General features: G+C 16.2%; 8 protein-coding genes across 8 annotated transcripts, besides 130 other annotated features; 6 read left to right on the top strand and 2 right to left on the bottom strand. All coding sequences in view use genetic code 6, as the record gives it.

Moving 5' to 3' along the window:
- Nucleotides 1-238: 238 nt before the first annotated feature.
- Nucleotides 239-311: a microsatellite.
- Nucleotides 267-311: a microsatellite.
- Nucleotides 312-1044: 733 nt separating this feature from the next.
- Nucleotides 1045-1080: a microsatellite.
- Nucleotides 1052-1198: a microsatellite.
- Nucleotides 1199-1242: 44 nt separating this feature from the next.
- Nucleotides 1243-1285: a microsatellite.
- Nucleotides 1247-1285: a microsatellite.
- Nucleotides 1258-1282: a microsatellite.
- Nucleotides 1286-1748: 463 nt separating the features above from the next.
- Nucleotides 1749-1825: a microsatellite.
- Nucleotides 1763-1809: a microsatellite.
- Nucleotides 1780-1826: a microsatellite.
- Nucleotides 1797-1852: a microsatellite.
- Nucleotides 1853-2483: 631 nt separating this feature from the next.
- Nucleotides 2484-2539: a microsatellite.
- An 81-nt stretch (nucleotides 2540-2620) lies between these two features.
- Nucleotides 2621-2652: a microsatellite.
- A 143-nt stretch (nucleotides 2653-2795) lies between these two features.
- Nucleotides 2796-2820: a microsatellite.
- Nucleotides 2821-2871: 51 nt separating this feature from the next.
- Nucleotides 2872-2907: a microsatellite.
- A 1243-nt stretch (nucleotides 2908-4150) lies between these two features.
- Nucleotides 4151-4194: a microsatellite.
- Nucleotides 4195-4628: 434 nt separating this feature from the next.
- Nucleotides 4629-4668: a microsatellite.
- Nucleotides 4669-5205: 537 nt separating this feature from the next.
- Nucleotides 5206-5302: a microsatellite.
- Nucleotides 5303-5446: 144 nt separating this feature from the next.
- On the top strand, nucleotides 5447-10742 carry IMG5_103280 (hypothetical protein; the record flags this gene model as incomplete). The annotated part of the gene is made up of 9 exons (XM_004035165.1): nucleotides 5447-5940; nucleotides 6034-6164; nucleotides 6346-6806; nucleotides 6858-7061; nucleotides 7102-7446; nucleotides 7626-8085; nucleotides 8137-9768; nucleotides 9822-9936; nucleotides 9986-10742. The coding sequence occupies 9 exons, from the start codon at nucleotides 5447-5449 to the stop codon at nucleotides 10740-10742; spliced, it is 4599 nt and encodes a 1532-aa protein (XP_004035213.1).
- Nucleotides 6232-6303: a microsatellite.
- Nucleotides 6233-6304: a microsatellite.
- Nucleotides 7455-7502: a microsatellite.
- Nucleotides 7538-7577: a microsatellite.
- Nucleotides 7542-7575: a microsatellite.
- Nucleotides 10743-11327: 585 nt separating the features above from the next.
- Nucleotides 11328-11373: a microsatellite.
- A 61-nt stretch (nucleotides 11374-11434) lies between these two features.
- Nucleotides 11435-11468: a microsatellite.
- A 274-nt stretch (nucleotides 11469-11742) lies between these two features.
- IMG5_103290 (hypothetical protein) lies at nucleotides 11743-13511 on the bottom strand (the record flags this gene model as incomplete). Its single annotated transcript, XM_004035166.1, has 3 exons — nucleotides 13492-13511; nucleotides 12769-13442; nucleotides 11743-12537 (listed from the first exon to the last, which is right to left on the bottom strand). Exons 1-3 carry the CDS (start codon nucleotides 13505-13507, stop codon nucleotides 11743-11745), a joined length of 1485 nt encoding a protein of 494 aa, XP_004035214.1. The 5' UTR covers nucleotides 13508-13511.
- Nucleotides 12544-12627: a microsatellite.
- Nucleotides 12544-12697: a microsatellite.
- Nucleotides 12560-12620: a microsatellite.
- Nucleotides 12580-12627: a microsatellite.
- Nucleotides 13506-13546: a microsatellite.
- Nucleotides 13547-14239: 693 nt separating this feature from the next.
- Nucleotides 14240-14320: a microsatellite.
- Nucleotides 14240-14323: a microsatellite.
- Nucleotides 14264-14337: a microsatellite.
- Nucleotides 14276-14352: a microsatellite.
- Nucleotides 14353-14529: 177 nt separating this feature from the next.
- Nucleotides 14530-14582: a microsatellite.
- An 82-nt stretch (nucleotides 14583-14664) lies between these two features.
- Nucleotides 14665-14739: a microsatellite.
- Nucleotides 14740-14773: 34 nt separating this feature from the next.
- Nucleotides 14774-14838: a microsatellite.
- Nucleotides 14776-14838: a microsatellite.
- A 232-nt stretch (nucleotides 14839-15070) lies between these two features.
- Nucleotides 15071-15110: a microsatellite.
- An 89-nt stretch (nucleotides 15111-15199) lies between these two features.
- Nucleotides 15200-15247: a microsatellite.
- Nucleotides 15248-16985: 1738 nt separating this feature from the next.
- Nucleotides 16986-17034: a microsatellite.
- Nucleotides 17035-17214: 180 nt separating this feature from the next.
- Nucleotides 17215-17273: a microsatellite.
- A 300-nt stretch (nucleotides 17274-17573) lies between these two features.
- Nucleotides 17574-17608: a microsatellite.
- Nucleotides 17609-17695: 87 nt separating this feature from the next.
- Nucleotides 17696-17732: a microsatellite.
- A 225-nt stretch (nucleotides 17733-17957) lies between these two features.
- Nucleotides 17958-18010: a microsatellite.
- Nucleotides 17959-18018: a microsatellite.
- Nucleotides 18019-18157: 139 nt separating this feature from the next.
- Nucleotides 18158-18198: a microsatellite.
- A 1162-nt stretch (nucleotides 18199-19360) lies between these two features.
- Nucleotides 19361-19426: a microsatellite.
- Nucleotides 19389-19425: a microsatellite.
- A 310-nt stretch (nucleotides 19427-19736) lies between the features above and the next one.
- Nucleotides 19737-19774: a microsatellite.
- Nucleotides 19775-21643: 1869 nt separating this feature from the next.
- Nucleotides 21644-21683: a microsatellite.
- Nucleotides 21660-21716: a microsatellite.
- Nucleotides 21672-21705: a microsatellite.
- Nucleotides 21717-23260: 1544 nt separating the features above from the next.
- Nucleotides 23261-23307: a microsatellite.
- Nucleotides 23308-23612: 305 nt separating this feature from the next.
- Nucleotides 23613-23668: a microsatellite.
- A 27-nt stretch (nucleotides 23669-23695) lies between these two features.
- Nucleotides 23696-23795: a microsatellite.
- Nucleotides 23735-23817: a microsatellite.
- Nucleotides 23818-23841: 24 nt separating this feature from the next.
- IMG5_103300 (regulator of chromosome condensation, putative) lies at nucleotides 23842-28475 on the top strand (the record flags this gene model as incomplete). The annotated part of the gene is made up of 13 exons (XM_004035167.1): nucleotides 23842-24012; nucleotides 24226-24304; nucleotides 25265-25423; nucleotides 25470-25517; nucleotides 25627-25658; nucleotides 25858-25900; nucleotides 25957-26027; nucleotides 26120-26275; nucleotides 26520-26665; nucleotides 26737-26858; nucleotides 27638-27645; nucleotides 28263-28309; nucleotides 28466-28475. 13 exons carry the CDS (start codon nucleotides 23842-23844, stop codon nucleotides 28473-28475), a joined length of 1092 nt encoding a protein of 363 aa, XP_004035215.1.
- Nucleotides 24723-24835: a microsatellite.
- Nucleotides 27535-27600: a microsatellite.
- Nucleotides 27536-27600: a microsatellite.
- Nucleotides 27900-27958: a microsatellite.
- Nucleotides 27911-27958: a microsatellite.
- Nucleotides 27917-27970: a microsatellite.
- Nucleotides 28066-28114: a microsatellite.
- A 575-nt stretch (nucleotides 28476-29050) lies between the features above and the next one.
- Nucleotides 29051-29111: a microsatellite.
- A 392-nt stretch (nucleotides 29112-29503) lies between these two features.
- Nucleotides 29504-29573: a microsatellite.
- Nucleotides 29574-29779: 206 nt separating this feature from the next.
- Nucleotides 29780-29812: a microsatellite.
- Nucleotides 29813-30025: 213 nt separating this feature from the next.
- Nucleotides 30026-30075: a microsatellite.
- Nucleotides 30026-30080: a microsatellite.
- Nucleotides 30081-31030: 950 nt separating this feature from the next.
- Nucleotides 31031-31085: a microsatellite.
- Nucleotides 31086-31500: 415 nt separating this feature from the next.
- Nucleotides 31501-31564: a microsatellite.
- Nucleotides 31565-33302: 1738 nt separating this feature from the next.
- Nucleotides 33303-33366: a microsatellite.
- A 126-nt stretch (nucleotides 33367-33492) lies between these two features.
- Nucleotides 33493-33551: a microsatellite.
- Nucleotides 33503-33553: a microsatellite.
- Nucleotides 33554-33557: 4 nt separating this feature from the next.
- On the top strand, nucleotides 33558-34447 carry IMG5_103310 (hypothetical protein; the record flags this gene model as incomplete). The annotated part of the gene is made up of 2 exons (XM_004035168.1): nucleotides 33558-34078; nucleotides 34198-34447. The coding sequence occupies 2 exons, from the start codon at nucleotides 33558-33560 to the stop codon at nucleotides 34445-34447; spliced, it is 771 nt and encodes a 256-aa protein (XP_004035216.1).
- Nucleotides 34086-34172: a microsatellite.
- Nucleotides 34448-34880: 433 nt separating the features above from the next.
- Nucleotides 34881-34921: a microsatellite.
- Nucleotides 34922-35027: 106 nt separating this feature from the next.
- Nucleotides 35028-35084: a microsatellite.
- A 132-nt stretch (nucleotides 35085-35216) lies between these two features.
- Nucleotides 35217-35262: a microsatellite.
- Nucleotides 35217-35272: a microsatellite.
- Nucleotides 35224-35270: a microsatellite.
- Nucleotides 35273-35287: 15 nt separating the features above from the next.
- Nucleotides 35288-35332: a microsatellite.
- Nucleotides 35333-35600: 268 nt separating this feature from the next.
- Nucleotides 35601-35656: a microsatellite.
- Nucleotides 35631-35665: a microsatellite.
- Nucleotides 35666-35707: 42 nt separating this feature from the next.
- Nucleotides 35708-35821: a microsatellite.
- Nucleotides 35711-35796: a microsatellite.
- Nucleotides 35734-35812: a microsatellite.
- Nucleotides 35822-36847: 1026 nt separating the features above from the next.
- Nucleotides 36848-36928: a microsatellite.
- Nucleotides 36906-36998: a microsatellite.
- Nucleotides 36926-36989: a microsatellite.
- Nucleotides 36932-36998: a microsatellite.
- Nucleotides 36992-37018: a microsatellite.
- A 268-nt stretch (nucleotides 37019-37286) lies between these two features.
- Nucleotides 37287-37333: a microsatellite.
- Nucleotides 37334-37382: a microsatellite.
- Nucleotides 37383-37691: 309 nt separating this feature from the next.
- Nucleotides 37692-37750: a microsatellite.
- A 1364-nt stretch (nucleotides 37751-39114) lies between these two features.
- Nucleotides 39115-39144: a microsatellite.
- A 268-nt stretch (nucleotides 39145-39412) lies between these two features.
- Nucleotides 39413-42156, top strand: IMG5_103320 (n-terminal domain protein; the record flags this gene model as incomplete). The annotated part of the gene is made up of 4 exons (XM_004035169.1): nucleotides 39413-40171; nucleotides 40300-41432; nucleotides 41479-41550; nucleotides 41598-42156. The coding sequence occupies 4 exons, from the start codon at nucleotides 39413-39415 to the stop codon at nucleotides 42154-42156; spliced, it is 2523 nt and encodes an 840-aa protein (XP_004035217.1).
- Nucleotides 40194-40277: a microsatellite.
- Nucleotides 41440-41477: a microsatellite.
- A 942-nt stretch (nucleotides 42157-43098) lies between the features above and the next one.
- Nucleotides 43099-43150: a microsatellite.
- Nucleotides 43102-43150: a microsatellite.
- Nucleotides 43151-44395: 1245 nt separating this feature from the next.
- Nucleotides 44396-44441: a microsatellite.
- Nucleotides 44442-44644: 203 nt separating this feature from the next.
- Nucleotides 44645-44706: a microsatellite.
- Nucleotides 44707-45732: 1026 nt separating this feature from the next.
- Nucleotides 45733-45768: a microsatellite.
- Nucleotides 45741-45775: a microsatellite.
- Nucleotides 45741-45778: a microsatellite.
- A 1631-nt stretch (nucleotides 45779-47409) lies between these two features.
- Nucleotides 47410-47492: a microsatellite.
- Nucleotides 47493-47540: 48 nt separating this feature from the next.
- Nucleotides 47541-47578: a microsatellite.
- Nucleotides 47579-47733: 155 nt separating this feature from the next.
- Nucleotides 47734-47760: a microsatellite.
- Nucleotides 47761-47967: 207 nt separating this feature from the next.
- Nucleotides 47968-48016: a microsatellite.
- Nucleotides 47978-48018: a microsatellite.
- A 374-nt stretch (nucleotides 48019-48392) lies between these two features.
- Nucleotides 48393-48427: a microsatellite.
- Nucleotides 48428-48552: 125 nt separating this feature from the next.
- Nucleotides 48553-48620: a microsatellite.
- Nucleotides 48568-48627: a microsatellite.
- A 16-nt stretch (nucleotides 48628-48643) lies between these two features.
- Nucleotides 48644-48691: a microsatellite.
- Nucleotides 48692-49447: 756 nt separating this feature from the next.
- Nucleotides 49448-49487: a microsatellite.
- Nucleotides 49488-50427: 940 nt separating this feature from the next.
- IMG5_103330 (kinesin family member 6, putative) lies at nucleotides 50428-53209 on the top strand (the record flags this gene model as incomplete). The annotated part of the gene is made up of 5 exons (XM_004035170.1): nucleotides 50428-51610; nucleotides 51762-51860; nucleotides 51908-52638; nucleotides 52716-52831; nucleotides 52882-53209. The coding sequence occupies 5 exons, from the start codon at nucleotides 50428-50430 to the stop codon at nucleotides 53207-53209; spliced, it is 2457 nt and encodes an 818-aa protein (XP_004035218.1).
- Nucleotides 51700-51757: a microsatellite.
- Nucleotides 51716-51752: a microsatellite.
- Nucleotides 52512-52545: a microsatellite.
- A 2145-nt stretch (nucleotides 53210-55354) lies between the features above and the next one.
- Nucleotides 55355-55392: a microsatellite.
- Nucleotides 55393-55419: 27 nt separating this feature from the next.
- Nucleotides 55420-55454: a microsatellite.
- A 14-nt stretch (nucleotides 55455-55468) lies between these two features.
- Nucleotides 55469-55579: a microsatellite.
- Nucleotides 55530-55597: a microsatellite.
- Nucleotides 55552-55598: a microsatellite.
- Nucleotides 55599-55662: 64 nt separating this feature from the next.
- Nucleotides 55663-55745: a microsatellite.
- Nucleotides 55666-55745: a microsatellite.
- Nucleotides 55746-56769: 1024 nt separating this feature from the next.
- IMG5_103340 (threonyl-tRNA synthetase, putative) lies at nucleotides 56770-59708 on the top strand (the record flags this gene model as incomplete). The annotated part of the gene is made up of 3 exons (XM_004035171.1): nucleotides 56770-57298; nucleotides 57345-59305; nucleotides 59344-59708. Coding segments are annotated over 2 exons (2325 nt in total), but the record flags the coding sequence as incomplete, so codon positions are not given.
- Nucleotides 58650-58689: a microsatellite.
- A 1129-nt stretch (nucleotides 59709-60837) lies between the features above and the next one.
- Nucleotides 60838-60876: a microsatellite.
- Nucleotides 60877-60965: 89 nt separating this feature from the next.
- Nucleotides 60966-60997: a microsatellite.
- Nucleotides 60998-61018: 21 nt separating this feature from the next.
- Nucleotides 61019-61060: a microsatellite.
- A 174-nt stretch (nucleotides 61061-61234) lies between these two features.
- Nucleotides 61235-62129, bottom strand: IMG5_103350 (pq loop repeat family protein; the record flags this gene model as incomplete). The annotated part of the gene is made up of 3 exons (XM_004035172.1): nucleotides 61235-61777; nucleotides 61819-61944; nucleotides 61986-62129. 3 exons carry the CDS (start codon nucleotides 62127-62129, stop codon nucleotides 61235-61237), a joined length of 813 nt encoding a protein of 270 aa, XP_004035220.1.
- Nucleotides 62130-63796: 1667 nt separating this feature from the next.
- Nucleotides 63797-63831: a microsatellite.
- A 627-nt stretch (nucleotides 63832-64458) lies between these two features.
- Nucleotides 64459-64962: a microsatellite.
- Nucleotides 64963-64964: the final 2 nt, after the last annotated feature.

The raw sequence follows: 64964 nt of genomic DNA on the forward strand, positions 1-64964 counted from the left end.
TTTATATTAGATAAATATATATAAATATATAAATATATGATTTTTATTTAAATAATAAATATATATTATACATATTAGATATATTTAAAATAAAAGTAATATATTTCTATTAATAATATATTATTAATTAATTTTTTATTAAAAATATATAAATATATATTATATATTATATATATTATAAGGATAAATAAAAAAAGTAATATATAAAATAAATAAAATATTTTGTTCTGAATTGATGTATATAATAATATATAAATAGATAAATAAATATATATATATATATATATATATATTAATATTATTAATATATAATAACACTTATAAAAATATAAATTACTAAAAATTCAAGTTTAGTAAATTTCTAATAATAAACGAAAAATCTGAATAATCATTATTTTTAATTATTAGGATTAATATTATTATTTATATCATAATAGAAGTTTTCCTAATTATAAGATTAGTAATTAGTATTATTTTTCTTTTTAGGTTAAATTTATTCAAGAGTACTACTTTTATCTTCTTCGTACTTAACTTATTTTCTAACATTTATATCTAAATCCTCCCCATTAAATTCTTTGTTTTCCTTAATTAAACCATCTTAACAATTTTAACAAGAATCGCATTTACAATTACTCATACATTTAAGTCCTGCATTATAACATTCACAGTATTTTTTCAAACAATTAGTCTTTTTACAAGTACAACCTTTTCTATGCAAAACTGTAACTTGAATTTAATTCTATTATTCTACTTAAAATTTGTGTTTAAAGGCTTCTGGATTTCTATTTATTGCACCATTAACTGCTTTTGTTCTTTCTATTTAATTTTATTCGGTGTTCCCGCATTGAGTACATATACATTTTTCGTTACAGTATCCTCCATTCATAAAACATTCACAATACAATTAAAGACAGCGAGATTTTTTGCATTTACAGAATTCTACTTTTCGTTAAAATTGGAAAGTATCAAGTATTAATTATTAGTTGCTTGATTTTTCATCTAAGTTTTGATTTTATTAAAAATAATAATATTAAAAATAATTACTATTGCCATTATAATTATTGCTATTATTATTATTGCTATTGCTATTGCTATTGTTATTATTACTTATTATTATTATTATTATTATTATTATTATTATTATTATTATTTTATTGTTATTATTATTTTTATTAATATTATTATTAGTATTATTATTTGCATTAATTAATGTTTCCTTTTGCTTATCTATAATTGGAGAAATTTATTTTTTTTACTTTTTTTTATTTTATTTTTTTATTTTTTAAGGAGTTTCTTGATTGTTTTTAGATTCTTCTGTGTTTTCAGGGATTTCTTAATATTTTTTTTTTTTTTTTGGAGACTATTCTTCATCTTCTTCTTCTATTATACTCTATTTTTATTAACAATCATATATATTATGTATAGGATCTGATGTTAATTGAATTTATTAAAATATTTAATTAAAATAAATTTTTTTCATCATTTGTTTTTAAAGAATTGGATAATTAATTTTAATTATTTTATATATTAGTGCTGTTGTTTTCTTTTTTTTCTTTATATTTAATAGGTTAAATATTTTTTAATCCATAATCTGGATTATATATACTTAATTATTTTTTATTTTGACTATAATCAGATGTAATTTCAGGATTGTTGAATGTACTTATTTTTTAGTGTGAATATAATATGCTACTTTTAAATAAATTTTTAAAATCATCAGGGGTTTTATAATTATTATTTTATCTGTTTAAAAATATAAGTATATAAATATACAATAATTATAAATATATAAATTATTATATATATATATATATATATATATATATTTAATTTTATTTATATATTTTTATATCTATATAATTAAAATTTTCTGTGTCTATATGTATATTTGATATATGAAATTTTTTTATTATATATTTTATATATAAAAAAAAGTTTTATTAATTAAAAATAATATATACTTATTAATATACTTATATTTTTTTATTTAGTTTAAAATAATTAATGATAAAATATATATATTAGCAATTTATTATTAATAATAAAAAAAAGAATTTTTTTTTTCATTAAAAATTATAGTTATTATATATTATTTTACTGATATATCAAATTCGGTGATTAAAATTAATTTATTTATTTATTATTATTAATTTATTCTTAGTTACATTATGATTCATTACCATAAAAGTAGTTTTTATTTAGAATTTGCTGGCTGAATTGTTTGCTTAATTATCGTATTATGTTTCCTTTTTTGTTGATTGATGTAAAGGGGATAAACCTTAAAATAAATTTCTATAATCTTCCTGCTCCATTTCCATTTTAATTTATAAATTTTATTAGAATATTAATAACTTTTTTCTTTTTTTTTTTTCTTTTGTTTTATTTTGTTTTCTTATTAAATTATTATAATTATATTTCGAAATACAAATGATAGATATCTTTTTTTTTCCTGATTTATTTTTTATTTCTATAAACCTAATATTATTTTATAAAACAAAACATAAAGTTAATAATTTTATAAAAAAATAATAATAATTAAATTCAAAGTTAATTTTTATTAATATAATTTATAAATTAATATTAATTTAATTAAATTTTTTATATTTAATTATTAAATTAAAATAATTATTTAATAATTATTAATAATTTTTATTGATAAAATAAAATGTATAATCTTTATTGTAATATTTTATATTTAGATACATTTATTCCAATAAAGGAAATTCAATTTCTTTTTTATTTTTTTAATTATATTAATTTATATTTTTTATATTTTAACTTTATAATATTATATAAATATATTTTAATATATTTTAATATTATATAAAATAAATAAATATATAAATTTTATTCCTTATATTTTAATCCATTTTTATTTTATTTATATATATTTATTTTATTTATTTTCAAAACAAAATAATTTATAAATAAGAAAAATATATTAATATCAATTAACAAAAAATATATATAAATAATACATTAATATATATAATATTTATTTAAAATTAAAAATAAAAAATTTATAAAAGTAGATAGATATATGTTGATTTATAAAATTAAAGATAATATTATTATTATTGATAAGATAAATATAAGGAGGAACAATATATCCAACTCTTATACCCTCCTCCAATCTAAAACACATTAGCAAATGCAGATGTAAAAGCAGATTACACATTTTCCTTTAAAGTGGAGACATTTCTCCCTCAAAATAGTTTTTTAGAAATTACATTTCCATCATAATACAAAAGCCTTCCAAATAAAGCAAATTTATAATGTAATATACCATGTACTGCTTAAGGCTTAATATTAACACTAATATTTCCATATAATTTATTTCCAGATATAGGTTAAATAATATTTTTTTTTTTTAAATATATAATAAATAGAATATAATGTAAATGTATAATAAATAACAAATCCATCAACACCAGGTGGAATCGGAAATTTTATATTAAAAACAAAATAAGGGAAAAACATAGTTGATGAAAATTCTATATTTGGTATTATAGGAATTTCTGAATTATCTAAAAGTTTAATTTCGGCTTCTATAGAAATTATACCTTCAGGAAGTGACAAAGCGGGAGATTATACTACTTATGAGCTAACATTTAAAACAACAAAGAATATAAATCCACTTACTTATTTTATTTTAAAAATACCAAATGATTTTATTTTGTAAAAATTTCCAACATGCTTTTCGCCTAATATGAACGGGAATTTTATATCTGGTTTTCTTACATGTGAGAAGATGTAAGGAAATAAAATATAAGTAAAAGGAATTACGGGAATAATTAAAGGCGAAACTGATTATGTACTCAGATTTTCTATGTAAAATCCTCCTTATGAACTTAGTAATAATGAAATAAATGAATAGACTACTTTTTCGTTTTATATATATAAATATGGAACATAAATCTTATATGAAAGTAAAGAACTTATTAAAGGAGTTTAGATTAATCCATCGAGTTTAAATAATGTTTCTTTTGAAGCAGTTGATAAATTAAATTATAATAATAAATATAAATTTGCTGAATATGAATTGAAATTTACACCAACGTTAAATTTAAGATCAGGTTTTTATAATAAAAAACTATAAATATATATAAAAAAAAAAAACATAATAATAAAAAAATGTATATATATATACTTTAAATTTGATATATTTATTAAATTATATATTTTTAAAATATAATACTAAATGAACAAAATTTTATTAATTATTCTTTATAATAGAAAACGTCATAGTTATTGAATTTCCTGCCTATTTTTAAATTTTAGATTCTGAATTTTTAATGTTTAAAGATGAATTAATGCCGTTTTTTCATTATGTTCGGTATGGTTTGGAAAATGTGTCAGAATAAAGTAAGGTATCTGTTGTTAAAAGTTAAATAATTGGTAAGAATAATCAAATTGAAATATCTAATTTTCTTACTATGAGAATTCCAACCGAAATTTGTGTGAGAATTATGACTAGAAATCCGGATGTGGAAGGAATTACAACTCCTTTAAAATTGTATATTTATAGAGATAGTTCATAAAAATAAAAAATATCTTAAGATGTTAATACTGCAGTTACAATAATAGATTAATATCGTAAATTTTAAATATAAATAAATATAAAACAGTATAAATATATATATATATATATATATATATATATATATAGTTTATTTATGTTTTATATTATTTATTTATTTTATAATAGCTTCATGTGATCATAGTATTGATTAAGTCTTAGCTGGTGTAAATTATAAAATTAATAATGGAAATTATCCTATTACTAATAGTAATATTAATAGAATATCTTTTGAATTTAAACCTACTTTAACAGTTCCGAAATTAGGTTTGATTAAAATAAGGATTCCTACAGGATTTAAAATATAAAATTAGTTTCGTAAAATATTTTTAATTTTTTATTTTATAATACAAAATATATAAAATCATAAAAAATATCATATTAAAGTTACAAGTTCTTCATTATCTAAATGCTTAATTTATTATAATATTTAAGAAAATAATAGTAACACTTAAGGCGGTTTTTTAAACAAAAAACTTAGTTACAGATCTATAGTTAATTTTGTTAGTAGTTAAAACATTCCGTGTAGTGTTACTTTTTAAGACGATATTATTACTTTATATAATATATCAGTTAATGTAATAAAATAATTAAATTTTAATAAATATAAAAAATGAAAATAAATGTATATATATAAAATATAATATGTATATATAAATATATATATTTTATATATATATATATATAAATATAAATGCATATATACATATATATATATATATAAATTAGTTAATAGCTAATAAAATCCTCCATGTAATTAAATTAGATAATTGCTTTATTGCGCCAGGAAAAAATGGGTTTACTTAAGTTTTTAAATTTATTTATATATATTTAAAAAAAGAACATATTTTTTTGATTTTACTACTTATGATAGTGATTAAAAAACTATTTTAGAATCATGGAAAGATCCTTTTTAAATAGATCCTCCTCCAGTAATTAATTATTTTATAATCATTAATTTTTTTTTTATTAAAGATATAATCGCCATTTATAATATTATATAATAATATAAAATCTGATTATACAAATGTAATTAAAAAATCAATTTTTGAATTAGGCTTTATTACTGATTAATAAATATCATCAGGATAAAAGATATATAAGGCTACAGATACATAAAGTTATATTTAAATTGATTTCAGAAGCTAACCTGGATAAGCTTAATGGGATAATTAATTAGGAATTAAATAAGAAGATAGTTCTTCTATTTAATCAAATACACTAATACCTTGTAAAGGAATATAAGGAATTCTACCTATTGAAGGTTCTTCTATAGAATGTAATTATGTTTTAGCCAAGTATTCTTCCGTTTTGGGTATGACTTAAGAAATATATCCATAAATATTTATAAAGAATTTCGTGTAAAATTATTTTATTTTTATATAAAAATAAATTATAAATATAATGTAATAATAATAAAATAAAAGTTAAATTAATGCAAATTAATAAGTTAGAATACATATTCCTAATATTTAAAATCCATCAAATGGATCAATGAAAACAAGTGTTTAAGTTCGAATAATTTAAAATACAAATAATATTATTGAAATAAAAAATCAATCTATAATATAAATAAACCTATAAGGTAAAATTATATATATAAAATATGTAAATATAAATCTATTTATTTATAGATAAAAAAAGATAAAAATTAAATAAATAAATATATAAAATAATAAAAAAAATAATATAAATAAATATATTTATAAAAATATAAATATAAATTCATATTAATAAATTTTTATTTATATATATATTATTTAAAGACGATTTAGGTTAATTAGCCATATCACCAAATTAATTGACTTATTCAAATAAAAAAGTAGGAGAAATATTTAATTTAAGTTTTTAATTAGGACTAAATGTATAAGCTTAGAATTTATTATTTATTTAATTACCTAAATATGATATTGGCTTTATAAGAAAAGATTAGGCTGTTTCTTGTTTATAAAATGATTTAAATCTTTATTGTATTCCTTATCCTGGAACTGATATGATATTAATTTTACTTTAATAACCTTTGGCTTAAACTGATATTTTGTAAATTAATAACTTAAAATGGCCCGATTATTAAATTTTGTTCGGAAACACTGCTGGATAAGATGAAACTATCAATATTTATGAAACTGATTAATTAGGAGTTACTCTTTAATATGTATTTTTTAATAATTTACCTTCTCCAAATTTCGGCTCCGTAGTCGAAGGTTCTATTACTATACCTAAAAAAGTATTTAATATATAAATTAATGTGTATTTTTTTTTAATTTCTTTCGAAAAGGGATTTTCATATGTTGATTGTTATTATGTTTTCAAATTTATATCTGATACAGATATTCCCGCTAAAAGTATTATAAAAATAAAATTTCCTGATATTTATAATTTACTTGATTCTGATCCTTTACCTGAAATCTCTGTTTAAAGATTAATTGATTATAGTAAATAAGAACCATTAACTATATAATCGACTATATAAATAATAACTGTAAAAAATAAATAAATATATAAATTAGAAAATATAAAAGATAACAAATATGTAAAAACACAATGCTTATGAAGAATTTTATGTTACAGTAACTGGTATTAAAAATCCTTCAAGTAATGATTCTAGTGTAAATTAAACTTGGGATATAACAGTAATAAAAAGAAATGAATTATTAGATTAAGACAATCTTGTTTTATAAAAAATTTCGTTTTTCTCTTTTGATTTTACAGAACCTTTTTAAAAAGGAAATATTGTATTTAATTAAATTGTTGCCTTTCCAATGAATGCAGATGAAACAGCTACATATACAATTGAATTTACACCAAATACTGATATACCTACAAAAGGTTAAATTTAAATCACTTTTCCATAATAAAATTATAAAGTACAAAAATATATATATATATATATATATAAATATATATATATATATATTTATATTTCTACATTTATATTTAATTAATTTTATATATTTGTATATATATATATTATTTTTTATATCATATTATTTTTTTTTTTTTTTTTTTAACATTATTATTTTTCTAATTTTTTTTTTTAAAATAGACTCTTCCTTCTAACCCTGATTGTAGATTAAGCGGAGCTGTAAATACATTTAGTAGTTGTAGTTTAAGTGGGTCTACATTTACATTAAGAATCGAAGAAAAATATAATTCTGGAAGTGGCTCAATTATATTGAAAATAGCAAATATTAAAAACCCTGATTAAGGACCTACTTAAGGATTTATCATAAAAACTTTATATGATGGTATTTTTTTAGATTAAACAGATGAAAGTACGCCTAATAGTAATCGAAATATAATTATATATAGCAGAGCATCTCCAATAACAGTAAAATCAGTAACGTTTGACCCTAAAAATATAAGCGAGGAAAGTACTTATACATTTAAATTTATTACATAAGATTAATTAACAACTGGTATGAATATTCTTTTTTAATTTCCTTACGATTATGATTCTTTGTTAGGAAGAAATATTAATTGTAAAATATTAGGAGGAATAATAGGTATTATTATATATATATATATATTTTATATATATAGAATAATACTAATAGGCAGTTAATATTTTTGCGATATAAAAGATAGAGGTGTTTATGTTAAAAATTTCGAATCATATGTTCCTTCCTAAGAAAATCCAATAATAATTCAAGTAAATGGAATAATTAATCCTAATGTAGCTTTCGTAGAAACTGATTGGATTAAAATTGCTACATTATATAATAATGATAATAAATTTATAAATTCATAACCATAAGCTTCCTCAGTAACTATGTTTGCATAGCCGGGTTGGATTAAAGTCTTTTAAGTATAACCTTCTCATTAAAAAGTACGTTATAAGGCTAGTTATTAATATTAATTTGAATTATTTAAAGTAGTACCCAAATAATAGTCTAAAGGGGCTATTTATGTCGATTTCCCGAAATAATTTGATAATATAGAAGATAGAAGGGTCTCATGTCAGACTTCTACGAAAGAATTTGCAATCATAATAAGCTGTTATGTGGAAAGAAACCGTGTTTAAATAGTTGGCAATACAGATGACTACAAAGGTGTGATTAGTTTAAATATTAACCAGATAGAGAACCCTACAGAATAAGGTGAATGTGATAATTTTTATGTAAGATCCTATGATGGTCAAAACTAAGTTATTATAGATAGAAGCTTTGATAATTTAGACCCCTTTTATTATTCGTATATACTCCCTGGGCTTATAATTTCAATAAATAATAATAAAACAATTAAAGTTTTCAGCGGAACACAAACTGAAGACCTTTTTGTAAATTTTGAAGTTCCAGCTTAATTGAAATTAATTTTAGTTCCAGATACAGTTACTTATATTAAGGTTATTCCTTAGACTATTAGTGTAGATTTGGGGTAGAAGTAGATTAAGTTTAGGATTTCTGCGCCTTAATAGATTTTAGTGGGGGTTTATTATATTAAATGGTATATTTTAAATGAATTAATACCTCCTATATATACTCCTTTGAAAAAAACAAGGGTAGAAGTCGAAGATAGGACAAATATTCCAATTTATATTAATAATATTTTAGATATTCCATATGGAGGAAACTCTTTGGATACAAAGATTTATATTAATTATGCATGTGATATAGCTTTTTAGATTAAAATTAATTTCGAAAATCAATATAAAGGAGTTAGCTTGAGTTCGGATGTGATAAATTTTAATAAAGGATAGAATTTTTAGTATTTAAGGGTAATTTCAGACATTAATATTACGACAGGGACTGAAGTGGAAAGGGGGAAAATTAAATTTCAAATCATAGGAATTGATACTAAGTTTTATTAATTAGAGGTTAGCTCATTGTATTTTACTATTATTGCAGCTGATACTGTCCCACCAGTTATCACGAAACTAAACATAGTTGATGTATAAAAAAATAGCGCAGTTATTAATATCAGGGTTAATGAACCGGCTGGAGTTTATTATATGGTGGCACTTAATAATACTTTAAAAGCGGAGTTTTAGGAAGTATTTAATAAAGGACCAGCTATTTATAATACTACGTAGAGTTAATATGGATATTTTGTTGTAGATAAGGAAAATGTAGATTTTAAATTTAATGTAGAAGATTTGGAAGCTTAAACTGATTATTGTATTTAAGTTTATATATAAGATAGGGGAGAAAATGTTAGTATTATGAAATAAATATCGTTTAAAACCTTAAGTATGCTTTTATTTCATTATATGAATATCTTATTTTTATATATATGTATAAAGATAGATATAATGCAGCTAATTTTAGTTTGAGATTTTAAGTTAGATAATTATATGAAAGTTAAAAATAAGAAATTTTAAGAGAAGTTTCTAAAACTCTTTCTATTGATATTAATTTGTATAAATATATATTTATTTTATAAATTTACTTTTTTATAAAATAAAAGTCTTTAGGAATAAAAATATTAATTTTCGAATAATTAAATATCAAGATATTTATTAAAAAAAGAAAATAAATAAAAAAGATAATTAGATGAAATTGACGAAAACTTGAAAATATAAACAATAATGCACTTATAAATGTATTCTGATAGATTTAAAGAATATTATCCGTCTCCATTTGATTTAATATAGTCTTTAAATAATAAATACGCATAATTAAAAGCTGTATTACCTATTATAGATATCAATTATCAAATAGTACCAAATGAATTTGAGATATACTATCCAAGTTTTGTAAATAATCCTTAATTAATAAATTCTATTTGGAATTAAGCTAATTTTACAGTAAGATTAAGTCATCCAGGTTGGGTGTTTATTTCTTGTGTTTCTTAAGATATATAAGAGTATCCTTCACCATATTAAATATATGCAGGATTAGACAATCATAATATATTAGCTCCTAATGGTAAATAAGAAATTACAGCTGCTTATAATTATTTTAATGTTACTGTTAATAATCTAAAGCCTTTAACTTAATATTATGCATATGTAGTTGGAGGAAGTGCACATCCAGGTTTTCCGGATTTAATGAATGCTAATAAGGTTTTTAGAATTGAATTTAGTACTATTTAATCACCCGATGGTAATTTGAATATATATTAAATATAAATATTTTTTTTTTTAGATTTGCATTTAGATTTAAATTTTGTTAATATTTTTGTGTTTAGATTATTATAGTTTATTTTGCTTTTTAATTTATGAATTATAGAGTTATATTATTTTAAAATATAATTTTTTTTAAATAAATAAATGAAATAATTTATATTTTCAAAAAAATTATATTTATTCTTTTAATGAATAAGTTATATGATTTACAATTTTAAACAAAAAGTTTACTAAATTTTTAAATATAAATAAATCAAAATTATAAAAATTAATATAATATATAATTTTTAACTATATTAATAATCATTAAATTAATTAATATTAATTTTTACAATTAATTTTAGAAATTAGAAAAGCTTTTATTTATGTAAAAATATTAAATTTACAAAATACATAAAAAATATCTAAATTAAATTTTATTCATAAAAAAAATTATTATATTCAATAAATTAATAATAAAAAATAATTTTAATATTAATTTGAAATTAATAAATTTTTTTATTAAAATGAGATGTATATTCAGAATTATTTTTAGATAAAAAAAAAAATTAAATACATACTATTAATAATGTCATATAAATAAAAGATTTAGAAAAAATTAAAAAATATAAATAATAATTATATTAAATTTAAGAAAAAAAATAATTTAGAATTAGAAATTATCATCTTCATAATATAATTAATATATATATAAAAAAAAATATATTTATGAAATTAAAAATATATAAAATTTAAATGATTTAAAGATTTTTGAAATAAATTAATTTTCGAGATGATTATTCAGAAAAATAAAATATTAGATATATAAAAATTATATATATATATATATTATTAAATATACATATACTTTAACATATTTATAATAAATATATATTATGTATATTATTTTAATAATATTTTACTTTATTTAAATTTATTAAAGTAAATTAATTTATTTTTACTTTATATTATTCATTATCAAAATATTTAAAAATATTTATTTTAATTTATTATTATAATTTTATTTAAATAAAAAAATTAATTTAATAATTAATATTTAATTTATAAAATAAAAATAAAAATATTATTGAAATAACATAAATTAATATAAAATATATCATAAATTCTATCCTAGTCTATGTATTTATTAAAATGCATATTTAGCATCTTCTTTTCCTTTATCTACAGTAAATATAATTCTAAAAAAGTTTTTTTTTTTATATTATTTTTAATCTTATTTTTAATAAGCAACCATCATGCAGCCTTCCTCTACCATTTTTCCTTTAATAATAGGTGGTATTTTATGTAATTCATTCCAAAAATTTTCATTATCATATTCTTTTTCCTTTCTTTTTAAAAAAGAATCCGGAAAATAAAAAAATGAAACACTAACATATTCCGGTTCTAAAATAAGTTCAAAATTCTTATGTTATTTAACCAAACTACTAAAATATTAAGCAGTATCAATTGCATCCCTAATTAATTTTTCAATACCATTACTGCCATAATGCATCCAATAAACCCAAATTTTCAAAACGTCTACATGTTTAGAATACTAATTCATTTAATCTACCTAATCTAGATTGTTTTCCTTATATTCTCCGTCTTCAGTATCAAAAAAACCTTATTCTACACCGTTTGTCTATTCTAAAATATCCGTATGTTAGGTAATAAGCATACTACATTATTATGGAACATTTAAAAGCTTATGAGCATCCCAAGCGAAACTATCACAAGTAGAAACTAGTGAATTTTTTTAAAATATTTCATCTAAAAAAAGCATATGACCGCCCCAGCAACCATCGATATGTATCCACATATTATATTTTTTACCAATCTATACACATTCATTTATTTTATCAATTACTCCATATACAGTAGTTCCGCAGGTTAAATTTAAAATTAAAGGTGTCTTAAAATATATTTATATTTTAATATATATATAAAATTATAAATATATATATTTATATATAAACATATATATATTTATATATAAACATATTTTTTAATTAATTATTTATAAATTTATATTTTTATTTATTGATATTTTTTATATTTTATATATTTATATAAATACATATTATTGAATATTTTTATATTTTTTTTTTTTAATTTAATTTTTATTTATATATATATTAAATACATAGTTTTATTTGATACAATTCTATATTTCTTTTTCAAGTTCTTCTGGTATTATTCTACCTTATTTATCACTTTAGACTTTTATTATTGCGTCTTGTCCAAATCCCATTAATATAGAACCTTTTTCGAGACTATAATGTCCTAATTCTGATGTAAATATTCTTATTTCTGGCAAATTTTATATACATGTATATTTTTTTTCTGGGAATTTCCAGTATTTAGCTAATTCAATTCCATAAAAGTTAGCTTGTGATCCTCCTGAGGAAAATATACCAGAAAATGACTCCCATTTAAGGTATTTTTAAGCTATTGTTTTAAAAAGAATATTTTCCATTTTTCTATATAGACTTGATGTTTCCATATTTCCTATAGTACCGTTTAATGTTGATGTTAAATAATCCGCAGATAAAGAATATTCATTTATTCCTCCAAACAAATTATTATAAAAATGAACTGATGATGTTTTTACACTTAAATCACCTACTTTTTGTAGAAAATCAAGAATCTATTAATCTGAAGTGGGTTATTATGGTATATTTAAGTCTATATGATTTTCTAAATCTTAAGGTGTTTTAAAATTAATTACTTTAGATGTACCTTATTTAGATTATTTAATTAATTATTTTAGTAGTTTAAATTCTTCTTGGAGGAAGTCTATAGAATATTCTTGTTGTGCTTTTTTTTATTAAGTTTTTATTTTGTTTTTTTTATTTGATAAATATACTTTGAATAGTTTCCATATTTTTTTATTGTATAAATATATTTTTTTATATTATAAAATTTATTTAAAATCTTTTATTTATTTTCTTTTATTAATATGATTTTTTTTTTGTAATTTATATATATATGATTAAAATAGTTATTAAAATTTTTTTTTTTTTTTTATATATAGAAACAAAAAAAAATAATCTTATGTAAAAAACATATATATATAATTTATGATAAAAGCTAATTTCATAATAATTATATTAAAAGAGAAGCAAAAGCAAAATAAATAATGATTGAATTACTACTAAAATTATTAGGGTTGCTATATGACTCAGTAATACATTAAAGAAGTGACTTTGATAATTCTTTTACATCTTAAGTTAAAAAAGAATCAGCTTAAATCATATTATTTTACTATTAAACAGCTTTAATAATAGCTTATTTCGATGATAAATCATTTACTTCTCTTTTACCGTCATTTAATTATTTAATAACATTTACATTAGTAGTTTTATTAATTTCATTATCGAAACAAGTAAATGCAACTAATTTATCTTATTCTAAATCTGTTCTAATCAAGTTAATAAAAAGAAATAAAAACAAAAATGCTAATAATTTTTATTTCATTTAGTTTTAAAAATTAAGAATAAAATTTTATATAAATATAATAAAAAATTATTTATTTAAAAAATTTTAAATAAAAATTAATATAGATTATTAAAATAAAATAAAAAAAATTAATCATAATTAATAAATGTAAAAACATATATATATATATAGATATATATATAAATATATATATAATTATATATAATAAAAAATAAATATATATATAATTATATATAATAAAAAATAAATATATTTAAAATAAAATAAAAAATATTATTTATATATATTTTTAATGATAAATTTTATATTGATTAAACTATAACTGTAATTATATTTAAATATTTTTATTTCAATATATTATTATTTTTTTTTCTTCTTTTTTATTATATTTGATATATTAACAAATATATAAATATTTTTTTTTATATTTAAAAAAATTCATATCAAAATATAATAGAAAAAAAAAAATATAGAATAAAAATAATAAATATATATAAATTTTAAATAAATAATTATTAATGATAAATAAAATGAAAACATTTGTAAAAAATTAAAATATGAAATTATATCTAAAATTATGTATATATTTATATATATAAATAAATAATATATATATATATATATTTATATATATATATATATATATATATATATAAATAAAAAAAAAAAATATATATTATAAAAAAAAGTAATTTTATTATATATATATTAGTTTTAATTATTTTATTTATATATTATTTATTACTTTTATTATCACAATTTATATTAATATGTATTTAATTATTTTGTTTATTTTTTTTTAAAAAAAATATTTTTAATGCATTTTTTTTTATAATAAAATATTTTTTATTTATTTATCTATAAATATTTCATACAAATTTATTTTATATATAAATAATATTTTATATTTTTTAAATTATTTTTTTATTTTTAATTCACTCAATCATTTAATAATAATATTTTATAATCTTTTATTTTTTTTATACTTATATTAAATATATTAAATTAATATTTATATTAATATTTTTTTTTTTTATGTATAAAATAATGATTTAATTTAAATAAAAATTTTTAATTTTATACAATTTACATCTATTTGTATATTCATATAATATTTATATAATTTTTTATTTTTTATAATTATTTAATATTTTTTTATTATATTTTAAAATATTATTAATTAAATAAATATTTAATATATAATTCCAATAGTATTTTGTATTATGTTGTTTAATGTTATGAATTTTTTATATTAATAATTTTACATTTATATATTTTTCTATTATTATTGTTGTTTTTAAAAAAAGATTTTGTTTCTAAACTTCCATTAAAATTTTCTTTTTTATTACTAGTTTCTATTATATAATACTTTCGTCATTTTCATTAAAATTAATTTTTAATTTTATTAAATATTATTTAATATTTAAGTTCTTTGGTTTTGTTTTATTCTATATTAATTTCATTTGTATTTTTTATATATTAAAATTAAATTATTTTTATATTTTTAAATGAATATAACTCTAAAATATATTAATTTATTTTTGTAAATTTAAATTTCTGTAATTTTTTGCATTTTAGTTTATTACTATGTTTATCTTTTTTTTTAATATTTTTATTATCCTATTTACATAATACCCAATGTATATTTAAAATTTTGATATTAGTATCACTCTTGCTGTATAATATAGAGTTATCTTATTTTTAACAAAATATTTTAAACTATAAATAAAATATAAGTATTTTTCTATTTATTCTTCAATATTTTAAAATATTATATATCCTATATATAGTATTTTTAGTTTATTATATATCCTTAATATTTAAATTCATTAATTAGATTATATTAAATTTATTTAATTCGGTAAATTAATTTTTCTTTTAAATTTGAAATAATTTTTTTTTTAGCGAATATAATAATATTAGTCATTTATTAATAAATAAATTTTTATTTTCAATAAATTGAAGCCTAAACATATGCATCTATGTATATATTTTTTGATTTATTCTATTAAAATGTCAATTATGTAAAAATAGTTTAAAAAATTATTCTAATTTGGAGGGGGGGGGGATGTTTCTAAATCCTTTTATATTTCATTAATATTACTTATTTGCTTTTAGTTTTAATATTAACTATATAAGTAAATCAAATTAAATTGACAATTTTTTTTTTTCTTAAAAAATTATTAAATATTTAGAATCTTATTTAATATATTAATCATTTAGAATCAAATATAAAATAAATTCTTCTATTAATTTTATATATTTAAAAAATGATTCTTAAAATAATAGTTATAATTATTTTTTAAATTTTTATATATTTTGTAAATAATGAAAAATTATGAATATATTTAATTTCAAAACATTATTATTATAATAATATATATATATATATATATATATTTAATTAAAACCTTTTTTAATTTTTCACTTTATAATAAAAAATAATATGTATTTTAAAAAATATAAAATAGATTAATTTTTATATTTTTTATATATTGTCAATATCTTTTTGATAATGCTGAAATGCTGAAATTTAAGTAAAAAAAGTTAAATATGCTAGGAGTTATGACTAGCAACGACGCATATAATTAGTAAGCTATAAAAATGCTACCTTACCTGAAGAGGTGCAGCAAGATTAGCTTGAGTTTTTTTATCTTAGTCTTTAATACCTGAAAGAATATAGTTAAATTAAGTTTTCAGTTTTTCTATACATAGATTTTAAACATTTGATTTGTTAATTTAAGTATATAGAGAAAATCTAACTATTAGTTTATTTAAAAAAGTTTGCTTATTATTTATGAAGGAATTTTTTTATAATTTTAAAAAGTTGAATGCTTTACATATTTAATATTTTACTTATATATAAAAAATTTTATTATTGTCTTCTTAATTATTAAATTAAATTTATAAATAAAATATTTTATAACAATTTTAAAAAATTATTTTATAAAGAAATAAGGTTTTATTATAAAATCATTTTATTTTTAAAAAATATCTAATTTCAAATTTTTTGTTTATTTAAAAAAAAGAAATTTTTGATGAAGCTTTTAAAAAAATAAATATATATTTTAATATAATAAAGTGAATTTTTTTTTAAATAAAAAATATAATAATTAAGAAAAGTATTTTTTATTTATTTATTTTATATTTAGAATGTTTTATTTATTTGTATAATTTATATATTTATTTTATCTCTTTTTATGTCAAAGATCTGGATTTTTTAATATTTCTTTAAGAAGATCTTAAAATTAATCGATTTTTTAATTATCATTTTAAATTTATTTTTCTTTTTAAACTATTTCTTATATGTCTTTAAGAAAATTTTGAATTAATAAATCACTATTTTTTAATTTTTGATTTGTATTATGATCGAAATTTTTCATTTGTAAAGAACATATATACTCAAATAATTAAAATAATACTGTTAGAATAATTAGCTTAATCATTAGTAATGTTTTTAGCTTATAATATTAGAGTAAAATGTATTTTTATAAATATATATATTTATATATATATATATATATTTATTATTTAATTATATTTTGAATATTTATAGAATGAAACAATAATAATTTAATTTTATATTTTTATATAATTATTTTAATAAAAACAAAATTTCTATATAATAAAATTTATATATATAAAATTATGTATAAATTTTCAAATATTCTTTTTTTTTAAAAAAATTTCTAATATATTTTGCTATTTTTTAAATATTTATAATAAGATAATATATAAAAGAATTATTATTTTTTTTATATATTTTTTAAAATAAATATTAAATAATTAAATTAAAAACTATTTTTAAAATCTATAATATATTTTTTACACAGAAAAAAAAAATTCATTTAAAGAAATAAAAAACTTATTTTTTAATAAAATATTAATAATATAATATAAATATACATAAATAAATAAATAATATATTAAAATAATCAGCTATAATAGCATTACTATTGAATATATTGAATTATTTTTTTTATATAAACAAAAAAATAATATTCTCACAAAATCATTTAATTGCTAATATATGAATTATTACTTTAATTTATTAAAATATATTAGTTTTTTTAATATATATATATATATAATATATATATATATATATATATATTTTTATTTATTTATTTAAGTATTTTTTTTCATATTGTTATATAAAAAATAAATAAATATAACAAATCTACTTTTTTTTTTTTTTAATTTCAACTGCCAAATAAACTTGCGAAAAATCCTTTATTTTCTTACTAGTTTATTCTACTCATACTGTATATTTTACTTTCATCTTCTTCTTCTGGTGCTCTATTTAAATATGATCTTTTTTTTAAATTATTTATTAATTAATTATTATTTTTTTTAATTTTAATACTTTAATATTTTCAAAACTTTAACTAATTCTTATTTATTTGGTAATTCGTATATAATTGAAAATTTCTTATTATATTACTTATTTTATTTTATTTTTTTTTCAAATTAAAGTATATATAATTTTTTTCTTCTTACTTTATATGAAAACTCAAAGCCAAATCGATCATTTACAAAAGGAACAATATCAGTAATATCACACGCATATAAAATTAATATTTCTTAAATTGATTCTATATGGATGATATATTTTCCATATACATTTTTTCTTAATATCATTTATGAGTTTTATTTAATATTACTATCTTTTTATGTTTATAATAAATCAAATCTTTAATAATATTCATTCTTTTTTTTATTATTATATGTTATATAAAAAAATATAAAAATAAAAGTATAAATTTTTATTACTTCTTTAACAATAATATCTTTACAATCTACAATATTACTTGAGATATTAAGATTATTATTACTTTATTAATTACTTATTCTTTAAAATGTGTGTATTTGTTTTTTATATATAAAATATATTTTACTATGAATTAATTTATATTTATGCTTAAAGTCTGTTTTAGACGTCTTAATTTTCTAAAGTAAGTTTTTAAATAAGTTAATCTTATTCTTCTATTTTACATTATAATTAAAAGTTCTTTTCTTAATATTCTTTATTTTAAGCATTTACGACATTTATTCTAGTATAAAGACTTTTAGATTCATCATCTTTTAAATTATTTTCATTTTATAATTAAAATTCTTTAATTTCGTAATTTCTATTTATAATTATTAAAAATATATAAATATGTATTTATTAAAAGAAAAAAATATATATGTATATAATATATATTAAAATTAATAAAAAAAAATAAAAATGAAAACATAAAAACCTAAATTTTCAAAAATAAAAATATTTAAAGAAAATAAATATTAATTATATTAAAATAAATATAATATATATATATATATATATATATATATATATTTACAAATTTTTAATAGTGTTTTCTCTTTCTATAATAATTTTTTCTTTTAATTCATACTATTTTTGTATTTCTTCGCTATGGCTTTTTAACTTATATACTTCTTCTCGTAATTTTATGTTTTCTTCATTAATCTGTTGAAGCTATTCTTCATTTTTCTTTTAATTTTCAAGTTTTTAATTCAAATCAACGACTTTTTATTTTAATTCGCTGTTTTAATTTTTAAGTATTTCCTAGTTTTTTGCCAAATCCTAATTTATAGTTTCTAACAAATGTTAATTATATTTTTATTGACTTATAGAACTTCTTTAAGTTTATTATTAAGAATCTCTTTTATTTTAGAATTCTTTTTAATATTCTATATATGATAATAATTATTAATAACAATTTAAAAGTTCTTAATTATTTTAATCTTTTTCCAATTAATTTATTTTATTTTGAATAAATTCTTAAGAATAATTTTAACTATTTTATATCTTAATTTATTAATTTTCATTATTTTCTTATAAAGCTTCATTTTAAATTTGAATGAAATTAGATTCTCTTAATTAACAATTTTACAAAGTATTTCTTAATTAGTTTCTTTCATCTGTTATTTCTTAAATTTATTGTTTAAGTTTTATTAAATTTTATTTATTTTCCAAACAAATTTTTTCATTTTATTCCTATTCTTCTTTTTGCTTTAGTAATAAATCTTCTATTTATTCCTTTTATAATTTAATTAAATTTTGAAAATTTTATAAATCTTATTTTAATAATTTTATTTATATATCTAATTATTGATTTTCGTTTTCGAGTTATTTATTATTTTCTTTGATTAATTTTAAGGAACTTTCATTTATTTATTCATTATTTAAATTATTTTTGATTATTTATTCTTTTTTTTCAATTTCTTCTTGTAACGTTTGCATTTTAGAGTTAAAATATATTACTTATGAGTTTTTTTCAGTTTATAATTATTCGATTTTTTTGACATATAAATTGATTATCTTACTTTTTTAATTTTAACTTTTATTTCTTTCTTTTTTATTGACTCTTTTATTTTATTCTAATTAATTTTAATTTTATATATTTTTTATTACTCTTTTTAATTGTTTTATTTTGCACTCTTTATTTCTTATTCTAATCTATAAATTATTTAATATAATTTATCTGCTTATTATTGTTTAACTATTGTATTTTCGGATTTACTAGCTGAATTATCCAAAGGATTTATTTAAAATTTACTTTTTTATTTATAAAAATATTGCATTATTATAATTACTTTAATTGAATTTTATAATGTTCATTTTTTTTAAATCAAGTAAATCACTACCACTTTTTTAATTGTTTTTTAAAAGTTTTTTATCTGTTATTAATTAGGAGATATGTATTTAGAAAATCCTTATGCTAGCATTTTTGGGACTGAAAGAAGTTCTTTTTATTTAGTTTATCCATTTTACTTTTTGTTAATTAAGAATATATATTATAAAATATAAATTATTTTTATTACTTTAATTTCATCATCTTATGAATTTTTTCGATCTTTTGAATTTTTGCTTGTATTAGATTATTTTCTACCTTATATTTTAATGATGAGAATAATTATTTAATTTATTTTTTAATAAAAAACATATTTATAAACAATTTAGATTTTTATATAAATTAAAAAACTACTTTGTTCATTATTTGGATTTTTAATGTCTTATATAATTTAATCTTATTCAATCATTTTATTATAGAATTTTATTTTATTTTTTTTTAAAAAAATAATACTATGTTATTTTTTTATATAAATAAAAAACTAAATATAATTAAACTAAAATAAAATATTATAAATGTTTTAATTTTTTATTAAAAATTAATGAATAAAATAAAAAAAAAATTAAATTATTTCTTATAAATAAAAAATATTAATAAATTATTTAAAAGTTATTTTTTTTGGTTTTTTTGTACTTTGAAAAAAAAAAAAATATTTTATTATATTATATTTTTGTATAAAATGTATAAATATTCAATAATTTAATTATATTTTAAGTTAATAGTACTTAATTTATAATTTTTATAATATTTTATACATTGTTTTTATAGAGATAATTAAATCAACTACAAAAAATATTAAATTATTAAATATAAATATATAAATATTTTAAAAAAAATTCTATTAAAATTATAACAATTTTTTAAAAATTTTTATTAAATAAATAAATTAATATAGATCTTTTTATTATTATTATTTACATATTTTATATAAATTAAAATATTTAATAAAACATTAAAAAAAAAAAATATTAATAAAAAAAGTAATAAAAAATAATCATAATTTTCCTTAAATTAACTATTAAGTAATTTAATATCTATAATATTTCATATCTTCTTATTCGATCCAATATTCTAAACCATTAATTCCTTGACTTTTGTAAAAAATCCCTTTAAGCATGAAAACTCCACAATCATATCCATTTTTTTAAACTCCAGTATCTTATATTTCTAATGTATAAGTTTAAAAAGGACACATTTCTTTTAGCATATCATCTATTGGAAGTAAATATTAAATGTAATCTTTTTAACTATTTTTTAATGAATCATAATATATTATTTATCTTGTTTCATTATTTAATTCTGCGAAAACCCAATGGTTAGAATTAATATTCATAGGAATAAATACTTATTTATCTTTATTAAAATTTACCTTAGTATATATAATTATTATTATTATATTTTTATAATATATATATATATTTTTACATTATTTTTATTGAGGATTCTTTGAATTTTTTTCCAATTTCTTGAATATAGTTCTGGATAAAAAAAGTATTAAAAATAAAGTAAGAAGATTCTTTTAAATTAATCTAATATAAGCATTTATTACTTCATCATTAAGCCAATTATAGCCACTTAAAGTCTATAAATTAGAAAAACTTAATTTTTCATAAAAAAATTAATTTTCGACAGCCAAATCGTTTAAGGAGAATTTTCTTTAAAATATTTCTTCGATTTTACGGACTTGTTCAAGTTCGAATTTCGAAAAGTATTTTTTCTATTTTTAGGTTTTTAAGTCGTATATTTCGTTTAGATAAATCATTAATTTTCTAATTTTTCGTTTATTTTTATTGGAAGATCTTTTTGGGAACTTTTTCTTTGTTTTTATAAAAATCTAGTTGAATATTTAAGAATTTCTCTTCTAAGCTTTTGAGGTCTATATTGACTAAATCATCTGTTATTTATTTAAATTCCATTAAAGTATCAGATATTGAAAATTAAGAGTTTTAATTTATATTTAAATTTGAGTTATTATTTATTTATATATTATAAGAATTATTAATTATTGATTTATTTTCTTTTTATTTCTCATCGCTACTATATATGAATATTATTTCTTCTTTATTTATTTTCTTATTTGTTTTTTGATTCTAAGGAGGTGATTTTAAAGGTGATTTCTTTTTTTAAATAATTATTTTTTATTAGTTTAAAAATTATGAGTTTTGCTTCGATATTTCTCTTTCGTTTAAAATATTTTAATACTTAACGGGAATCATTTTATATTCATTATAATCTAATTCACTTATTGAACTTTCTACTCTATTTTTTGTTTGTTTTAATTTTATTTGTTTAATAAATTTTATATTATTTTAAATAAAAACCTTTTTCTTTTTCGTGAACCTAACAAATTTACTATTGAATCAAATAATGTATCTAAAAATTTTGATTTCATTTTATTTCAGATTTTTTTTTAAAAAAAGCTTTATTTATTTTGATATATTAATTAACTTTTTTATTTTTTATTATTTCACTTTATATTATTTATTATATGATATTTTTAATATAAATTTTATATTTTAAATGAACCAAAAAAATATTTATACAAAAAAATTTTGATTTATAAAAAAAATTAAAATTTATAACATTTTTCTTTAATAGATAAATTAGATTAAAATAGTATATTTTATAATAATAACTCTTATAATTTAATATTATAATAAGGTAAAATTGAAATAATGAACATAGATTATATATTAAAATGAAAATATAATTAAAATTTATTTTAAATTTAAAAAATAATATATAAAAAAACAAAAAAATTATAACAATTATATTAGTTTTTATTTTATTTAATAAAAAGTATTATTATTAAATTTTATTAAAAAAATAAATATAATAATTATTAATTTTTAATTATAAAGATAAGATTAAATATTTATAAATATAGAATATTTTTAAAAAATAAAAAATATAATAAAAAAAATAAAAATTATTTAAAAAATATCTTTTATATAGTAATAATTAAAACTAAAATAATAGAAAAATATATAAATAAATATGAACGTAATTTATAATATATATAAATATATAAAAAATAAAAATATAAATATAAATATTTATAAATATATAATTATTTATATATATACATATATTTAATAAATTAATATAATAAAAAAATGGAATAAGCTTTACTAAGTCCCGATTTCGATCCAAAGAAATGGTTATAAAACGAACTCAATAGAATGAATTAAGAACATTAATCTGAAGTTGATAAAATTGTATTAAACACAGAACCAGATTTTTAATTTTAATCTACTGATATGCAATTAACTGAAATATTATTTAATGTAAAATTTTTGTAATAAAAATGTGAGGAAGAATTATTGGATTATTAATAGAAAATATTTCAGAATCAAAACAATATTATATAGAAATAATAAAATATTATTTAGAATGTTATTTCTATTGAAAATTTTCTTTAGTAGAATCCATAAACGAAATTAATTTAGAACATAAATTTAAATAATTAAGTATTTAATGAAATTCTGGAAATCATATAGTTTAAAAGTAAACTTACGCATTCTTTGGATATTATTGACTCTATTATTTAACTAGATTTTCATATGGAGGAAATTAAAGGTATTTTAGAAGAAAATAATTACTAAGATTTGGTAAAAAAATGTTTATAGTTGAGTGAAACTTTAAATTTATTAATTTAATTGCCCAAAATTAACCCTAATTATGAAAAAGCGGAAATTATAATGAATTTAATTTGTAATTATGTGGTTGGAAACATATAAGAAATTCTAAATTAAAATGATAAAATTGCAGAAAAAATGCAAAAATGTTATGATGTTTTAAGCATTTTAAAAAAAGAAAATTTGTTTTAAGAAACTCTTAATAATATTTAATTAAATTTAAAGTAAAAAAGCGAACTTACATAGTTTTTTGAAGATAATTAATGAATATGATTTGTTCTTTTTTTTTTTTAATATATATAAATAAATAAATAAATATATTTACCAATAAAAACTTAATTATGCGTTAATAATAAAACGAAAAATAAAAATAAAAAATTATTTCAAATGTAAATAATAATAATTTGAAAAAGAAACAAAAAAAACTTATTTAAATGTAAATTAATTAAATTTGAAAATAAATATAGAAAAAATGACTTCAGGTTTTTTTTTTTTTTTTCCCAATTAAATATATTAAAAAACTATAAACATAAAAATTTAGTTTATTATTTTGGTATTTAATCAATAGCTCCAATATGTGATAATAATTATAATTTATCAGACGTGTATTTCTATAATTAAATCATATATAACTATATTTTATTATTTTAAATGATAAATAACAATTATAAATAAAAAGTATAAAATATGTAAACTTTAATCCTTAATTATTAATTTAGTTTGATAATGAAGTAGAAAAAATAGAATATAATTATTATATTTAAATGATGAAACATATAGAAATTTAAAAATTGAAATTTTAAAAAGTTTTTTGTGGACATAAAACTATATTTTTAATTGATGGTTCATTATTTTATTTTATTTTTTTAAAAAAAAATAGTAAAAATAAAAAAAAAATTAGATAAAACTGAATTATGGACTTTCGGATCAGGAATTTTAGGTTAATTAGGAATTGATAGAATAAAATTTTGTTAAAATAAACCTTTTAATATAAGTAAATTAACTGATAAACATTTTAGTTAAATTGCAGTTAGTTCTACACATACTGTTGGAATATCAAGTATTTTTCATTTAAATATATTTTAATATATTTTTAAAACAAAAAGCTCAAAAAAAGTTGTTTGGATGGGGCTCAACAGAATTTTGTTCTTTAGGTTTTTTTATAAAAATATATATATATATATAAGTTTTCTATATAAAAAAATATTATATATATATATATATATTATAATATTTTTTATTTTTTTTTATAAATATAAAAAGGTGAATTAACAGATTAAAAATTAAAATTATCTGTAGAAAAAATTAAAAAGAAATAATTCTTAAAAAATAAAGATATTAAAGATATAATGTATATTTACTTCAAAATAATTTTTTTATTAAAAAAAGATAAATTGAATTTGAACATGTCGCATGTAGTGATCATTTCACATTAATAGTATTTATATTAATAATTAAATATTATTTAAATTTCTTATTTAATAAAAATTTAAGGTAATGAATAATAAACTATTTTCTTTTGGAAAAGAAGATTTTTGTAAACTAAAATTAAATATTTAATAATTTTTATAAAACAAAAATTACAATAAAAAGCAAGATTAGGATTAGGTTAAATTAATATAAAACATACTGAAAAACCTGTTTAAATAAAAATTACTCCTAAAGTATAAATAAATATTTATTTTAATTAAATTAAAAAGAAATAAATTATATTAATTAAATTATAGAAATTAAAAAATTCATAAAAATAAAATAGTTAATAAAAATATAAGGAATAGCTTGTGGGAAAAACCATTGTTTAATGTGGAATTAAGCTGGTTAAATATATTCATGGGGAGACGGTACATATGGTAAATTAGGACATTCAAGTGTTAATGGGAGTTATAATTACATGGTGGCAGAACCTTAACTAGTAAATATATATAAACATATTTTTTTTTTAATTAGAAATATAGATAAAATCCTTATAAGAGCATAAGATTATATAGGCAAGCTGTGGTTATAGTCATTCTTGTGCAATTACATTTAAAGGATAAATATACACATGGGGAAAAACTATATATAATATGAATGAATAAAAAAACTAAGAAAATTAAGTTTAAAAAAAATATATATTTATAAATATCTATATAATATTATTATTTTTTTAAAAAAAGGATTATTTAAGACCTAAAGTAATAACAGGGTATTTCAAAAGTTCAAAAAAAAATTAATCCTGTAGTATATTTGTAAAAATATCTTCTTATGGCAATTAAAATGCAGCTATTGATTAAAAAGGATTTTTGTACACATGGGGATAAAAGTATAAATATATTTTTTTTAAATAAAAATATATATATATATATGCATTTTAATTACTTTTATAATAAATAGCAATCATAATTGTTTAGGGCATTAAGAATCAATTGATTATAATTATCCTTTATGTTTAGAAGAATTTAATTAGATGTAAGTAATAGATGTTGGTTGTGGAAAGAATTTTACAGTTGTTATTTGTAAAAAAACATAAAATAACTAATTAGCATATAAAAACTTGATATAATTTAGGGAAAAAATACTTAATAATGCACAATAAAATATTAATAAAATTAAATAATTTTACGAAAAGAAATTAAATAAAGGCTTTAATTCTTATAAAACTTAAGATATTTTTATTCGTAAAAGTAAGTCTTTACATAAAATTCCTGAATTTAATACAAATTCAGTAGAAAAAAGAAATTAAGATATTACTAAGTCATATTATAATATAAATTTTCAATAATAAAATAAATAAAAACAGTTTAAAACAAAAGATAAATATAAATAACAATAATTTTCTAATAAAATTAAAAATGATGGATATAAAATTTTATAAACTTAAGATATAAAACACTTATTTAGTCATTAAATGTATATTTTTTTAATAAAAAAAATATTATATATGTTTATATATTTAGTGAAATGAATATTAAAGATAGAAAATATAGTCATTAAAATATAAAAAATAAAGTTAAAAATTAGAATATATAGAAAACATTTTAAATCAATGTAAATAAATTGAATTCGATTAAGTTTAAGATATGATAAATAAAAAATATGATGATTTTGAATTTTATTAAGATAATTAAAATAATTTTTCAAAAATTCATTATTATCCAGTAGTAAGTAATGAAAATATTTTTATTAATATCTTAATATAATAATAAATAAATATATAAATATTTATAAAATATATATATAATATATATATAAATATATTTTTTTATTATTTTATTATTTATTTTACAAAATAAAGATTAAACAGTACAAAATTAAGAAAAATAAAAATAAAATAATAATAATTAAACCTAAATTTAAAAAAATTAAATTAATGGAATTATTTTTAAAGAAGAAAATTACCAAGAAGAAATTAATTAGATATATAAAAAATTTAAAATGTAAAATTAAGTCCATGAAAAAATAGAATTTATAAAAATATAAGAGAAAGTAATTTTGCATACAGTAATAAAAGTAAAATTATAGCGACATAAGATGTTAGAAAATAGTATAAAAATAAAATATTATATTTATATATATATATATAAATATATAAATATATAAATATATTTAAATATATTTAATTATATTTTAATTATTAGTTTTAGTCTTTAAAATAAGAAATAAAAAAAAAATTTAAAGAAATTTTAAAAAATATAAAAAGTATATTTAAATTATCTCTCTTTGAAAAATAATTAGTTAAATCTTAAAAATAAGAATTTTAATCTTAAAAATATTCGAATTCTCCTTCAAATATATAGAATAATTCTATTTTCTGCAATTAAAATTAATTTCGTTCTTAATAGTTTTCTAAATTCAAATCTTTTTCTCTCTACGTATCATAATAATAATCAATTTTTTTTATTTTATTTTTTAAAAAATAGCCTGATTAATATAATTCCTAATATCAAGATTAAGTTAAATCATAAGTGTAAAAATAAATATAAATCTTATAAGTTCAATAAAGGAAGAAAGATATGAAAGAAAAATAGTATTTTTACTTTTTTAAACATATTAATATATAATTATATTTTAATTAAAATTTATTATTCTAAAAGAAAATAAAATTAATTAAATTAAATACAAGATTAATCTGAAAATACTAAACTTATATAAATACAAAGTTTTTTAAAATAATGTTAATTATCAGCAATATAAAATTGGATGATTTATTTGAATATAGAAAGTTTTATTTATTATATTTATTAGTCTATAGAAGCATGTACTTATTATTATTTTTATTTTTTTAAAATATATTATAGATAAAAATCATAAAATAAATACGTTTTATTAAATATAAAAGATTAAAATGATATAAAGAAGATTTTAAAAAAAGAAGGTATATAAAAGAAACATTTTTTTGTATTTTTAAATTATTTAAAAAATAGATTTTTAAAAAGATAAATTAATTATCATTTTAATAAAAAAATATTTTGCAAAGATTTTTAACTTAATTAAAATAAAAATTTGAATAGAAAAGATTTGAATAAAATGCAAGAAAAATAGTTTTGTTTTTTATTTATTAAAAATTAACAATAAAAATACAATTAAAACTTTATAAATTAAAAAATTAAATTATAGAATGTTAAATAATTGCAAAAAAAGCTTTAAAATGTATTCAATATTAAAAAAAATATTTAATTAAAATTTGGGATTCTCATATTATTTTAGTATAAAATTTTAAACAAAAATAAAAAAAATCAATTTAAAAATAAAAATAGAAAAATAAAATTCTTTAAAACGATTCAATTATATAAGATAATGAATAAAATTAAAAATTAAAAGATAACCTTTTAAAATAATTCGGAGCCTAAAAAATAGACTTAAATTAAGAAAATGCTTAAATTATATATTCATATTAAGATTTTTTACAAATAGAATATAAATAATAAAAATTTAAATAAAATAAAATAGAAAATTAAGTTTTTTAATAGCCATAATCTTTCAAAATCGATAATATATTGTATTAATTGTATATATATTTATAATTATTTTTATTTAAATAAAATAAAAAGAAAAATTCCTTTAAAAAAAAAATTTAATAATAAAAAATTGAACTCTAAAACGTATAAAATTCTTATTATAGTGAAAAGGAAATTTAAGAAAATTAAACAATTAAATATTTAGAATCATAAGATAATTTAGAAAATAATATTAAAGAATCTTAGGAAAATTTAGAAATTAATATAAAAGAAACTGAAAAAATAATTTAAAAATATAATGCATATAAAAAAAATAATAGTAATAATTTTGATATTTAATAATCATTTTTACCTTATAGTTTGCATAGAAATAATATAAGTTTTTCAATTTAATATTAAATTAATATTGGGAAAATATATAATAATAAATAAGCTATGTAAATAGCTGTGTAAGCAGAAGGAAAAATAAAACTTAAAATAATAGAATAAATATTAAAATAAATAAAAATTAATTATAGGCAATAAAAAGAAATAGTAATTAAATTTTTTTAACAAAAAAAATATTATCATTAAAAAAAATAAGTATAAAATAAAACTTAAAAAATTTATTGAAGAAAATAAAAAAGAAATAAATTTAGAAAGAGTTAGATTACTCTTGATAACTCCAAATTAAACATTAAAACAATTTTGAATTAAAAGTTAAAAATAAAATAATTTTTAAATAGATATATATATATATATATATAAATATATAAATATATAAATATATAAATATTTAAAGTCCTTTAAATATAGATTATTTACCTTTTTAAAATCTCATTGTTTAAATTGCAAAAAATATGTAAAATTCTCCCTCATAACCTTAATTAAAATTATATATAAATCATTAATAATTTATTAATTATTTTAATAAATATTATATAAATCTAAAAAAGAAATTTTAATAATTATAATTTATAAATATATTGTAAAAGTAAAAAAATTGAATATATTTTTAATTTATATTTTGTAATTATTAAAAACATTATTAAAATAACAACACTAAACAAAATATTAATTTTTTAATATAATATATTTATATAAAATGATAAATATATCTTTTTAATTATATTTATTTTTTTTTTTTATTTATAATTAAATAAAAAATTTGAAATATTATATTTTATTAATTAATCTTTATTTTTTATTATTCTGATTATAAATTAATATATAATTTTTTAAAAAAATTTTAGAATGTTTTTTTTTATTATTTTTTAATGTAGTGTATTTATATTTCAAATTTATTAATCTAATAATACCTAATTTTTTTATACATATCTTATTTTCATCTTAGAAAATTATTAAAATTTTATTAAAGTTCATTATAATAATTTGTGTATAAAAAACATAATTATTATTATTATATTCATAATATAAGGCTTACATAAGCGTAAATAAATTTAATATATGTAAATTCTAAATAATTATAAATCTATTAATATTAATATTTGTTTTCTTTATTTTTCTTTATTTTTTTAAAAACTAAATCATTAAAATTAAAAAAGCTGTTATTTATTTTTTATCTTTTTGTTTTGATTAATATTTTTTTAAAAACAATCATATATAAATTAATTAATCTTTAAAATAATATAAACATATATTACATTTTAGAATTAATTATATTAAATTTTCTGATATTTTTAATTTATTTTCTCATTTATTGAAAATTGTGTTTAAAATAAAAAAATGAAATATATATATATATGTATATATATATTATATATATATATATATATATATATATATTCAATAAAATTTATTATAGAAAATTATAAGAAATTATAGATCTACTTCCTATTCACTATTTTTATAACCTAATTTTTCTATTTACTATTATATATTTTTTCGTATAAGTATAAACCTTATCTACATTTCTTCAATAATGGAATTATTTATTTTCTTTCATCTCTTTTTTTTTATGCATATTTATTATACACGAGTTATATTTTTTATTTTTATTTTTTACTATTTTTTTTTGTATATGATGAGAAATTTTATGTCTTTTTTTCATGTTTTTGAATTATTATTTATTTATTTTCTATTTATACAGCAGATTGCTTCGAATATTATTTTTTAATGCGATATTTATGATTATTTTTATTATAATAATTGTTTTTAGATTATAGGAAATTTATATTTATATAAAGTTTTAATTTAAACAATATATATTAAATCTATATTTTTATTAAATGATATATTTATATAAATTATATATTAATTAAATTTATTTTAATGATTATTTCGTAATTTAAATAGATTTTTATAATATTTGTAATAATATTAATTATTAATTAAATAATATATTATATTAAGATTTCTTTATAAATATCTATATTGAATTAATATATAATATCGCTAATAATTAATATTAAAATAGTAATATTATATTATTTACATCAATAATATTATTTTAGAAATTTATAATTATAAAAATAAAAATTTTAAAAGTAAAATTAATATATAATTATAATAAAATAAATTAAAATGAGTTAAAATACATAATTTATATATACAAAAAATATTTATATTTTATTTATACGAATATATTAATTCTTTTTCTTATTATTTTCGAATAAAAAAAAACAGTTTATCAAATTATTTAATAATTATGATATAAATAAGAATTTTTTTATAATATATATAAATTAAATATAAATATTCATTAAATTAATATAAACAAAAAAACCATTAATAAATTAAAAATATCCTACATAAAAAAATATATATAATAATATGACTGCGAAAAAAAAATTAATTGAGCTTTTTGATTTGCCTCAATTAGTAAATATTATATATATATACATATATATAAATATAAAATAAAGGAAACAATATATGAAGATTTTAGTTGTGCATATTCTGATAGCATATTAAAACACGGAAGAATGTTCGTAGCAGAAAACAACATATGTTTTTATGCCACAGTATTAGGTTTAAATACAAAAAAGAAGATAAGCATGGACGAAATAATTGAAATAAAAAAAGAAACAATTTTAGGTTTATTTAATAATGCTTTAAAAATTACTACAAAAAACCAAAAATCATATACTTTTTGTTCTTTTTGGAATCGAGATATGGCCTACTAATTAATTTATGGAATATGGAAAGGTGAACCCATACCAGATACATATAATATAGAAAAAGAATAAACTGAGAGTGAGAATAATAATAGTATAAGTGAAAATAACACATAATAATAAGAAAATAATTTAAATGTAGAAAAAATTGACGTAATAAATTAATGCGGTGAATAATAAAATAAAGAACTTTTAAGGTGTATTTTGCCTATTTCAGTTGATGCCTTTTTCTAGAAGTTTTTTTCTGATAAAGCTGAGTTTTCATATGCCGCTCATTTAGAAAAAAATGGGTCAAAAGAAGTCAATATGACTACTTGGACTCATAAAGAAAGCTTAAATTGCTATACTAGAGAAGTAAATGCGATTATTAAACTCGAAGGTGTGCCTTTTAGGGACTCGTGTAAGTTTTAAAAAATATAGACTTATAATATTAATAATAATGGGGTTCTAACTATTTCTTCTACAACTAAAGTTTTCGATGTTCCATATAGTACTTGTTTTACAATTGAGGAAAAATGGGAAGTATCCCCATATTAGTAATAGGAGGGTTAAAAAGAGGACAAAAGGAGTCTTTTGGTATGCTAGGGATGGGTGAATTTTAATAAAAATACAATTATGAAAAAAACTATTATGCAAAGGAATGTATAGAGCTTAAAAGATGATTATGAAATATGGCTTAAGAGAGTTACTAATATTTTATAGTGTGCAAAAAAGAAAAATCTGGAAGAAAATAATAATAGTAATACCATTTAATATGAACCTGTATTAACAAAAGACTAAATAAATTTTGATAAATTTAAAAATTAAAAAATGTCCTCGAAAGACGAAGGAAATACTAAAAGTAGTTTCAGTTTTTTTAAAAAGGATGGAAAAGATTTTTAATAGGTTGTTTATAAGATGTTATTTTTTATTACTGTGTTGTTAAGTTTGTTAATTTTTTTACTTGTTTTGGATATTATGGCACTTAAAACTAATTTTTAAAAAATTGAGTAGAGAATTGGGTAGTTGGAGGATTTAATAAAACTTAATTAAGGGTAGATACAATATTTTTTTAATAATAATAATAATATATGATATATTTTATATTTATTTTTTATTTATTATTTTATTAAAATTAATTTTTTATTATTATTTTTTTTTAATGAAAAATGCTTATCCGAATATAAAAATAAATGTTTTCTTTGAAATTTTATATTAAAAAAATTAAAATAAAATTTAGTTAGTCTTTCCTGTACATACTTTAATTAAGAAAGTTTAAATAGAATTAGCAAAAAAATTATCATTTAATCCTTTTAAATTTTAATGTATTTTTATGTCTGAAAAATCTTCTTTGCCAATGAATGAATGCTCGTCTTTATATTAAAATGATATATAAAATAATAATCTAATTTTTGTCAAAATTATTAATATTTAAACTAGATAATAAGCACCTAATATAAATAAATTAGATACTCCTGATTATAAAAATGCCACTTTATTAGATTTAGTTAGTTAAAGACCTTATTATATGTAAACAGTAACTAAAGGTTTAAATTTAAATGCAATTTGCACAAATAAAAGATGTATTAATTTTAATAAAAATACTATTTTTTGTCTCGGATTAGGAACATTTGATTATTAAAATATTATTAAAAATACTGAGTGTCCAAATTGTCCTGATAAGTAGAGGATATTATAAATATAAATATAAATATAAATATATATATATATATATATATATATATATATATCTATATATTTATATATCTATAATATAAAAATTTAATTATTTTTAACAAAAGAATGCTTTTTAGAAGTACAAAATGCATAGTAAAAGATTTCGTTTTTTAAGAATGTCTATGGAGTTTAGAAGGTATAAAATAAGGAAATTTAATCTCATTTGAATTTAAATAAGAAGATTGGATTTAAGTAAATAGTTGTGATTTAGTTAATTTTAAGAAAGTCTTATTAGAAAATAATTGGGGAAGTGTAAAAATTATTGTTAAAAATATAGGAAAAAACTAATAGAAATTACCTTATTATGCTTAATGAATTTATATTTTAAAATTTTATTTTTATTAGTATTTTTTTAAAAAAAAATTAAATTTAAAGTTTTTTTTTAATGTTATATTTAAAATATGATTGTTTAAATTCTTAAGTTTTTTAAAAGTTTGAGAACAAATTAAAAATTTAAATAAAATATTTATAAATGAATATATAAGTCAAAAATTAAGACGAAATCTATTTTATTTTATATTAAAATTTAGAATGAATATATTAACATATAAAAAAATACACAAAAAACTATTTTTAATTAAAAAAAGTCAAAACATAACTATTGAAAGTTTATAAAAATTAAGATAGAAATTTATAGTTTTCTTAATTTTTTTATGAATAAATGTGATATTTTATTTTGTTAAATAAGAATATTAAAAAATTTATTTTATTTTTACAATAAATAAATTAAATAGAGATCAAAAATAATAAAATAATAGTTATTAAAAATAATAATGTATAAAAAAATAAAAAAGTAAATATTCGATTAAAGATAATCTTTAAAAAAATAAAATAGAAAAATTTAAAGTAGATATAATAAAGGAAATAATTCTGATAATAATTATATAATTTTTTGAAAAAAACAAAAATATAAAAAAATTGACAAGATAAAATAATAAACAAAATAAAAAAAAATATATGTATTTATTAATTTTAAAAATTATTAAAAAAGATATTAATGTGAATTAAAAAATTAAGTAAAATATGTAAATATTAATGAATAAAAAGTTATAAAAACAGATTATAAGATAAGATAATAAATATGTAAAAATAATAAAAAGAAATAAAAAGAAAAAAAAGCAAATAAAAAGTAAATAAAGATATTAAAATATTTATATATATATATCTATTTAAATTAATATTTTTATATATTTATATTAAATCTTAATTGATATAAAAATATACTATTATAAGATTTTTAATTAAAAATATTTATTATTATATATCTATAAATATATATATATATTTATCATGATTAATATATTACTTTATATAATATAATTCAAATATATTTATTCTTTAATTAGTTTTATATTTTATTAAATCTTTTATAAATTAAATTATAATTATAATATATTTTAATTCTTGTTTAGTTTAGTTTTTTAGTTAATACGATTTTTATTTTTTATAGATTATATATCTTTTATAAAATTATATTTTCTTATTTTTATTATTTTAATTAATATTTTCTTATTTTTAATATTTACGTATTTTCAAATAATTTTTTTTTTTTATTAATTATTAGGAAATATAATTATTTTAATTTTATAATATTTTTTTAATTTTATTAATTTTAGAATAATTTTTATTTATTAATTTTTGAAAATATTTTTTTTTATAATTTTTTATATATATTTTTTTCAAGTTTAAATCTATTATTATTAAATAATAAATATTAATAAGAAAAAATATTTATATATATATGACTTATTTTTTTAATTTTTTGTTTTAATATTTATATTATTAAATTATTAAATTAAATATGAATATTAACCCTTATTATAAAATATTATAGATATTAATAAAAAAATCTTTATTTATATTATATTTTTATATTTAATAATTATTTTAAAATTAATTTTTTTATTTTAATTTAAATATAAAATAAATAAATTTTAATATTTTATATAATAATAATAAATGTATTTTTGTTTATATATAAAATTTTAATTTAAATTTATTTAATATTCTAATTATATATTATTTCTTTTTAAAATAATATTTGTTAATCGCTTAACTAATTTTTAACAAATACATTTAAAATTATCATAGCAAAAAACCAAAACAAATGTAAATATATTTTAATTTTTTATATAAAATTTGTATTTTTAAATGTTTAAGATTTTTTAAAAATATAAATATAAATTTAGGGAAGATGATTAATATTAATAGTTTATATTTTCGAATTAAAATATCTTAATTTTAAACAATGTATTTTGATTTTGATAAATTTATTAATTATCGTTAATATTAATAAGATAAATTAATATATATTAAAATTTATTATTATATAAAAAATAATAAATATTCATTATATTATAGTTTTTATATAAAAAAAAGCGTAAATTTATAAAAAATATATCAATATATAATTTTATTTGTTATTTTATTATAAATTATGTAATTATATTATTAATATTTATTTTAAATTTATAATAAAATAAGATAGCAAAGCTAAAAATTTTTTAAAAAAATTACTATATAATTTTATTATAATTATTTTATTTTTTATAATTATGTATATATATTAAGATTATAAATGAAAAAAAATATTAAAATAAAATATTTATACTTTAATTAAAAGTAATGAATTTTTGCTTTATTAGATATTATAATTTTATTATATTTCAATCTTCTTATTTTTAGACTTTTTTATTTTATTAATTTTTTGTATCTTATATATATATATAATATATGTATATATATTTAATTTTTATATATATATATAATAAAAATTTTATTTATATATATATATATTTATTTATTTTTATTTTTATTTTTTTTATTTATTATATTTAACTTTTATTTTTTATTTTTTTTTAATTTTGAATAATTTTGAATAATTTTTATTAAACTATAATATTAATATTTTTATGATTATACCATATATATAAAAAAAATTTTGAATTTAAATTTTTTTTTTTAAATATATTTAATAATTAAGAAATTTTTAAATATATATGTACAATTGAAGATAAAAATATTTAATTAAATATTCAAAAAAAATTTTTTTTAAATATTTTATTCTTTTTTTTTTTTTTTATAAATATATTATATATGTTATTTTATTTTTGGTATATTTTTTTTATTATTATTATTTTACTATTTATAATAATTTTTTTTTTTTTTTTTTCCTTTTTTCTTTTTTCTTTTTTCTTTTTTAAATTGTTTTTTATTTTATATTTTAAAAATTATTTTTTATGTATATTTTGTAATAGAAAAATATTTTTTTTAAATGTATTTATATATATTTTTTTTAAAAAAAAATCCCAATCAAAATTATATTTTAACTTTTCATTTAAATAAATAAATTATGTTTTTTTATATTTTATTTATTTAAATAGTTTTTGTAATAAATAAATGTAATATAAAAACTTAATTTTTTTTTATTCTGTATACATTTTTATATATATAATATATATACTCAAAAAAAATAGCAAAATTAAAAAAACCTAGGAAAAAAAAAAATCAAAATTAATATATAGCAAATTAATTTAAAAATAATAATAATTATAATAATAATAAATAAAAAAAAGCAAAAAATAAATAAAAAAAAAGTAAAAAATAAATAAAAAAAAATGTTTTGTAATTCAAATTCACTTGAAAACGATGAAATTTAAGTACGTTTTTTTAATCAAAAAAAAAAAAAAATGTTTAATTTTTTTAAAAATAGCAATTTTTCTTAACAGAAAAGCAATATAAAGTTATATAAGAAATATTACCAAAAAGTTATTCTTTATAATTTTGCAATAAAACTAAACGCGAAAAAAAGGCAATAAATTTCTATATACAGGCCTTCCCATCCATTCCTAAAATACCTTTGAAAAAAAAAATAAGCAAAAAATAAAATTAATAATAGTTATAAAAAAATCCTAAATGTTAAAAATATGCCCAATTATTAGCCTGTTTATAAAAGCACAAAAAATCTACCCCTTTTTTATAACCCGTGAACCCTTTAACATAAGGCTGTCCAGACTATCTTTAAATAATTACAAACCCAATGGATTTATAGACAATATAAAATAAATTAAAATAAAATAAATACAGATCAGATAAATAGTTCTTCTCTGATATTAGATAAATATGGTCTAATAGTTATATATATAATCCTAAGACTTCTTATTTGTACTAAGTAACTTTAGAAATGGATTAATTTTTCGAATAAAAAAAAATCGAAATTTTCGATAATAATTCTTTGGAAAATTTACATTAGTAAGTGAATATGCTTTAAAAGGAATTAAGTGTTATTAATAAATCAAGCAAATATAATTTTTAAGAAAGAAGTTAATAAAAAAGACATAATGAAAGTAAATTAAATACTCCTATGAACTCTATGGAGAAGTAAATTCTTGCTTAAAATATATAAAGGTTACCTCCAGACGCTTATAATGGAGTTTGGGAAATTTTAAAAAAAGAAGGACTTTCTGATAATTAATAATTATCGTTTGATGTGAATTAACTAAGTGTTAGAATTGCTAGACAATTAGAATAATATGTTAACTTGAGATTGAGTAAACACTAAAAGAAACTGAATAAATAATAATAAAAAAAGGAGAAAAAAAAATAAATTTCTGACGAAGAATTGTCTAGTAATTAAAATTAACCCTTAAATTAATAAGGTATAAAAATATTTTTATATTTGTTTTTTAAAAAATTTTATGTGTTATTATAGAAAACAGCACAACAATAAATATTTCTACAATTGATTCAAATAATAAACAATAAATTGATACTATTTAATAAAATCAAATTTAAATTTAATCCATTTTAAATGAGGAGGAATCTTCATTTGATTTAGAAAGTGATAGTTAAAATTTCTGAAAATTGTTATTTTATTTTTTAAATATTAAATTAAATAAATATTTTAATAATAGCAACTATAATTTAAATAAAAAAATTGAATTATATATAATTTTGTTATGTATATGTATATATTAGTAAGAAATTTTTTTTATTAATTTTTTTAATTAATTAATTTATTTAAATGATTTTTTTATAAAATAAAAATATTTAATGAATATTTACTATTTTTTTTTTTACATAATATAAATATTTTATAAATATAAATATTAAAATTTATATATGTATTTTCTATTATTATAATGAAATTAAAATATTTTTTTATATTTTTTATAATAAATTCATGAAAAATAATAAAAAAAATTTAATGAATTTTAGCATCTATATATATTATTAAATAGTTTATTTGTAATTTATAAATAAATTATATATATTTATTATATGATTAATAGATTTAATGTATTATTTGTGATATATAAATAAATTTATAAATTTATTTAACTACAAATATATTATATTTTTAATATATTTGAAATTAATGCATATAATAAAAAATTTACATATTTTTTTACATTTCCTAAATTTTAATAATAAAAATAAAATATAAAAAAATTATAATTTTATCTTTAAACCTATTAATGCTTTTAATATTTTTAATTTTAAAAATAAATATATTAATTTGCAAATATTCAAAAAAAAAAAAATTTAAAATATTAATATATATCATTCACTAAAAGTATAATAATTTAAAACTATAAACATTCTCTCATAAATAAAAAAAATGATTAAAAAAAAATTACCGATACAAAAACAAGAGATACAGTTTCCCCAGTAAAGACCTAAGAAAACAACTAAAATTTAATAAACACTCTTTAGAAATATTAAAAAATAGATTTCTTTGTAAAATCTCACTAAAAAAAAAATATAATATCTTTTACGAGTAATTTATCTATATAGAATCTTCCAAATGAGCTTATAATATAGATTTTAACGTATTTTTCACCATACGAAATCTATACAAATATAATAAAAGTAAACTAATTTTTTTATTAGTACCTAAAAAGTAAGCCATTTTGGTAATATCTTGCAAGAATATAAAAATTTACAATTTCAGACAAATATTAGAAGCAATCGCTTATAGTAGAAAGAAGATCTAAAGGAAAGCTTTTTAGGGCAATTTCTCGTTTTAATGATGAAAAAGTATAAAAAAAAAAAAATTATAATATTAAAATAATAAAAAATATTAAAATATATATATATATTTATATAATTTATTAAAAAATATTTAAAATATAATAAAAATATTTTTTTTATATTACATAAAAAAGGTAATAATTAGAAAAATAAATGTAGAAATAAGCAATGCAGGTCAAGATGATGGTATTCCAACATCAATATTAAGAGAATTAAGTATTTTGAAAAATTTAAAACACCCAAACATTATATAATTAAAAGAATCTGAAATAAATGGTGTTTATGTATAAATAGTAAATGAATAATTACCATATAATCTAAAAGAATATTTACAAAAAAATCCAATAATAAATAATAATAATAATAATGAATAAATAACAAATTTACTTTTTTTAAAAAAAACTTTTCATTAAATACTTCTTGGAGTTAATTATTTACATTAAAATGGTATTTTGCACCGAAACCTAAAAATTGATAATATACTCCTAGATGAAAAAAACACTATTAAAATTTCAGATTTTGCTCTTTCTAGATAAGTTACATTCCCACATATTCCATATACACCTGAAGATCCAAAAGATAGAGAGAGATCAAGTCGGGAGGCCAGAAGATTATGGTATAGGGCCCCTGAATTACTACTGAGAAAATCTATTTATTCTTAAGAAGTTGATGTGTGGTCTTTGGGGTGTCTTTTAGCAGAATGTGTACTTGGAGATCCTTTATTTTAGGGAGATTCGGAAATTAAGTAACTTTTTATAGTTTTTAAGCTTCTTGGTTCTCCTACTACGGCTGTGCTTTAAGATATGTGTGATAATTAGGATTATAATTTAATGTTTCCAAAGTGGGATATGGTGGATATTAATGATGCATGTGGAAAAGAGGAGAGATTGAAGAAGATTATGTTGCCAAAAAGAGATGTTGAATTTAAAAAATTGAAAAGTTTAGCGAATTGTTTGGGACCTCTTGGTATGGATTTATTAAGTAAAATGATAAAACTTAATCCTAAAGAAAGAATATCATGCGCAGAATGCCTAGAACATGATTTTTTTAAGGAAATACATACAGAATAAATAGTTTAGGAAGGTTAGATTTATAAGTTTTTGTAAAACGTATAATAGAAATTAAAAATAGAACCTTTTTATATGAAAAAATAAGAACATATAAATGAGCAAATGAGAGTAATTTTAGTTGATTGGTTAATGGATGTTAGTTTACATTTTTAATTGGAAGAAGAAACTTTACATTATTGCATTTAATATGTAGACAGGTAAAACTATATATATATATATATATATATATATATATATATATAGAATTCTATAATAGATGAAATTAAGTAAATAAAATTTATAATTAGTTGGTGTTGTTTGTATGAAAATTGCTGAGTAATTAAATAAATTTAATATTTATATATATATAAATATATTTATAGTGTATTTAATGAATAATCTAAAGAATATTATAAATAAGAAAATGCAAATGAATATGCATATATAACAGCTGATGAATATAATACTTAACAATTATTAGATATGGAAAAGAAGATTTTAAGTTTATTAGATTTCGAGTTAAATATACCAACAGTATTACATTTTGTGAAAATAAAATTAAGTTAATTAAAAATGGAAGCTAGTGTATATTTATTTAGTATATTTTTTTCTGATATTTTATTAATGAGTACTTATTCTTATTAGTTTTAATCGGATTTGTTAGGTAATACATGCATTTTTATGGCTAATCTTTATTGTAAATAGAATTTGGAAAAGAAAAATTTATTTAATTTTTAAGAAAAATTTGAAGAAAAAAATTCTTTTTAAAATTTTTTTGACTGCTTTGTGTTTTTGTATGATTTTTATTCATAAAATAGGTATTAGTTTGAACCTATTTATGTTAAATATAGCAAATTATACAATATTTAGACTAATAATATTATATTACCTGTTTATAATAAAAAAAGACTTTAAAATTGGTGGAATGGATTAAAATATTGAAAAATATAAAATAATTAATTAAACAAATATCTAATATATATATATATATTTTTGTGTGTATTTTAAATTATAATTATTTTGTTTATCTTCATTATTCTTAAAATATATTATTATATATCATTTATACAGGATCTTTAGTATCTTGAATAATCCAGTCATTAATATCACAAATTTTCCATCTTAAAAATGCTTATTTAATCATATTTTCGTCTGGATTATCCATTAATCCTAAAGGTAATTCATCCATTTTCCAACTATCTGCAATGAAATTTACTTTGTATCCATGGTAGGTATTAAATTTTGAGTCTTTTTTTTCCGAATAACTCTTTTTTACTACTTTTAATTACTATTGCGAGAAAATAAGTGCTTCTCCATAAGCCAATTAATACTTATATAAAGAAAAAACATTTAAATTTTTAATAAAGAATACTCTCCTTAATTTATAATTGTCTTTAAAATTAAACTTAATGTAGCTTTTAAAAGGCTATATATTTTGTAAATTAAGTCCATAAATAAAATTAAAAGCATAAAAGCCTTATAATTATTGACTTTTTGTATTTACTTTTTAATTTTCTAAATCACTTAAATGAAATTTATAGTCTTTATTTGAATTTACCTAATTCATCCATTTAAATGTCTTTTTTTAAAGGTTTTAAGTAGTTAATAATTAAATTTATTTATAGTTGGTATCTTTAATAGATGTTAGATATTTACCAAGCATTAATTCTATATTTTATTGGGCGGTATCGTTTAAAATTTTCTTTGATATGTATTCGCTTGTAAATTCTAAAGAATAACCTCTACCTGGCTTTATAAATTCATTTGAGATAAAAGTGCTAAATTTGTAAAATTATAAAAGTTTAAATATCATTTAATTTTTTTGTAAATAAAAAACTAAATATATATAGATATATATATTTATATGTATTTTTATGTATCTTTTTATTTTTTAATTGATTATTTTTTTAATTGAATTTTTTTTATTATATTTTTTGTTTTTTTTTTTAAATATATTTAAATACAATATATATATATGTCTATTTTTTTTTTCAATCTTCTATTTATGGTTATCCTGTTTATTTTTTTTAAACATTTAAGCAAGATAAAAATATGTTTTTTCAAATTTTTAATGATATTATTTCATTATAACTTCTTAAAAATATCTTTATTTATAAAAAAAATAAATAAAAATAAAAATATATAATCAATATAAATACTTTTAAGAAAGATTTATCCTAAAAGTAGGTTTTTTTGGCGCGTTTTTCATTTAAGAAGCTATTTATAGTAATTAAAATCCAAAAGGTAGATGATCTTTAATATAATACTTTGCTAAAAATATAAATTATGTATTTTATTATTATTTTAATTTTACTTTAAACTCCTTTCTTTTTCTATTTTCTTAAATTTAATATTAATAATCTTCGTTTTTTTAAAATAAATGTAACTTTTAAGGACATGTTCTGAGCATTAATTAAGTTCTTTCTAAATTAACTTCTTCTTTACTTTTTTAAATAAAATCTTTTAATTATTAATAATATTATTAAAGTTAAATAGAGTATTGTTTTCTTTTCATTTTAAGATAATTTTTTATTAAATTATGTTTTATTTTTATCTCCCATTAAATTGCCTTTTAGAATATTTTCTAATGAACAGCTTCACTTTCTTATTTTAATCTATATATTATTGGCAGTTAAATTTTTAAATTATGGACAGTAAAAGGTAAAATAGTTTCTTCTTTTATATCATTTTCGGAACTTAATGATAATTATTTTTATATTTAAACAAAAACATTTATTATCTTTACTGGAGATTTCTATTATTAATTTTTTAATATAAATATATTTTAATATATAAAAATTACTTAGTTTCTAAATTCCTAGTATGTCATAAAATTGTTTTATTTTTCATTATTATTATTTATTAGTTTTCTTCTTTATTAATTGATTAAGATCTAATTAATTAAGATAAACTTAAATCTAGTAATTATTTGTTGTATATTCTTTTTTTATAATTTTATAAAGATCTTAATCTAAAAATTTATATAAACTAGCAATTAAAGAATCACATTATTAATTTATAATTCCTATTTAATAATTTGTTTGATTATTTATCCATTAAAAAAATTTTTGAATGCTTATTTATTTTTTATAAAATAATAATAATAATAATAATATACTTTAATTTTATTTAATTTAAAAAAAAAAAAAAAAAATAATAATAATAAAAGAAAAAATTTAATTATATATATATATATATATATATATATATTATTTATATATATATATTATTATTTTATATTACCTTTTTATTGAATTTAAATAAATAATTAATTTTTGATAAATCTTTTATTTAATATTTTAAATAATAAAATGTCTCGCTATAATTTAAGAAAATTTTTTTTTTTTTTTAATACTTTTATTAATTTTAAATCTAAAAATTACTCTTTTAAAAAAACAATATATTTTTTTATTTAATTTTTTAATAATATTTTTATTAATTAAATATTTTCTATATGCATTTTATATAATTCTTATTTTCATATGCATTTTAAACATTTTTTTTCTATAAATTAGACCTTATTAGGCTGTTTTTTTAATAAAACAAAATAGATTTTCCGTATTTAAATAAAAAAGAAAAACTTGAAGTTTTTTATTTAAAATAATTTTCTTGTGTTTATTTAATGCTTGAAAATCTTTAAATTCTTTTGAATTTTTTTAAATTTTATCAACAATTTCCGTATGTTTTTATAAAAAAAGATTTTCTTTTTTTTCTTTTGCTTTTTAAATTTTCTCATTTAAAATTTATCCTTAAATTTTTGTTTATTCGTCTTTTTTAGGCAAATATTTATTTCTATTTTTCTAATATAATATATTTCTAAAATCTAGACTTTGACAATATTAATTCATGAGAATACTTTTTTAATTTTTTAATGTATTTTGAATCCATGGTAAGTTTTATTTTAATTCAGGAAATTAAATATTTGCCAACTATTATCCTTTTTATATTTTTTATAGAATTTCTTTATTCCTTTACTTCTTTTCTTCTATTTATCGTTTATATTATATCATTTAAAGTTTATTTTGAATATATTTATTATCTTAAAAAGGATCTTCAATTAAAAAAAATAAATGGTCATTTTCTCTATTTTACTTAACCATCTCTATATACTCATATTTCATTAAATCAACTTATTAAGACATAAATTAGGGTCTTTCAGAATTATTTTAAAAATTAGTTTATTTTTTTATTTAAGAAGAAGATAAAGGTTCTAAATCTTCATTATTTTATTCTGTTTATGTCTTATTTATAGGTAAATAAAGATTTTCTTGCTTGTAGAAAATTTGAGTTGAGGCTTTGTCAAATTCTACTTGGGCAATTTCTTATATATAAGGGTTATTTGCTACTGATTTTACATAGAAATTATTTGAAAATTTCGAAAGGGTTTATAAAACTTCACTTTTAGGGGTATATGTGGGATTATAATATTATTAATTTTTTTTTTATATACTTTTTGATTATATAATACTTTATCTTTTTTTTTCGATACAATTTAAATTTTTAGAGTTTTAAAAATAATCTTCTAATTCTTGTTCTTCTTGTTCTTGTTCTTCTTCTTGTTGTTGTGAAGTTTAAGTTTTTATTATATTAAATTATTAACTATTTATTGTAGTTTAAATAGGTCTGCTTTAATCTTCTAATATTTAAGTTCTTTCGGTACTTAATTTTTACAAAAAGTATAAATTTTCTTCATTTTTTCAACTTCTTCTTCTGTAACTTATTTTTATTACAAATTCTATTCTTTTATTTTTTATAAAAATAATATACATATATATATATATATAAATAAAAATTATATATATACATATACATTTATTTATTTTTTTATATACATATATTTAAATTTATAATTAATACCTTTTTATACATATTTATTTTATTTATATATATCATTATTAATTTCTTATTAATTTAATATTTAATCATCTTTTATTTACATTTTTATTTTATTATAATCTTTTATAATTTTTATTTATTTCATAGCTTCTTACTTTATAGAATTCTCGAATTCTTTTTTAAATTAAGTTTAAAATGCAGTATTTTTCCTCGCTATAATAACAACTGTAAATTTATCTCCACATCCAATATCTATGCATTTCTTGTCTTTAAGTTCTTATATCATTTTTGGAATTAAAACTTCTTCTTTTTCTTCTTGTATATTATCATCATGACCTAGACATCCTTCTATATTTTATCCCCAAGTATATACTCTATTTAAATAATCTATAGCTGCCATATTATTATATTTTCCGCAAATTTTGATCAACCTTACTTTAATAATTTCATACATATGAATATAAATTATTAAAATTTTATATTATTAATAATATAACCATACCTTCTTTCATTTTCTAATCTAGTATACTAATTTTTCTTGGATAAATTTTTTCCATCATATTTCTGTTTTCTCTTTATGAAAAATCTCCTTAACCCCAGCAAAATAAAATTCCTTTATGATTTAAAACAAAGGTACTATTATTAGTGCAAATTCCTTATACAATTTTCTCGTTTTAAATTTCCTTTACTTTTTTCGGAAAAGATTATATTTATTCAAATTTACATCCATATTCTATCGGATGTCCTAATTTTCCATTGTTTGAAAGCCCCCAACTATATACAGAACCTTCTTCATCCCATAAAATAGAATGGTTTTTTCCACAAGAAATTCCCTTAATTACAATTTTTTCTAAATTTTTCCATATTATGCTTTATATAGGAAGTTCTTTTATGTTTCCGATACCAATCCTTCCGTTTAAATCAAGTCCAAATGCGATTATTTTATCATTTGTTTTTATAAAAGAATATTCTGTTCCAGTTGATATAAATTCTATTTGAATACTTTCTGTTATTGATTATGTTTCTTTATTTTCGTATCATCTTTTAATGTGTTTATTATTGCATTTTGGGTTATATCAATCGGCATAAAAATATTTTATTATGATTTAATTGATAGTTTATATTATTAACAATCACCCCAAGCATAAATTTTATTATTATCTTTATTTTTAAATTAATTTTTGAATTTTAATTTTTTTAATTAAACCTGTTAAAGACAATGCATAGTTATCTCCACATGAAACTTATAGAAATTGTATTTACTTTTCATGATTATATGTTTTTATTTAAGATGGTTATTTTTATAAGTAAGGAGTTGAAGCTTTTTAATTTATTATTATATATTAAAAAACGTATAATTATATATATATATATATATATATGAATATATATATATATATATATATATATATATATATATTTATATATATATATATATATATTACATATTCCTAATTACCCGTCTATACCCTAACCAAATGACCATAATTAATTTTTTTCTAATTATAAAATTTATTTTTTAATTATATATATATAAATTTTTTACTATCTTAAAGTATTGTAAAATTTGCTCCACAAAATATTTTTTAAAAATTATGTCTTTTTTGCTTTTACTTACGACCGTAAAAAAAATCATTATTATAATCCTAAAAATCTACTTTTTAAATATATCTTTATAATTAGAAAATAAAAAAATTAAAATAAAAAAATAAGTTATATTTTCTTTTCTTACTTATTTAAATTTTAACCTTTTTATTATTCAAAATTAGGTGAACAGGAATTTATTCCAAAATAATATACTTATTTTATTTTTTTTAATACAAAAAAAGATTATTTTGTTTTACCGTCAGTATTATTATCAATTTTATTCATTTTTTTTTTAAATTTTATATTTTATTTTATATTATTTTAAAAAAAAATATTATATATTTTATTAGAATATTTTTAATTTTATTAACAATATTTTTACAATTAAAATAAGCACTATTTCTTATTTTAATATATAAATAAATAAATAAGATTACTTAAAATTCGAATATATTCTTAATTTTAATTATAATTTTTTAGTTATTTTATAAAGAAAGTAAACTTTTCTTTTTTTTATTGATTAAAAAATTTAAGATTTTATTTGTTTTTTAATAAAAAAAATATTATAATTTATTTTATTTAATCAAATATTTAACTGATATAAACTTTTTAATTATACGAATTTAATTTATATAATAATTATTTTTTTAAAAAAATAATCAAGTTATAATAAATATTCAAATTACTTAAAATTAAAATATTATATATAAAATATATAATTAAATATAAAAATACAATTTAGAAATTGAAAAACCAAAATCAAAAAATGAAAAAACCAAAAAATAAAAAATAAAACAAAAAAAAGATTTTATTAATTTTTTTCAAATAAATAATAAAACTAATTATATTCAATAATATTATTGAACTTTAATTCTGATAAAGCTTCTTAAATACGAAATTTTATAGAAAAGAGTCATTATTTATAAATAAAAAAAGAATAAATTTTTTTCAATTAAAAAGAATAAATTATTTTCAATTAAAAATAATAAAAATTGATTTTAATCAATATTATATGTTTATATAGATTTACTATTATAATATTTATATAAATTTATTTAATCCCATTATTAAGTCATTTAAAATCTTAAAAAATATCTAAACTAACAATATTTTACATAATAAAATACTCAATATTTTGGTTTATTGTTTCTAAATTTTAAATCACTTAATAGATATTTGATTGTGCCTTATAATCATTATTATATGGATATAATATATGTATATGTTTAATTCTATTGATATTCCTGATCCTATATTTAAAATATAAATATAAATTGATATGTTTTTATGATTAAAATAACTATGCTATTTTTTTAATAAATGAGTGAGTTATTTAAACAGTAAATAAGCCAATTCAAGGTTTATATGGTCCTTATGCATTATCCGGAAATTATTTATATAAATTTAGAAGAATTTACTCAATTTAACTATTCCTAAAATTATAGTTAATAAAATATAAAACTTAAATTAAAAGTTTCATCTGATGAAAAACTAAACAATGAATCTTTAGGAATGAGAGAATTCATATTTTATATTTTTTATTGTTTAAATGGATGTTCTGAGTGTATTGATACCGTTTCTTGTACTAATTGTACTTTAGGATTTAATCAAAGTAATTCTAATTGTGTTTAATAATGTTCTATTGGTAAGTTTAAAAAATTATTCAAATAGAATTTTTACTTCATGTGATAGAAAATATGAAAATTGTACTAGTTTAACTTCATACTAAAACTGTTTTTAAGGCTATTGTTTTGAGAACCAAATTTGCTTAATAGATTTTCTAGAAGAAAAATATAAAAATGCAAGTAAAAAAAAATGTTTATTTTGTGGCAAAAAATGTAAATTATGTGTTAACGGCATAACTTTTAAAGGCCTTTTGGAAATAGAATTTTAGGTTAATGTTAATGCCCTTAATATTCAATTGTTTTAAATTATTATTGATAATAATGTTTCGAAGGCTTTTATTTGCTTAAATAAGTTGTTGATAATTTACAATAAATGAATTTATTTTCTTGATGATTTATTAAATTTAATTAATTTGAAATAATGTGATTCTTGTTAAGAATTAAATAATTTGAAGTAATTTTGAATTATTGTTTTTATATTATTTGATTATTATAATTAAGGAGTAATTATATTAATAAATTATATGAAAAATAATTCATAATAGAATCAAATAAATATTAATAGGATAAATGAAAATTAACAATTGATATGAATATATAATTATAGTTGTGATAAAATAATTATATTATAATTATTTAAATTATAATATTAAAAGGATATTAATTTAATGTTTAAATAGAAAATGTGTTTTAATAAATGAAAAACGAAATCATAAATATATATACAAAAAATGATAAATTTATCGAATTATAATTAGAAAATAATAAAAATAGTGTTTTCATATATTAAGAATTCAATCTCAAAGTAATTTTTATTACCTATATATAATGCGATCTTTTCGAAAAATTGTTCCTAAAGTGAAAAAGAAGTATAAAAAAATAATAATTAATTATCAGTTTTTTATTGTTTTTTTTTTAAAAAATAATAAATTTTTACATAATATAAAAAAAGAAAATATTGAAATTTTATAAAAAACAAAGTTAATAAAGTTTTTAAATTTACATATAAAATTATTTAATATAAAAAGACTAATGTTAAATATAAAAAATAATAATAATATTTAAATCTCAAACAAAAAATTTTAAAAAATTATACTATTTTAATAACTTTAAACAAAAACAAAACTAATATATAGTTATAAAATATTAAATAACATTAAAAATAATGTAAAATAATAAAGCAATCGAGATATATTTAAGAGTTCGTCCAACAAAAAAAACATACCAAGGAATAAGTAAAATAAAATAAATAAATAAGTTAATAATAAAAAATATAGATACCTTCGAAGAGGATAATAAAATTGACTTTAAAATCCTTAAAGACATCTAATAAGGTTACGTAAACAATAGTAAAGAAACATATTCATTTGCTTTTGATAAATTATTGAATTAAAAATCTTCTTAAGAAAAGGTCTTCAAAAGCATTGCCCAAGAAGTATGCGATTCTGCATTACAAGGATTTAATGGAACTATATTTGCTTATGGTCAAACTGGTTCTGGTAAAACTTTTACAATGACCGGAGGGCCTGATAGTTATGAAGATCGAGGTATAATCCCTCGAACATTGAGTTATATTTTCTAATAAACTAAAAAGTTAGATAACTATTTTTTCCAAATATCAATTTCATATATAGAAATATACAATAATTAAGGCTATGACCTCCTAGACGAAAATCACTCCGCAAAAAAAATTGAAGATTTAAAAGCCGTAATTCCCCGTGAAACTGAAAATGAGGAAATTATATTAAGCGGTTTATCAATACATAAAGCAATTAATGAAGAAGATGCCTTAAATTTATTATATATAGGTGATGTAAACCGTGCGGTTTGCGAAACTCCAAAAAATGATGTTTCGACTAGGTCACATTGTATTTTTACGATAATGATAGAAAGTAGAAAAACTGATTCGGATGTAAAAACTATGAGTAGAATTCATTTGGTGGATCTTTCCGGTTCTGAAAGAATTAAAAATACAGGAATAGAAGGAAAATTGGAAAAAGAGGCAAGAAATATAAATTTAAGCTTGCATTTTTTAGAACATGTTATAGTATGTTTAAATAAAAGGGCGTAAGGAGAAAATATTCATGTCCCCTATAGAAATTCGCTAATGACGCTTATTTTAAGAGACTCTTTAGGAGGAAATTGTAAAACGAAAATGATTTCTACTATAAGTGCCGAAGAACCAGATATTTTAGAAAGTATTTCGACTTGCAAATTTGCGTAAAGGGTTGCTTTGGTAAAAAATTATGTAGTTAAAAATGAGGCAGTAGATCCTGCAGTTATTATTGAAAGACTGAAAAGGGAAAATGCATAACTAAAGGCAGAAATTAATTTGTTAAAAGGAGAAAGTATATATAATTTTTTTTATAATATAAATAATAATATTGTCTAAAATAAATATATTAATTAAAGATATTATTATATATATATATACAAATATACATTTCATATATTTTTATATATTTATATTATTTTATATCTTTATTTATTATTTAATAGATGTTAAAGATAAATTAGATGCAGATGATATAGATATTTGTAGATAAAAAGTTGAAGAATATATTAATCATTCAGATCCTTCCTTTTAACTCGTTTTAAGTAATACATATTTTTTATTTTAATTATATTTTTATATTTTTTTTTAGGTGACAGATTATTTATTAATGAATGTTTTTATTAAATGAAACATAAAATAAATAATTAGTTAAAGTAAAATAATAATCCTTAAAATTAAATTATTAATAAACAAAGCGGTTTAAATGAAAATGCTTAAAATACACTAAAAAATGTCCAATATAATCATTTAGAGGAAGAAATTAAAAAACTTAAGTTACTTGTTTAATAAAGAGATAATGAAATAATGATTCTTTTAAATTTAGTTAATAAAAACAAAGGAGCAAGTATTAGTGTACCCGTATATAGAGAAAACAACGAAATTAATTTAAATGAAAATTCTTTAATAAGATAAAATTCTCCAAAAAAAATCGATTTTCCTTAATTTGAATAATTATAATAAAGCATAATAGGAAATTAATAAAAGTATTAAAAAAATGTATAACCCAATAATTTAGAATCAAAAACAAAAGAAAATATATAAGATGTCAATACTTTTCATACTTAATCTATTTTAACATAAGCTAGATAATCACTTTTGTAAAATAATGAAGTAAATGAAATGCTTTTAGCACCTTTAAATCTCACTAACGAATAGTTAATGGATAGGGCTAATTGTTTTGAAATTTTTAGAAAAAGTTATAGAAAAAATTAAGTTATGGAAGAAAATAAAAATGTTTTGAAAGAAAAATTCGAAAAAGCGAGATAATTAGGATAATAAGTTAATAATGCAAGAAGTAAAATTGATTAGATGAAAAACATTGTATTTATTTTATTTTATAATTGTATTTTTTTTTACGAAGTAATATTCGTTTATTATATATTATATTTTTATAAAAGATTGAAGATTTAAGAAAAGAAAGAGCCCTAAAAGGACTTCTAGAAGGAGAAAATGAAGATTATAAACATCCTGAAGAGGTTAATTTATTAAATAATATTGAAGAATAAAAAAAGATGTAAAAATTTATATTTTATTTTTTATATTAAAAAACAAAAAATGATATAGATATAAAGAAAACTTTAATTATTTGAAAGATATTAAAGCTGAAATCGAAAATATATAAAAATTACTATAAAGAAATAAAGACAAAATGTAATAAGATTTTGAAAAGTGGCTTTAAGTTATGACTTAATAAAGATAATAAATGACTTTGAAAAATCAAAGTATTACAAGTAATATTTTAACTAATATAAATAATAACACTACTACTATTAATAATAATAATACTAGTGCTAATACTAGTATGATTTAGGTAAGTAAAATTAATGATAAAGAAGTAGAAAAAAAACTTTAAGCTTTTTATAAAGCTAGAGATGAAATATATAGAAACTGAGTAGTGAAATAAAATAAAATAATTAAAAAAATGTATTAAAATTTTTTTTTTGATGTTAAATTATATATTTGAGCTTATATATATATATATATATATTAAAATATAATTAACTATATTCTTATAAATTTTAAATTATCTATAAATATTAATAATTTATGATTTTATTTTTAATGTCCATTTATATATTTATTTTATATAATTTTTAAATAAAAAAAAGTTTATAGGTTAAAATAAAAATTTATTACCAAATAAAAGTTGATTAATAACTTTTATATATATATTTTTTTCTTCTTTCTTAAACTTTTTATTTAATGTATTAAAATTTACAATAAAAATATATATTTATTTTTTAATATCAAATATTATAAATTTATATTATTAATAAAATAAAAAAGATTTGTAAATATGAAAACAGATTTTTTCTCAAAGTTTAATAAAAGACATATGTACTTTTATTTCCTTATTTAAGTTCACTAATATTTATCAATCAGTTTATTAAAAAATAAAACTTTTTTTCGAGTTTTCTTAATTTCTTTGATTTTTTTTTATTTGACAGGTATATAATCGAAAATTCTTAAATTAAATTTAAATACAACTTTTATCCTCAAATATAAAATTAGATTTTATTAAATCAAATGAACAAAAGAATTTTAGCCCATGCTTTATAATTGATAATTATTTTTTTAAATTAAAATTATTTGAATTATATGCGTTTAAAAGTTATATATTTCTTATAGATTAAGTTCTTTATAATGAAAAAATAGTAAATTTAAAACGATTATTTATTCCTTTTATAAATAAATATTTTATTATTTAATGAAGAAAATTATTCATTTTATACAATATATATAATTTTAGTAGTATATATCTATTCAAATTTCATCTATTTATATTTTCTATATTAAGATTGCTTTAAGAATATTTAGTTTATTATATATAGGTAAGTTTTGTTTGTTATAAATATATCTTATTATAATAATTATATTAATAAATTTATATAGCATATTAAAATAATTCAATTACTTTATAATCTAATTTATATTTTTCTGTGTTTTCTTATAAATAAATTATTATTTTATTTTAAGTCATATATTAACCAAAATTTATTATAATCCTCTTTATTTTCTGTCAAAAATTTTATTTTTATTTTTATTTGAATTTAATTTATATTAAATTTAATTTTAAATATGATTTAAATCATTCTTAATATTACCAATAGCACATTCTTAAATACAAATAAAGCTATTTAGGTAAAATCCTAAATTATAATTTGCACATGAAACCGTATCAACACACGCAGACAATCAATTTAAAATAAAAAAACCCCGCAAATAGAAATCTCTTATTCGTAGAAATTTAACTGTTTGCTGCATTATTAGTAATATATACTATATCAATTTTTATATTTAATTAACTATAATTTTCGTAATCATTAAATTCCTATAATTCTTCTCCATATGAAAATCTTTATAATTAATAAAATTTATTCTCATTTGATTTTTATTTTTTTTATAACTTATTCATTTAATTAAAAAAAAAATATAATCCGTTGAATCACATGGATCTATCAATATATATTTAAATTATATTTATATTTTGAATATCGGATAGGAATATCAATATAAATTTTCATATTATAACCCAATAAAAATAGATTATATCCGACAATAATGATAATGAGCAAAATATAATTATCAATGAATTTCCATTAAAATGCAGAAAGAATAAACACATATTTTTAAAATTTTTTAATAAATAATATTTTTAATAAAGGCATTAATTAATAATTTTTTGATGTATTTTTAATATGATTTATTAATAAATATAAGTATTCAAAAATCTAAAATTTAAATACTGATAAACATAAAAATTTAATAAGTAATAAATATTACATTTAAATTTAAAAAATGTTTATTGTAATCGTATTTTTTTTGTGTTTTTGTTTAAAAAAAATATATTATTAATATTAACTTATTATTTTTAATAAATATTATTTTTATTATTTTTGATGTTATTTTAATTATTTATTATATTTCTATTTAACAAAATATAAAATAAAATATAAAAGATTTAAATCTTTTTTAATTAATTTTTTTTTTAATAATACAAATCTTATAAAATAATTTATAAATAAAGTTTTTATTGTATTTTAAATAAATAAAAATATTTTAAAAAGAAAAAAAAAAAAAATACAATTTTTAATTTGAACTTATATTTTTTATTTTTTATATATTTATGATTTTTTTTTTAATGTTTCATTAAAATAAAAATAAATATTATATAAAATTAAAAAATATATCAATTAAATTTATATTTTTATTATATATAAAATTATATATTATAATAATATAAAATAATAAATATATATAAAATATTTAATATATATAAATCTAAAAATTTCAATTTAATATTATAAAAAAAAAAAATCATAATAATTATATTTAAGATATTTTTAAATATAAATATAAATATATAAATATATATATAATATAATATAAATAATATTTATATTATATAAATATATATATACATATATCTTTTTTTTTATATTTTCTTTTTATTATTAATTTAATTTATTTTATACATATTTTAATACTTTTAATATCTTTTATTTTTTATATATTTAATAAATAATTTTATTTTTCATTATTTTTATTCTTTTTATCCCTACATTTTTATTTTAAATAAAAATATATTTATAATTATTTTTAATTAATAACTTATATTTCTTTTATTTTTATGTTTTAATTTTTTTTTTTTTTATCTTATCCTAATTTTTATTTTTATCTCATTTTTCGTTTTCTGTAAATATTATTTTTTATTCTTTATATTCTACTTATTAAATATTTTTATACTTACTTATTTTAATCAATATTTATTTTTTATATATAATAATTTATATATGATAATATATTCAAAACTTAAATTTTAAGATTTTGTTATTTAGGAGTTATATTCACATTTTTTTATAAAATACATTTAGCAATTTTTTTTATTATTTGTGTTTTTAATTTTTTTTAAAAACACAATAATAATATAAAAGTCAATATTTCTTTTTCTCTCATTTATTTTTCAATTAATTTTTGGTTAATAATTTCATTAAAAATTTAATCGTAATTTTAATAAATTAATACATTTAATTTAATTATTAAATTTTTATATTCATTTTATAATATTAAATATAAATAAAATTATTAAATTTTTTTTTTTATATATATTAATTTTTACATAAAATTCGGTTTTATTTTGTATAATTTTTAATTTTATTATTTAATAAATATTTATTATTTTCATAAATCTTAAAAAAAAAAAATTATTTTTTTGCAAATTATAAAAAATATAAAATATAATTAATATATTAGCAAATTTTTTTTTTACTCTCCATTGTAAAATGTTTAAATTATATATATCTATTTTAAATAAAAATTAAAAATATAATTGTCTATTTAAATACGAATAAAAATTTATGTTATATTATAATTAAATTAATATATACAATACATATATTTATATTAACATATATAAAAAAAATATCTAAACGAAAATTAAAAACTATAAAAATAAATTAAAATAAAAAAAATGGCCGATCTTGGAAAAAAAACCACATTTACCGACGGTACAATCGCCTAATAAAACTAAGGTTTAATTGGTGGAGCCTTTAAATAAACATCAAATTCTTCTTTTTTGGACGAAAGATGTTAATATTTCGACTCTATTTACGAAGAGTAATAAAAATTATTGTCTGGATGTGAAAAGCCTGAAATAACCATAACATTAAAGGATGGAAAATAATTAAAAGGAAGAGCTTTTGAAACTACCCCTTTAATTATTGCTACTGGTATTTCTAAAAAATTAGCCGAAAATGTACACGCAGCTAAGATTACTTATACCAAAAAATACGAAAACCCTTTATCGAAAATCGGTTAATGTATAGACCCTGAAGCTGACGAAAATATTGACGAAGAGTAATGCGATCTATGCTGTGATGGAGAAACTGAACGAAAATTCGAAGTTTATGACTTAACAAGACCTTTAGAAGGAGACTGTTAATTAGAACTAGTAGATTTTGAGGATCCTTTAGGAAAATAAGTAAATAAAAATAATAATTAATCCAATTTTATATATAAAAATATAGGTTTTCTGGCATAGTTCCGCACATATACTAGGATAATCAATCGAATTAATCTACGGAGCTCATTTATGTATTGGCCCAGCATTATCTTATGGTTTTTTTTATGATTCTTACATGGGAGAATGCAAAATAACCCAAAGTGATTACAAAAACATTGAAAAAACAGTCGAAAAAACTATTTAAGAAAAACAGAATTTCCAAAAAGTATATTTAACAAAAGCTCAAGCTTTGGAATTATTCAGACATAATCCCTTCAAAGTATAATTAATAACTAATAAAATACCAGAAAACGCAATTACTACAGCCTACAAATGCGGAAAATTAATCGATTTATGCACTGGTCCACATTTACCTAATACTGGAAGAGTGAAAGCCTTTAAAGTTTTAAAAAACTCATCTGCATATTGGCTTGGGAAGAAAGATAATGATATTCTATAAAGAGTATATGGAATTTCATTTCCTTCTAAAAAGCAATTAGAAGAATACGTAAAAATATAGGAAGAATTAGCCAAAAGAGATCATAGAAATATCGGAAAATAGCAAGAATTATTTACTTTTCATTAATTTTCTCCTGGTTGTACTTTCTTTTACCCTAATGGAGCTTGCATATATAATAAATTAATGGAAGTTTTACGTTAATAATATTTAATTAGAGGTTATTCGGAGGTTATTTCACCTAACTTGTATGATTCTTAACTATGGAAAATCTCAGGACATTGGACAAAATATAAAGAAAATATGTTCCTCGTTAATAGCGACAATGAAATTCATGGATTAAAACCTATGAATTGTCCAGGGCATTGTCTTATTTTTGATTCAGTTTAAAGATCATACAGAGACTTACCTCTAAGATATGCTGATTTTGGAGTTTTACATAGAAATGAAGTACATGGGGCTTTGTCAGGACTTACTCGAGTGAGAAGATTTTAATAGGACGATGCTCATATATTCTGTACTATGGACTAGATTATGGAAGAAATTAAGAATGCATTAGATTTTATTGATTATATATATAGTATTTTTGGTTTTGAGTATACTTTAGCATTATCTACGAGACCAGAGTGTTATTTAGGGGAAAAAGAATAATGGGATTAGGCTGAAAATTCACTAAGAGAAGGGTTAAATGCCTTCGGAAAGCATTGGACTGTTAAACATGGGGATGGGGCTTTTTATGGACCTAAAATAGATATTTAATTATACGATGCGTTTAAAAGAGGACATTAATGTGGAACTATTTAATTAGATTTTAATTTACCTATTAGATTTAATTTATAATATAGAGCAAATGAGAGTAAAGACGAAATCGAGTAATAAAGAAAAAAATAAGAATAATAAAGTAAATAATAAGGGGATGATAATTTCCTTTTACCAGAAGAAAAATAAGAACTAAAAATTATGGAGTAAGAAATCGTAGAAGAAAAAAAAACTAAGATGGAGGACATTAAGATTTAAGAGAAGTGCTTAGAGTAGATAAAAAATCTGTAGATTAATAAAATAATAATTCTAATAGTAAATTATAATCTAAAGACGCATAATTTTCTTAAGATACTTAACATTCGCATTAGAATACTCATTAATCAGATAAGAAATATGTTGTTAATTAGCATCATCTTAAATTAGGTTTTTAAAGACCTGTTATTTTACATAGAGCTGTAATTGGGTCTTTTGAAAGATTCCTGGCTATTCTTTGCGAATAAACTGCTGGAAAATGGCCTTTCTGGCTTTCTCCTAAATAGGTTATTATTTGTAGTATAGTTAGTAAAGTTAGTGATTTTTGCGAAAGTATAAAAATTCGTTTGAAATTGGAAGGATTTTAAGCTTATGTCGATGTTTCTGAATGCACTCTTAATAAAAAAGTTAGAAATGCTTAATTAGAATAATTCAATTATATAGCAGTAGTAGGAGAAGAAGAAAAAAAAGGTTAATATGTAGATTTAAGAGAAAGAGATAAATAAGAAAGAATTGTAAATAAATAAATATAATTTAAATATATATATATTAGGGTAAATTCAGTATAGATGAATTAATTGCATTCTTTAAATCTATTAATATTCCTCCTTCTAAAGCTGAATAAAATTAATGGAATAAAGCTTTCAAAAGTAGTATTAATGAAGAATTCAAAAAAATAGATAATATTCTTTAAAATTAAGTATTTTTATAAGAGGAAGGGTTTGAATTAGGAGATATCGATGTTTAAGAATATTAAAAAATTAAAAATTAACATATTGATAGTAAAATTTATCCTAATCTTCATAGATGGTTTAAATTTGTTTAAAAAAAGTAAGAAAGTAAATGAGAGGAGTTATTATTTTTCGGGGGAATTTTTTCAAAAAAAAATTATAATAAACATATTTATGCTTATAATTAAGAAAAAATATTACCTTTAATAATTATATTTTTTTGTTAGTTTAATTAAATAAATTAATATTTTATTAAATTATTAGTATATATTATATATATTTTTTAGATTTATATAAAAATAAAAATGTTTCTTTAATAAAATAATAATGAAATATAGAAACAAAATATAAACAATTAAATATAATAAGTATTAGGAAAACTTAATAAACTAATTGTTTTGAAAAACTAATAATTTTAATAATAAAAAGCCTAAATTAATTCAAAAGCTTCAATTTTTATATTACCAAAAACACTTATTTTATAAAAAATATTGATTTTTTTACAAGATAAAGATATATTAAAATTATTATTAGTAAACAAAATATTTTATAAATTAATATTATCTCCTTTAGGTTATAAAATAATATTTTATTCAATAGCTTTAAAAGCTTAATAGTAATTGTAAAATGAATTAGAAAAGATATATAAATAAAAAAACTAAAAAAACGAATAAATAGATATTGTATCATTAAAATAGTTTTTACTAAAATAAGAAAAATAATAAAAATTCGAAGAAGATTAGGAGATTTTCTAATAGCTTTTAAATTTAAAACAAATCAGAATTTTTTTAAAATCACAACTCTAAATAGCTCATAATTAAATAGAAGAATAGAATTAAATTATTAAAAATTTAAATGATAAAGTTAGTGCTTATAAATAAAGCTAATATTTTAATTTATAAATTATAATTAAATTAAAAAATTAACTTGCTAATTTGGATAAAGAAATTGCTAAAATTATCAAATTATTAATAATTATAAACAAGAAAATAATCAATAAGTTTCATAAAAAAAATTATTTATATTATTTTTATTTTATTTTTGTTTAAGCTTGAATAAATTATGAATGAAAATTAAACTTTAGAAAACGACAACTAGAGGCTTTAATTTTAAATAAACATTTTAAAGAAATAAGTAATATTATATAAATAAAAATTATAATAATATAATTTTATGCAGTGGAATGAATTATATAAATAGTTAGAAAATTAAGTTTGCGAAAAAAATAATCTTCAAGATAAATTGTAAACAATTAAAAAAATTATTTCTGTTAAAGAAGAATAATAATGATGTTTTTATTTTTTTTGAAGTTTATAAAAAAAATTAAGTAAAATAAAAAAATTACATAAAATAAATTATATAAACTAAGAAATTAAATTTTTGTATTTTCAATTAAGAATAATAAATATAAAAATAAAATTAATATAAATGGAAAATAGAATGGTTTATTTAAATAAATATTTATTAAAATAAATAAAAAAAAATACATTTTCATAGTTTTAAATAATATAATATTTATTTTATAATAATATATATATTGAATATCTTTAAATTATATAAAAATTTATATATTTATCAACAATAATAATTTTTATATAAGATATTTTATTATTATTAATATAAAAATAAAAAAATTATTATTTATTAAACTATATTTATCAATAAAATAAACATTTTTTTAAAAAAAAAAATTAAAGAATTTGTAAATATATATCAATTAGTTTTAATTTTCTTATTTTATCTATTTCCGATTAAAAGAATTTACAAAAAGATTATTCCATTCAGTATTACAGCTTAAAAGTTTGAAATCAAAATAAGCATATTTGGTGATTCTGTAAAAATAGTGAAAGTTCTTGCAATAGCTCCACTAAAATTTAAAAAGAAGGTTGCAAGAGCAAGCTATCCAGTACTTTTATCTTTGAAATTTTTTATCATTTAAGGTAATCTGCTACATGAAACTTTTTTTTTATAAAAAATATATTTTCTATTAATTATTTATTTACACATAATCATATTTATTATAATTGATAAATCAAAGGCTTATTTTGGTACAATTTAAAGCAATAGAGGTGCTGAAATTCCTCCAATAAAAATAAAAGTTGTAATAAGTTTAAATAATGAAAATTTTTTATCATATACATTAAAAAGACACATAATAATGATATTTTAGAAAATTATAAAAATATTTTCTCCGTATAAACTAAAAGGACTTTAAATATAAAGATTATAACTAATAGTAAAAAGATAAAGGAGACACTAATTTTTAATTTATTATTGTTTTTTTTAAATATTATTACTTCAAAAATCAAAGATGAATAAGATAAGCCTTAAACTGATTTATTTTAAATTATCTTAATAATCTATGGTACTTTTAGAATAGTTGATAAGGTAACAATAGCTATTCCTAAAGTTTTTGAGAGAGTCTTTTTTTTTTGGATATATTTTTGTATTTTTTTTGTTTTACTAATTTAAAACATTCTGGATTTGTTAATTAATGGTTTACAAAATATGTATTATAACATTATTCAGTAAATACTAAGTATTTATATTTTTTATTCTATTTTATAATTTATAATAAAAAATAATAGTATGAATGTTATTATTACATCAGTTTTAGAAGAACAAAAAACTAAAGATAAAACTAAAAATATTAAAAACAATTTATTCATTTTTTTTTAATTTACTTTTTTTAAAAAATTTTTAAATATAATTATTTATATTAAATAAAAACATAAAAAAAATAAAATCATTAAAATATTCTTTTTAATTTTATGATTAATTATAATATAAATAAAAATATAAATAATGTAATAGAATAAAATAAAATAAATAATTAAATTTTTATTTTTGATGAATAAATAATTAATTTATTATATAATTTTTTTAAAAATTATGACTTATAAAATTTTATATTTTACAATTAAATTGTAAATTATTCATCTATAATTAATTATATTTAATCTTTTAATTTAGAAATAAATGTTTAATTAAATTAATATTTTTTGATAAATTTTTAATAATTAAAATTTATATATTTTTACGAATTATGAATAAAATGTTAAAAAAAATTAATTAATTAATTAAATTAAATAAATTATTATTAACAAAATAAAATAAAAAAATTATTAAAATTAATTACATTTAAATAAAAATAAATATATATTTAAAACAATGATTAAAATAAAATAATAAAATTTTATCATATTTATCTAGCTTTATTTAATACTATAAAAAGATCTTTAACTATGTTAAAATGATGTTTTAAATAAAAATATTTTACTTAATAAAATTAATAAGATTGAGTTTTAAGGGGATATAAATATAGGTTACCTTAATTTTAATATGAATATTTAAATTTATATTCCTAATTTTTTATTTAAAATATAAATTTAATTTAAATATATATTGATAAATTTATGATGTAATTTGAACTATATGAGTTTTTTAATAAATGATTAAGTTATTTAAATAGTAAAAAGCCAAATTCGTATGGTCCTTATGTAATATACAGGATAAAATATGTATGGAGAAGAATTTAAATAATTTTATTATTAATAAAATTATACTAAAAAATAATACTGATGTAATGGCAGACAATTAATCTTTAGGAACAAAAGATTAAATATTTTGGGTTTACTATTTTTTAAATGGATATTCTGCATTATTAATGCGGATTCGTGTACAAATTGTAGCGTAGGATATTATCTCAATAACTCTATTTGTGTTTAAGAATGCCCTATTGGAAAATTCAAAAATAATCCAGATAGAACTTGTATTTCATGTGATACTAGTTGTTCTTCGTGTACAAGTACAACTTTATGCTAAATCTGCAATTAAGGGTTTTATCTAAATAACTCTAATTGTGTTATATTTGGAAATTTAAGAATGCTTTAAATAAAATCTATACGTTATATAATAGCAAGTGTTAAATTATACTAATTTAACTTTATGGTAAAGCTGCAATTAAGGTTATTATTTTTATAACTAGATTTATGTAAGTAAATTAATTATTTTTTTATAAAATTTTAAGAATTATATCTTTTAAAATTTTATTATTTCAATATAATATTAAAAGAAAATATTTTAAATTATCCATCAATAATTAATCATATTATTGACAAAATTAAAATAGATTAATCAGCTGACTTAATAATTAAATTATAATTAATAAAAACAAAAATGAAAGAAAATTATAAAAAAATCAATAATTTTTATTTTAAATAATATTATACGTTAAATAATATTTATTTTATTAAATTTAATAATTATTAATAAAAATAAATAGTTATTTAAATAAATATATATTTAAAAATGGTTAAAAAAGAAAAATTAATTTAAAATAAATATCATAATTTTATAATATTTATATAAATTTATTTAATATTATTAATAAGGCCTTAAACTATTTTAAAATAATGTCTAAACTAACAATATTTTACTTAATAAAATGCTCAAGATTGTGGTTTTATTCTTTCTTCATTTTTTGGTACCTAATGGATAAGTACTTGCTCCTCATAATCACTTTTAGGTGGATATAATATATGTTCAATTAGCTGTAATATGAATATTTCAGTTGATATACCTAATCCTTTATATAAAATACAGGTATAATTTAAATATATATTGATAGATTCTTGGGATAATATAGACTATATGAGTTTTTTAATAAATGACTAAGTCATATAAATAGAAAAAAAACCAAATATTTATGGTCCTTATGCATTATGCGGATTAAATGCGTATGGAGAAGAATATCTTTAATTTAATTATTAATAAAATTATAGTTAATAAAATATAAAAATAAAAATAAAAGCTACTACTGATTAAAGGCCAGATAATGAATCTTTAGGAATAAGAGATTTCATATTTTCAGTTTATTATTGTTAAAGTGGATGTTCTGCATGTATTAATGAAGTTTCATGTACAAATTGTAGCGTAGGATATTATCTCAATAACTCTATTTGTGTTTAAGAATGTCCTATTGGGAAGTTTAAAAATAATCCAGATAGAACTTGTATTTCATGTGATACTAGTTGTTCTTCGTGTACAAGTACAACTTTATGCTAAAGCTGCAATTAAGGATTTTATCTCGATAACTCTATTTGTATTTAAGAATGTCCTATTGGGAAGTTTAAAAATGATTTAAATAGAACTTGTACTTCATGTGATAGTAGTTGTTCTTCATGTACAAGTTTAAGTATATGTTAAATCTGCAATTAAGGATTTTATTTTGATAACTCTGTTTGTGTTTAAGAATGTCCTATTGGGAAGTTTAAAAATGATTCTGATAGAACTTGTACTTCATGTGATAATAGTTGTTCTTCGTGTACAAGTTTAAATATATGTTAAAGCTGCAATTAAGGATTTTATTTAGATAATACTATTTGTGTTTAAGAATGTCCTATTGGGAAGTTTAAAAATGATTCTGATAGAACTTGTACAT

This window comes from Ichthyophthirius multifiliis (assembly GCF_000220395.1).
Source record: "Ichthyophthirius multifiliis unplaced genomic scaffold scaff_1120509250859, whole genome shotgun sequence".
Taxonomy (NCBI): Eukaryota; Ciliophora; class Oligohymenophorea; order Hymenostomatida; genus Ichthyophthirius; species Ichthyophthirius multifiliis.